The sequence below is a fragment of the Leucopleurus acutus genome, assembly GCF_964270905.1.
Source record: "Leucopleurus acutus genome assembly, chromosome: 3".
Taxonomy (NCBI): Eukaryota; Metazoa; Chordata; class Mammalia; order Artiodactyla; family Delphinidae; genus Leucopleurus; species Leucopleurus acutus.
In genome coordinates, this window is record NC_139145.1 from 60933475 (window position 1) to 61004807 (window position 71333).

A 71333-nucleotide genomic window follows, 5' to 3' on the forward strand; every position below is an offset into this window, starting at 1 on the left:
CCTCACCCCAGCCCTGCCGGTCCAGGAGGAGAGTCGGGGTGGTGCGTCCGTCCACTTTGGAGTTGGAGGGCGGCGCCCGGGACCCTGGTGGGAGCGTGTTGGCGCCGCGCGCGCGAGGCGGGGCGGGAGGCGGTGGTGGGAGGCGCCGGCGGAGGAACCCGGCTCGCAGAGCTCCAGCGCGAGGGGAGAGGGCGCTCCGCGCCTGGTGCAGGCAGAGCGCCCTGGGACGCCGACAGTCGGCTAGCGCACCGCGCCAATGGCGCGCCCCCCGAGCCCACGACCAATGCTGCCTGCACTCCTGCTGCTGCTGCTGCCGCTGCTGCTCCGAGCGGGTGAGTGTCGTCTGTGCGTCCGCGGAGTCCACTCCGGCTGGGGCGGGAGGGGGCGGGGGCTGGGGTGGTGGTGAGTGGTGGTGGTGACCGTGTAGGTGGGGTCCCGGCACCAGTGCCCAGAGAGGTCTCAGGCCCCACACTGCTGCCTGGTGCGGGGCGTCCGTCTGTCCGAGCCTGGGGAACTGGAGGAGGAAGCCCAGGGTGTCAGGAAGGGGCTGGGTTCCACACCTAGTCCAGTGACTTAACTTGTAGATTGAGTGCCAGCCATGACCAGGGCACCCAAGCATCTCTTCGCTCCTCGTTCCCCCTCTTCCCCCGTTTGAAGTGCGTCTGTACAGTCACAGAACAGCCAGCAGCTAGGCCACTACCACTACAGCATCTCTAGGGGGCGGGGAGAGTCAGAAGCAGGACTGCCTTTTGCTCCACATGGGCTTCACCTCTTCCACCCCATGTAAGGACTGCGGAAGCGGATACTAGGTACAGGTGAAGCTGGAGAAGTTTTTGTTAGGGCTGACTTGTCATTGGGAACTCCCTGGCCGTCCAGTGGTTAGCACTCTGCACTTTCATGGAAAAAACAAACAAACAAACACAACTGACGTCACAAATTAAGGTTGAAAACTGCTTCCCAATACTTGCCAACATCATTATTTGGTTGTGTGATTGAGAGTATTGCTCACCATCAACAAACCCTCTCTTCAGGATATACTTTATTATTATTTAAATTGGAGGGGAAAACTCACTAGTGGGCAAGATGGCCTTTCCGTGCAAGCTGCCCAGCAACAGTGCCTTGCCCTGTTATAAATCCACAATAGGTGTTTTGTGGAATACATAGTTAAAGGCCGGGTTTTAGAACTATGCCATCCCCCCAAGGAGCATGCACGTGGCGTTTGGGAGTGGGATGGGTACATGGAATCTCATTGTGGGGCTCCTGTCCAGAGCCTGCCTGGAGGGAATCGTGAGTCAGAGACCACGTATCTACACATGACCTCAGTCCACAAAGTAGGACTGCAGAAGTGCAATCTTGGCTGAGAGACAGATATGGAAGGAAGGAAGGAAAGTACTGGTCTGTCCAGACTGACTTCGTTAGTAAATCAGAGCAGCAAGACTTTACTGATCTGATTGGACTGCCCAGGATATTTCACTAACCCTAACAGTATGGCTGTATGTCAGGATCAGGGGTAAACTTTAAATACCTTCCTTGTGACCAATTTAGTGGAACAAGTTACCACCTGTTAATGATGAAACTTAACATGACCCCCACCTTCTTTTGTTGAGCTGCAGTGCCCTTAAATCTACTACTACTCACACTTGGTGAACTGTCAGCTTAGAAATGAGAGAGGTTTACTTTTGAAAATTGTTACGACTCAATATTTAGTCCAGTTAAAGCAATGAGACTTGGACCTGCTACGTTTCTTTCAGCAAGCACTTTCTGGGTACCTACCAGAAGTAACATCTTAAACATTCAGCATTTCTCAAACTGTTTAAATCCATGTCCCCTTTTGATAAAGATAAAAATCTCATGTCTTCCTTAAATAAATTTTGAAATTTCAGAATATTTTTAATGATACAAATGAACTTACAGAACAGAAACAGACTCATAGACTTAGAGAACGACCTTATGGTTAGCAGGTAGGAAGGGTTGGAGGGAGGAATAGTTAGGGAGTTTGGGATTGACATGTGCACACTGCTATATTTAAAATGGATAGCCAACAAGGACCTACTGTATAGCACAGGGAACTCTGCTCAATATTATTTAACAGCCTAAATAGGAAAAGAATTTGAAAAGGAATAGATACATGTATATGTATAACTGAATCACTTTGCTGTACACCTGAAACTAACACATTGTTAATCAACTATACTCCAATATAAAATAAAAAGTTTAATAAAAAAACTAGTTGCATTAAAAAAAGTTTTTTTGTTCATCTTCCACATATGAAATTGTCAAATATGCTTTTTTATGTGATTTTTTTAACATCTTTATTGGAGTATAATTGCTTTACAATGGTGTGTTAGTTTCTGCTTTATAACATAGTGAATCAGTTATACATATACATATGTCCCCATATCTCTTCCCTCTTGCGTCTCCCTCCCTCCCACCCTCCCTATCCCACCCCTCTAGGTGGGCACAAAGCACCAAGCTGATCTCCCTGTGCTATGCGGCTGCTTCCCGCTAGCTATCTGTTTTACGTTTGGTAGTGTATATATGTCCATGCCACTCTCTCACTTTGTCCCAGCTTACCCTTCCCCCTCCCCATATTCTCAAGTCCGTTCTCTAGTAGGTCTGTAAATATGCTTTTTTGAACCACACATTCCCTTTGGAAATTCTGATACACCCCCCAAATGGGCCCATCCTCTCTCTTCCCCATCCTGTGCATTGAGAAACTCTGGTTTAATCCAACCCCCTTTTTAAAAATCAAAATTAATACCAAAAATCCATTATGAACAAAATACCAAAATTTTAAATTAAAAGAGTAACAATGCCATGCTGAGGCGTATTGGAACCTGAAGCAAAAGGAGAAATCAGTACTACTGATCCTGTCTTTTTTTACACATTGGATATGGCACCAATTCTCAAACTTTAGGTTACATCATTCTCTCCAGTAAACTTACTAAAATTCGGATTCCCAGGCTTTATCACCAGAGGTTCTGATTTGGTAGTTAGTGCTAGGGCTCAGAAATCTGCATTTTAATAAGTAATCTAATTGATTATTATGTGATTGGAAGATAAGGTTGGACTACCTAAACTCAGAGGCCCCTCCTAATTTTGGGACTCTTTGATTATAAGTAGAGAGAAGGGGCCCAGAGAAGTTATCAGGGTGGCTCATAAAATGTCTCTGTTATGTGGTCATTTTTAAAATATTAGTAGGCACTTACAAAGAACAAGCCCTGTTCTAGGCACTGGCAACAGAGTAGTGATAAGATAGACATGGAAGTCTAGCTGGGGAGATAATAAAAAATGACGTAAAAAAATATCAAGTGGTTGGGTTTCCCTGGTGGTGCAGTGGTTGAGAGTCCGCCTGCTGATGCAGGGGACGCGAGTTCGTGCCCCGGTCCGGGAGGATCCTGCGTGCCGCGGAGCGGCTGGGCCCGTGAGCCATGGCCGCTGGGCCTGCGCATAGGGAGCCTGTGCTCCACAACGGGAGAGGCCACAGCTGTGAGGGGCCCGCGTACCGCAAAAAAAAAAAAAAAAAAATCAAGTGGTGATAAGTGCTATGCAGAGAATTGGAACAACAGTGTGTTAGAGTAGCTGGGGGGCTATTTTACATTGGTTGGTTGGGGATGGCCTTTGTGAGATGACACGCCATGTGAAGATCAGGTGGAAGAGCATTCAAAACAGAAAGAAGGCCAGTGCAGATGGAGGGAAGTGGGAGAGGAAGAGAGAGCAGGAGGTAAGATTAGAGAGGTGGGCAGGGACCAGGTCTTTACAAGGTTTTGTAAACCAAGGCACATAAACTAGACCTTAACCTAAGTTCAATGGAAGCTGTTGGAGGGATTTAAGCAGAGAAATGAGATCATCTGATTTACAGTTTTTAAGAGATGATCCCATATAATGCTAGTCAGTATTAGAATTATGTTATATTCACACAATGGATTGTTATACAGCAGTGAAAATAAGCTATTTACGACTATACTTATCAGTGTGGGTGAATTTCAGAAACGTAATATTGAGCAAAAGAAGCCAAAACACCAAAAGCACATGTTGTATGATTGAAAAACAGGCAAAACAAATTGCTAATGTTAGAAATCAGGATATTGTATTATATTTGCTTCGTTGGGAAGATGGTGACTGGCAGATGGCTTCTGGGGTGCTGGTAATGTTCTGGTTCTTTACCTGGGGAATCTGGTAACACAGGTGTATATAATTTGAAATTAAACTATATATTTTTGATTTATGTATTTTTCTATATGTTATACTTTAATTAATTTATTACCAAACATGATATACAAATGGCTAACAAACACATGAAAATATGCTCAATATCATTAGTTATTAGAGAAATGCAAGTGAAAACCACAGTGAGATACTACCTCACACCCACAAGGATGGCTATAAAAACAGAGCAAAAAACAGAAAACACGAGTTGGCAAGTATGTAGAGAAATTGGAACCACCCTCATGCATTGCTAATAGGAATGTAAAATGGGACAGCCACTGTGGAAAACAATTTGGTGGTTCATCAAAAAGTTAAACATAGAATTAACATATGACCCAGCAATTCCACTCCTGCGTATACACCCAAGAGAAATGAATACAGGTATTCAAGCAAATACTTGTACATGATTCTTCACTTAGCACTGTTCACAATAACCAAAAGGTGGAAACAACCCAAATGTACATCAACTAACATTTAGGTAAACAAAATATGGTATATCCATACAATGAAATATTATTCATAAGAAAGAATGAAATATTGATATATGCCACAATGTGGATAAACCTTGAAAACAGCATGTTAGGTGAAAGAAGCTAGATACAAAAGAGTATATATTTTATGGCTCTATTTACATGAAATACTAGAATAGGTAAATGTGTAGAGACAGAAAGCAGACTAGTGGTTGCCAGAGACTAGGGGAAAGGGAGGATGGAGAGTGACTGTTTAATGGGTATGGGCTTCCTATTAGGGTGATGAAAATGAATTGGAATTAGAAGTGATGGTCGTATAGCATGGTGAATGTACTAAATGCCACTTAACTGTACCCTTTAAGATAATTAATTTTATGTTGCATGAATTTTTTCTTTCTCTTTTTCTTTTTAAAATGACGTTTGTATAAAAAGAAACGAAATTGAGTTTTTTGTTGTGAGGTGGATGGACCTAGAGTCTGTCATACAGAGTGAAGTAAGTCAGAAAGAGAAAAACAAATACCGTATGCTAACACATATATATGGAATCTAAGGAAAAAAAAAAAGAAAGGTCATGAAGAACCTAGGGGTAAGACGGGAATAAAGACACAGACCTACTAGAGAATGGACTTGAGGATATGCGGAGGGGGAAGGGTAAGCTGTGACAAAGTGAGAGAGTAGCATGAACATATATACACTACCAAACGTAAAATAGATAGCTAGTGGGAAGCAGCCGCATGGCACAGGGAGATCAGCTCGGTGCTTTGTGACCACCTAGAGGGGTGGAATAGGGAGGGTGGGAGGGAGGGAGATGCAAGAGGGAAGAGATATGGGAACATATGTATATGTATAACTGATTCACTTTATTATAAAGCAAAAACTAACACACCATTGTAAAGCAATTATACTCCAATAAAGATGTTTAAAAAAATAATAAAAAAAATAAAGTTTGTACCTTTTGACTACCTTCATCCAGTTCTCCCTCCCCACCCTCTGCCTCTGGTAACTGCAAATCTGATTTCTTTTCCTATGAGTTTGTTTTTGAAGTATAATTGACCTACAGTACTATGTTCCTGGTGTACAACATAGTGATTTGCTATTTCTATACATTTCAGAATGATCACCAGGCATGAATTTTACCCCAATAAAAATTTTTTCCAACCTAAAAAAATTCTTAAAAAAGATGAATGCAACAACAAAAAGAAAGGTAATTATGTGAAGTGAAGGATGTGTTAATTTTAACACATCTTATTGTTAACACGTCTAATCTTACTATGGTAACATTTTACAATATATACATAAATCATCATGTTGTATACCTAAAGCTTAAACAATGTTATATGTCAATTATATCTCCATAAAGCTGGAAAACAAAAAAAGATGGCTGAATGGTATGGTAGAATGAATTTGGAAGGTGGAATCACTGAGACCAATAAGGACTCTCAACTAGTTCAGACAAGAGTTGATGGTGGCTTGAGCTAAGGAGGTGGTGATAGCTGTGGAAAGAAGTGGACAGATTCCAGATATGTAGTGGAGTTGACAGGACTTACTGGATTGAACATAGAATGTGAAGGAAAGAGAAGAATTCAGAATGACTCCTAGATGTTCTGCCTTGAAAAACTGGGGGGTGTGTGTGCTATTACCACTTGATAGGACCCTAAGTCCTAGGGTGCAGGGCCTTTCTCCAGAGCTGAACTATAACCAACCTTGATATTCCTGAGTGAGTGACAGAATCTGTAAAAGCCCCCCACCCCGACCCCAACCAGTTCCCACTGTAAGGTATTTTTAAGTGACTTTTTTTTTTTTTTGCCGTACTGCGCAGCTTGTAGGATTTTCATTCCCTGACCACGGATCAAACCTGGGCCCCGGCAGTGAAAGTGCCGAGTCCTAACCACTGGACCGCCAGAGAATTCCCCTTAAGTGACTTTTTTTTTTTTTTTTTTTTTGCGGTATGCGGGCCTCTCACTGTTGTGGCCTCTCCCATCGCGGAGCATAGGCTCCGGACGCGCAGGCTCAGCGGCCATGGCTCACGAGCCCAGCCGCTCCACAGCATGCAGGATCTTCCCGGACCGGGGCATGACCCCGTGTCCCCTGAATCGGCAGGCGGACTCCCAACCATTGTGCCACCAGGGAAGCCCCCCTTAAGTGACTTTTAATGGAAGACTCAGAGTTGTTGCTAACTGTCATTTAGCACTCCCATGCACATTCTCAGCTCTCTGGTTATGATGCTATCCCTGTCCATGGCATAGCTCTGCTCAGGGCCCTCTTCCCAGTGCCTGGCTGGGCCATCAGGCTCAGCTTCAAATAATGTCCCCCTCCCCCTCCCAGGAGGCTGAGCAGCTTGTCTTCATCAAACCCCCCTCTCTTCTTGAGCCTGATCTCTTCTGTCCATATTGTGACAGCTGCAGACTCTCTACTCCTACTGGACTTCTTTCTCCCCGCTAAAGGCTTTTGTGCCGCCCCAAGACTTTCCTGCTAAAGATTTCATCCAGAATCCCCCCACCCTACCTTATGACTAGGTTCTCCCAGACAGCTACTCTGACCTTATACGATCTCTCTCCCTCCATAGGGGACCACCTCCCCACAGAAGGCCGGCTCATGAACAGCTGTATCCAGGCCAGGAGGAAGTGCCAGGCCGATCCCACTTGCAATGCTACCTACCACTACTTGAATTCCTGTGCCTCTAGTATAAGCACCTCATCACCTGCAGAGGAGCCTTCAGTCCCTGAGGACTGCATAGAGGCAGCACAGCAACTCAGGAATAGTTCTCTGATGAGCTGCACATGCCATCGGCGCATGAAGAACCAAGCTACCTGCCTGGACATCTACTGGACCGTTCACCCTGCCCGTAGCCTTGGTGAGGCCCCCATCCTAGAGCGGGCTAAGCTAGGGAAGATGGCTCTTGGGAGTTGTTTTTTAATCCTGCTGGATATGGGCCGCATGGTAGATTCTGACAGGGATGATAATGAAGCTCTGCATTTGACGTCAGTAAGAAATGGAAGGAGGAATTGGCAGTATGCTTTTTGGCCCCACAGTACTGCCCTCCCTTCTCACTACTTTCCCCTTTTTTTTTAATCTGGAAACATGTAGCTGCCTCTTGGAAGGTCTCTGAACCAGGCTAAGGCCCAACATGGGGAGCTCCTGGAACAGACAGATATGGAGAGGAAATGGAGGGAAATGGTCCTAACTCATAAACAGGCTGCAAATACAACATAATCCATAGGTTCAGAGAGACTGGGAGGCAGTGTCCTGGTCCAGCCTTTAACAGAGAGGATATTCATTAACCAGACAAGAGATGATAAAAGACGGAAGGCACTGGAAGAGCCAAAGAGAGGAGCTTCCTCTGACTCTGGAGATCCCCTTCCGTATCAGTCAGCTTTTACTAGACTGCTGCAGTAACACAACAGGGTCTTGTAAAACAAAGGTTAAGTTCTTGCTCATGTTCTCTCTTGGCTGTGTCATGTGTCCTCTTCATTCTGGGATCCAGTACAGCCTCTACCTGAGATGTTCCCTTCTCATGGCAGAGGGAAATTAACAATGGCAGAACCATTTGATGCCTTTAAAAGCTTCTGCTCAGATGTTACATAAAATACTTCTGCTCACATTCCATTGACAAAGCAAATCACGTGGTCATACCTGACATCAGTGGGAAGGGGAAGTATACTCCTCCCACAGGGGACACTGAAAATCACATGGCAATAACTGAGTATGTATAGTCTTACAGGGAGGACAAAAATAATTGTAAACAATAATGCAATCTACCATAGTCCACCAGTTGGTCAAAACATTCATTTCCCTCCCTTTCACAAGCAAAATATACCTACTCACTTTCTAAGGAAGGTGCCTAAGAATTCTATCTAAGCAGGACATCAGGCTCCAAGTCTAGGATCTTGTGATAATTTCTATATCAGGTCTGGATGTGGTTTCTCTTAATCTAGAAACCTATGCGCTAACAAGTCATCTGCTGGGCTTCCCTGGTGGCGCAGTGGTTAAGAATCCACCTGCCAATGCAGGGGACAGGGGTTTGAGCCCTGGTCTGGGAAGATCCCACATGCCACAGAGCAACTAAGCCCATGCGCCACAACTACTGAACCTGCACTCTAGAGCCCGCGTGCCACACTACTGAAGCCTGTGCGCCTACAGCCCATGCTCTGCAACGAGAAACCACGACAATGAGAAGCTCGTGCACCGCAATAATTAGTAGCCCCCGCTCGCTGCAACTAGAGAAAGCCCGCACACAGCAATGAAGACCCAACACAGCCAAAAATACAGATAAATAAATTTTTAAAAAAGTCATCCTCTTCCCATCTATACTCAATATATAGTAATGGAATGGGGACAGGAGAAGCACAACAAACTCTCAGGTAGAAAGAGGAGTAATGGGAAGCACACAGCAGACATTGATTCATAGCAGTTCTGAAGTCCTGCCACACAATTGTTGCAAGGGCTGTCTTCCCTGGGAGTAGGGATTGCTCTTTAATAAGGCCCTGCTTTTGCTCATTGGGGAGCAAAAGCCCAGGAGTTTCCCAGTACCCTGGGAGGTCCTTCGTTTCCCATTATTTTCTTGGGCTACATCTGGAAAGGGCATTGGAGACTATGACCTCCTTAGGGATTGAGTAGCATTCTCCACTTGCTTCCTACCTGAGGAATGTTGGAGCATCTTAAGTCTCAAATAGTTAGAGTCTCTTTTAATCCAGGCTGGTGGCTCTTAGCAGTACAACTCTCTCAAAACATAATTGCGTTTTATGTCTGATTTCTGTCACCTCATGTGCCAGTAGCCTTTCCTATAATCCCTTTCAAGACATACATCTCTTTTGAGACCTAATTAGAGGTACCTTGCCCTTATCAAGCTTCTGTGGGAGAGCCACTATCTTAGTCTTTTTTCCCTGAGAACATTTGTCCAACAGGCAGGATTTATCGGATACTGTCTTAATCAGTGAGAGATCTCCACAAAGGGCATGATAGCCACAAACTTGAATTGGTCTCTGGCCCAAGGCTGAGTTGTAATTGACGTTATTACTCAATGCATTTTTCAATTTTACCTTTTACTATTTGAATATGAGGAGTAGCATTTCTTAATTTTGCAGGTCCTAGAATTTCTGTATTCTTTCTTTTCTGTTTCCTCTCTGTGTGTAAACTGGTCAGTTCTCTGAGCGTATATCTTTCTCGTAGTACCATGCCAAGTGTGGCTATCAGCAATCAAGACATATTAGTAATCTTCAGCTTCTCAGCTTCTTCCCCTTAAAGCACAAGCTCACTCAGTACATCATCTTCCTTCCAAGTTATTGCAGGCAACAATTTTACCAAATGCTTTGCCACTGCATAATGAGGGCTGCCATCTTCCCAGCCCCCAGTAACAGCTTATTCACCACCCACTACCTAGTCCCAAAGCCAATACCATTTATTTTAGATCCTTTTTTGTTACTTCAGCACTCCATTTCTAGATACCAATCACATTTTTTAACATCTTTATTGGAGTATAATTGCTTTACAATGTTATGTTAGTTTCTGCTGTATAACAAAGTGAATCATCTATATGTATACATATATCCCCATATCCCCTCCCTGTTGCATCTCCCTCCTACCCTCCCTGTCCCAACCCTCTAGGTGGTCACAAAGCACCGAGCTGATCTCCCTGTGCTATGCAGCTGCTTCCCACTAGCTATCTGTTTTACATTTGGTAATGTATATATGTCAATGCTACTCTCTCACTGCATCACAGATTACCCTTCCTCCTCCCCGTGTCCTCTCTCTCTATGTCTGCGTCTTTATTCCTGTCCTGCTCCTAGGTGCATCAGAACCATTTTATTTTTTTAGATTCCATTACATGACCAATTACATTTTTAATAAGAATTTGCTAAATTATGCAGCCAACCCCAAATCTCTGGCTTTCACCAACAAAAATATATCTTTTGTTCATGTTACACATTTGCTGTGGGCTTCCATGAGTTGGCTTTGGAGGACAATTTTGTTATTTATTTATTTATCTATTTTTGACTGCATTGGGTCTTCGTTGCAGTGCGTGGCCTTCTCATTGCGCTGGCTTCTCTTGTTGCGGAGCACGGGCTCTAGGCATGCGGGCTTCGGTGGTTGTGGCTCGCGGGCTCTAGAGCGCAGGCTCAGTAGTTGTGGCGCACGGGCTTAGTTGCTCCACGGCACGTGGGACCTTCCCGGACCAGGGATCGAACCCGTGTCCCCTGCATTGGCAGGAGGATTCTTAACCACTGCGCCACCAGGGAAGTCCCATGAGTTGGCTTTGTCTTTGCTCCACTTGCCTTCTTCATTTGAGGATCCAGGATGGTAGATGGAAAAGAGCCAAGCAGGACCACATGATAGTTCTTGAAACTTAGAGGTGATTATGCCTCTTTAGCTCACAGTCCACTGGCCAAAGCAAGTCACATGGCCAAGCCTTACAGTAGCGTGGGAAAGTACAGTCCTCTCATAGGTGGCCTAAAAGTCACAAGGCAACAGGTGAGGTTGTATAATCCTCCGACAGTAAGCAATTGGAAACAAATTCTCTTTGTTCCCTGATTTCCACTCCTCATCCTAATCACTTCTCTTTTAGAACTTCCACTGAGACTTCTCCCTGAATGCTCTTGTCTCCACCTCTTTTCCCTTGGGAGCTCCCAGGTCTTCCCAAGCATCCAAACCATCCTTTCCTGTTGGCTTGATATCATCTATATCCCTTCCCGCCTAAAGACATATTCACAAAGCCTATTGGGTGACATCCCTGCAAGCTCATCTCTGTCTTCAACATTTATTGAGCACCTACCATGTGTATGAGCTATGCAGTGATCTTGTTTTTTTAACTGAAGTACAGGTTGGTTAACAATGTTGTGTATGCAGTGATTTTATAAGACCTAGTGATTTTATAAGGTCTTAAGGAGCCCACAGCCTCATGGGGTGTTTGAAAGAGATGTGTTTCCTTTCAGATAATTTCTCTCCCTTCTCTGCTTTTCTCAGTCAGGTTCAGTTCCAGATCTAGTCTCATTTGCATCACCTCAGCATGCAATGCATCTCCATAGCCAAGTGGTCAGGCCTGGAACAGAGTCCACTACTGCCCCTTCTCCAATAGCAAGAGAAAACAAGACAGAGTCCTCTTGCCTGCTTATGTGCCCACAGGTGATACTTGTAGTAGTTAGGAGCAGAGACTCTGAAATCAGGTAATCCAGGTTTCAAATCCCGGCTCCATTTACTAGCTTATGTGAACTTGAGCAAGTGAATTAACCTCTCTTATCCTCAGTTTCCTTTTACCTACCCAAAGACTTCTATGAAGACTAAGTGAAATTGTATGTATATATATATATATTTTTTTCCACTTGCACCATAGTGCCCAGTAAACAGTGTGCTCAACAAACAGTAGCTTTATTATTCTTATCATTAAACCCAGCTTATTTGTCAAGCCTAGCCTATACCTTTATGGCCCTGTTCTTTTTCTCTCCTCTGCCCAGCATGCAGCTATTTAGGTAGAGACTGTGCTTCTTCTTTTTCTCCAGCAGCTTCAACCCCTCCTGCTCCCACCCCCAGCCCCATCCTCAGGATTCTGGTGCTCCCCACCTTGTCTCTAGGTGACTATGAGCTGGATGTCTCTCCCTATGAAGATACAGTGACCAGAAAACCCTGGAAAATGAATTTCAGCAAACTGAACATGCTCAAACCAGGTGTGGAAGGCAAGCTGGGGCTGGGGTGTGGGAGGGCCTGGACCCTGAGGGAAGGGTGGCTAGTGGGGAACACAAGCTGGGAGAATGAAGGGAGAGAGTTGTGGCCTGCCAGGTAACTAAAGAAGCACTCTCAGGGTGAGAGTCTGAGCTATGCCGCATGATCTAGTCTCACGAGTTAACACAGAGCAATAGTTATTAGGGAGATATTCCAAGAGAGCCCATTAGAGCTCCCTGGTTCCAAAAGGTGGATCTCTACAAAGGCTTTGGTGGGAGTGGCAGCAGTCCCAGAAAAAAAAAGTGCTGAAATGGAGTATTTACCCTAATTCGAGGCAGCCAGGAAAGTAGCTTTTTGTCCCTGAAGACTAGGAAATTGCTTGTTTTCAACCATTCTAATGGGATGGGCGAGGTGTTGGGCAGGGAAAATGGTGAGAGAGAGCGTGACTCCTCAGGGGTGACTCAGGGTGGGGAGCCATCTGTCTGGCAAGGACTAATATGATGCATGTTTTTCAGGAAAGTGAGGCTCTTGTATTAATTGGAAAGGAACACACACATGCACTCTCTTTTTGAGAAAGATGTGAGCTTTGTTGTACAGTCAGTACTGTGTATTAGAATTTTGAGAGAAAAGCATAGAGATTTATGTATTACAAACTCTAGTTTACAGGGAATCTGGGAATAACCTATTCCAGTTATTCCATTGTTCTGACTGCTGGAATATTCTGTTAATAGAACTATCACCATAATTTCCCAAGATTCAGAGTATGGGGGGTTTTATGCATGCATCAGTCAATGAAAGATGGGCAGAATAGACAGATGCAGAACCAAAATCCTAAATAGAATTTGGTTGCATCTGCTGTGGACAATCCAGAAAGTACTTTTCTGTGCCAGGAGGATTGCAGGATCCTAGTTCCCCTACCAGGGATGCAACCCCTCAGAAGTGAAAATGGGGAGCCCTAACCACTGGACTGCCAGGGAATTCCCCAGAAAGTACTTTAGAATGTTGTAGGGCCTCTTGGTTACAATTTCCACCATGGGATCTCACTCATTGCATAGGATTGAGGAAAGGGTTTGGTTAGCTGTATATGGCTTTTTTTTTTTTTTTTTTTTTTTAAACCTAGGCAAGCTGAGGAGCAGGATGGGAGAGGCTCACGAATACCTGATACGGTTTGTGGGTAGAGGGAAAGGCCTTATTCGGTGCAGTCCTCCCTGACAGGAGTGCCTTCACACTACCGTCCTTGTGAAATCAGAGGGTTGCCGGGATTCCTGGGGAGGCTGGGCTGCACGTCTGCAGAGAGGACTGCTGACTTGGTGCCCCTCTCCCCCCAGACTCGGACCTCTGCCTCAAGTTCGCCATGCTGTGCACTCTTAATGACAAGTGTGACCGGCTGCGCAAGGCGTACGGGGAGGCGTGCTCCGGGTCCCGCTGCCAGCGCCACACTTGCCAAAGGCAGCTGCGCTCCTTTTTCGAGAAGGCGTCGGAGCCCCACGCTCAGGGCCTGCTGCTGTGCCCGTGCGCGCCCACCGACCAGGGTTGCGGGCAGCGCCGGCGCAACACCATCGCCCCCAGCTGCTCACTGCCATCGGAGGCCCCCAACTGCCTGGAGCTGTGGCACATATGCCTGTCCGACCCGCTGTGCAGGTGCCGGGTGCTGGGTGCGGGCAGACGGGGTGGACACCACTCCTTCGGCGCCTCCTTCCTGGGCAGGGCTGGGTCTGAACCACCCTCCCCCCCCCCCCCCCCCGCAAGGCACCATGAACCGACTTTACCATGTAGCTACCCTGGATACTTTCTGAAACTCTTTTATAAAAAAATAAAATAAAATAAAATTATATAGAGAGAGTGTAAAAACTTTAGGAAATATAAAACTGTGTTAAAATATCACTCAAAACCTGTCACCTGGAGGTAATCTACCATAATTTGGGGAGCATTTCCTTCCAGTCTTTTTTCTCTCCAGGTAAACAAAATCAGACACCAACCTTGTTTTGCAACCTGGTTCTACCACTTACTTCTCTGTATAACCTTGGGCAAGTTACTTTACCTCTCTGAGTCCCACTTCCTCTTCTGTAAGATATTACATGGAGCTCTCAAAAATCATAATACTAACACTTACTGAGTAAGTGTTAGTTACTTACTATGGGCTAAGTACTATTTTAAGTACTTAACATCTATTAATTTATCTAAGCTTCACAAGAACCCTATAAGATAGTTGCTATTATTACTATTTTTTTTTATCATCCTCAGTTTACAAATGAAGAAACCACAGCAGAGAAAGTTTAAATAACTTGCTCAAATTCACCTAGGTAGTAAGTCAGGTTTGTTAATGAGGTTTGGATTTCCTTCATAGGTAGTCTGGCCTAGAGCCTGTGCTCCTAGAGGCTCTGTTATGCTGCCTGTTATTATGCTGGGAGCTATGGGTTGGCCAAAAAGTTCGTTTGGGTTTTTAATGGAAAAACCCGAACGAACTTTTTGGCCAACCCAATATTACTATTACTGTTACATAACAAGTGCTGGGCTAGATGACTAAGATACTGTCCCTTCCTTCAAGGAGTTTGCAACTGCGTGGGGATGACAGATAAGTAAACCACCAATCTAACACAAAGCAAAATATAAGGAAAAGTGCACAAATATACACACAAAAATATACTCATCGTTCCATCCCCTGAAGATAACCAGCTTTACCTATTGTAGGATGAGTGTTAAAAATAATAATATCTAACATTTACTGAACACTCACTGTATACCAGGCACTGTGTTAAATGCTATACATGTATTCTCTTACTTCATCCTCACAAAAATCCTCAAGGTAGTGTTATTTTCATCTCTATTTACTGTCAAGGAAATTGAAACTGAAGAAACTGCCTGAGATCTCATAATTAGGGATTGTGGAGCCCAAATTTAGAGTGATATGCTGTGGAGGCTGGGGTGATGGTGCATTTAATTGTGACAGGAGCAGGCTTCACTGAAGAGGATGCCATGGGCCAGGCTCTGAAAAAGGCAGAGGCGGATTTGGCATGAAGATGGGCATCTCAACTAAAGGGGCAGCAAGGTGACACTGTGGCAAGGTGAAGGCTGCAGGCCACACCATCAACAGGGACTCTTAAAATTTCCCTTCTTCAGATCGCGCCTGGCGGATTTTCAGACCCACTGCCATCCCATGGACATCCTAGGGACCTGTGCAACAGAGCAGTCCAAATGTCTGCGAGCATACATGGGGCTGATTGGTGAGGCTGGGGGGCATGTTTAGGAAGCCTACAGGTTGGCCAGCCTGGGGGGGGTGAAAATGCTCTGGAGACTGAACCCCCATGGAGTGGTCCTGAGACAGGTGGGAGAGGATGGGAGCTGAAGGTAGGGTTGGCTTAGGCACTGACAATCCTCTTTTCACCCCATAGGGACTGCCATGACTCCCAACTTTGTCAGCAACGTCAATGCCAGTGTTGCCTTAAGCTGCACCTGCCGAGGCAGTGGCAATCTGCAGGAGGAGTGTGAGCAGCTGGAAGAGTCCTTCTCCCGAAACCCCTGCCTCAGTGAGTGCTCTCCACCTGCTCCCAGCCCCCGTGGCTGGCTCACCTTGACCCAGGGAGAGGGAAAGGGTCCGCTCTGTGGTCCACTGGTTCCATCCATCTCCTGCAGACGGAGCAGCCCCCTCCTCAGCATAGGCTTACATCTCCCCAACCTGAGCCTTTCTGCCTTCTCCCATTCTATTAGTGACCCACCCCCATCCCCGGCCATGCTGCCTCTTCACTTGCCTGGGCCCTAGGGACACTCTTCAGCTCAAGGAATAGCAAGCAGAATGAGATAATATCCCATTCCCAGCTGCCACTCACCCACCCTTGCATATCCCAGGGTCCCTGAGACATTCCCTTTCCTTCTTTGGGAGCCTGAGAGATCTCCAACATCTGCCTGCTTTCAGTCTTCCTTCTCTCCTCTCCTCAGTGGAGGCCATTGCAGCTAAGATGCGTTTTCACAGCCAACTCTTCTCCCAGGACTGGACAGCCTCTACCTTTTCCATGATGGAACGCCAGGTAGGGCCTCCTCTGTTACACCTCTCCTACCTTTACTGGACCGCTGGGGGAAACCCAGACAAGGCAGGCAAGAGATTGGATGGGGGCGGTGAACTCCTTGTGGTCATGAATATTTTAGACCTCTAGCAGACACCTCAGGGGAGGAGGACAGGCCTTGACTGAGGCTAAGGTGGTGAAAAGGGTGGAGCTGACTCCATTTTATTTTTTCCACAGAACAAAAACCCTGCTCTGAGGCCACAGCCCTGGGTGCCCTCTCTTTTCTCCTGTACACTTACCTTGATTCTGCTCCTGAGCCTCTGGTAGCTGGACTTCCCTGGGGGCCCTCTTCTCCTTTACCACACCCAGCTGACCTGCAGCCTGCAAGGGTTGAGGAAAGGACAGCATCAGGAAGGAGGTTTGGTATACAACATGGCAACCCTGACGTTACCCCACACCTCCAGTTGACTCCAGATTAGGCCACAGTAGAAGCTGACTAGCCTAGTTCTCATTCCCTTCACTTCTTTTTTTGTTTTGTGTCGTTGTTGTTGTTGTTGTTTTTGGCCGTGCCTCTTGGCTTTTGGGATCTTAGTTCCCCGACCAGGGATTGAACTGGTCCCTTGGCAGTGAAAGCTCGGAGTCCTAACCACTGGACCGCCAGGGTCATTCCCTTCACTTCTGACTCAGGCTGCCCCTCCTTAGGACTTTAGCCATATCTTCTGGTGATGTCCAGCTCTACCAGGCTCTCTCCCTACCCCTTTCTTCTGCCCACCAGCATCACCCAGGCTCTAACAAATCAGTCACGCTCTCTTGCATTCTCCAGGTAGGCAGGGCTGGGTGTTCTGAAGCAACCTAGAAAGACATTCCTCATGGTGAGGAAAGCTGGAGCAAGACTCTTGGCCCCTTGTCTCCTCCTCTGAATGGGGAATGGGAACCTACTGCCTTCCCAGGGATCCTACAGAACATTTGAGCATCACGAGCTAGAGCATATGGGCCTTGCTTTCTTCCTGCTACTGTCCCAAAGTCCCCTTAGCCTCTTGGATCATGATTAAACATTTTAACTTAAAACTTTTCTCTTTTCCCGTTGTCTCATACTGTGAATTTATATAGAACTAGGGGTGTTACAGACACAAGAGCACAGGCCAGGTGATCTAGGAGACACAGCAACCCTGCCACCAGATGCTATGTGACCCCCCAGGCAAGTCTCTCAGCCTCTCTGTGTACTTGACATGGAGTTGGAAGAAAAATAACTTATGTGAGGCTGTGGACTGGGTACCTGTTCCAGCTCCAGCCATTTTGGGCATGCTGCGTGGGATCTGCCACAGCAGCTGAAGGGGGAGGGTCCATAGTCAACCACAGCGTTTGAGCACCTGCTTGTGTTATCGGTCTGCTCCATACCATAATGGGGGCCGGAGGAAAGGAGAGACTGGTTCTTGAACTCATGTGCAATCCAGTTGGGATAAGGAAACAGCTACCCATGCAAAGTATTGGGAAAATATATTTATAGAGCTGTGGAAATTTGTCTGTTAATTCATTCACTCACTCTTTCCAAAAGCATCTGATGAGTGCTGGCTCTCCAAGACACTGTGCTGGGTGTGGGAGATTCCAAGGTAATGCTATTTGCAGATCCTATTTTCAAGCCTTTTACATATCAGAGCAGGGGAACTGACAAGGCAGTCAATAAGAACAGTGCAGTGTGATGAGTACTGTACAATAATTGTAATAATAACCCTCATTTACTGAGCCCCTACTATGTGCCAAGTACTACTGTGCCCCTACTGTGTGCAAATACATTCATAATTCATTTAATTCTTCACTAGCTATGTGACCTTGGCCTTAACCTCTTTGGGGCTCACTATCTACATCTGTAACATGAAAAGGTGAAACACCTACCTCACAAGGAATGAGATAATCCATGTGAAAGCATTGTGCCTGATAAATAGAACTCAAAAAAGTTAGCAGTTACAGCATATGGTTTTTGTAGAGAATTTGGACAGTACAGATAGTTATAAAGAAGAAAATTAAAATCTTTAAAATCCCATTCTCAAACTTCCAAACTACTCCCTGTACATCTGTGCACATGAGAAACTATGGGTATGTATAATTTTATATATGTGAGGTCAGAGACTGCTTATCAAAGTGTAAGTCACAGACACTTTTCAACATCCATGAGTAGAGCTCAGAATACATCGTCCTTTTTATCAGCTGCATAACATGGACTTGTATGAATGCATATTCCTACATACATAGTTTATTTAACTGGTTCTGAATTGATAGGTATTTGGTTATCTTCCTATTTTTCTCTGAGCCAAGTTTTAAGGCAGTGAGGAGGTGACTGGGGGTAGGATGTGCCGAAGAGCTGCCCGAGTGGTGGGTGGAGTAGGGAAAGCACCCCCTAAACATTCTTGTATCCACATACCCCACCCTGCCAAGGAAGTGCCCAGCCAACCTGCTGTCCTGCAAACTTCAGTGCGGCACTGGGTGGACCTTCCCCTTCCTCCCCTCCCAGGAAGATCTCTGAACCGTCAAGGCCTCTCCATTTGCTTTGGCTCCATTATCCTGGGGCTGGCGGGGGGGTGAATGGTACAGTCATTCCTTGCTAAGTGCTTGAATTAGACTAATAGGTCATCTGTGCTTTTCTCTGAAGAAGGTCCAAATTCCTGGTAAACAACCAGACCACTCTCCCAGCCTAGGGCCCAGAGCCAAGACTCGGGGTGGGGGCACACAGTGGCTGGACTGAAGCTTTTAATGGTATCCTGGCTGGCCGGGATGGTTAATGCCATTAGACTAGTTTCTGGGTAATGAGGTGGGAAGGGCTGCTGGCAGCAGTGATAAGCAGAGAGCGCTCAATTACAGGTCTCTGCATGGCCGGGTTGGAGCAGACTGTCTTTTAAACAACTATCTTCCAATTCACCCATTCAATCATGTATTCATTCAACAAACCTTAGCAATGCTCTGTAACAGGCTGTATTTTTCAAGGTCTGTCCCTGTGCATTCATGAGCTGCCATTTTGGTGAAGGGGCAGCCCAGGACTTTGGCAGCTAGACCTCAGCTTTAGGCACTTGGGACTTTTCAGTTATCCTGGTTGATTTTAACACTCAGCTGTTTGACCTTGGCAAATATTCTTTATCCCTCTGAGCCACCATTTCCTTATCTCCAGTAGGGATCCCAGTAGGAGTACTTAAAGGGTTGCAGTTTTTGTTTTGCTTTTGTTTTTAATAAATACAACATCAGCAATTTAATTTCAATCAAAAAACAAATTAGCAATATCAACTGATGTTTATATCAATTTAAATGGTTTTGTTTGGCAATTTTTTTGGCTTCTTATTTCTATAAAAGCTTATAAGCATGAGGAATGTATGCTCATTTTGATCTCCACGTATATTTACATTAGATAACAGTAAAAATATTTAAAACAATCAGGGTTGTTTGAAGACTGGAAATAATTACAACACTTAACATAGTGCCTGATACAGGATGAACACTCAGTAAATGGCAGCTATTACTATTATTACTTCTGGGAGGGGATCTGTGGGTACTATGTATTCTGCTCCCTGGCCTGGAACAGTGGTGAGTGATGGTGCTGGCTCTGCCTCCAATTGTGGGCTGAATTCTGGGTGGGGCTGCTTCTGGGAGACTCGCTATTCAAGCTCTGAACTCCAGGATGGAAATCAGAGCTCTGGGTCTGTAGCTCAGACTCTGAGGGACCTTGGACCAGGCATGGAATCAGAGACAGTCAGTGTCTTAGTCAAGGGTCTTTGGCTGCAAGTAACAGAAACATTGGAATTACTTAGTAAAAAGGCAATGTCATGCAACTGAATCCCAGGAAGTTCAGCTGGGCCCTTGCCGAGGATAGGACTGGAAAGTCAGGAACCAGTCTTGAGCCCTGTCTGTTGAAGACCGAGACATCTTGGGCCATCTACTTCATTCTTTCTGTAGACCTACTTCCTTTGCATGACCTTCCAGGGCCAGCATTTTCAACTAAATGACCTCCATCCCAATTCCAAATTCATGGAAAATCTGATTGTCTGTGCACAGGTTCTAGATTGGCTTTCCTGGGTTAAGGGTCCATCCCAGGCTTATCAGCTGGGTAAAAGAAACATAGATCCACATGCTACTAAAGTAATTACAGGGCCCCAGGCCTGTTAGTGGAGGGCAGTTCTCAGAGAAGGCAGTGTGTCTCAGCAGGACTCCAAGAGCATAGACTCTTGGCAGGGAATTAAGGTAGATCTTAATCACCCAAGGTCCAGCTTTGCTTCTTTTGTGGCTTCCTTCCTGGTCTAGGAGTGTCTTCTCTGAGCTTCCTTCTTGGATGCCCTCAGGGATAGGAATGTAGGAACATAGGCCCTGTTGTGGCTCCTTTGGGTCTGAGAACCATCCTGAGAGCTAGATGGAGTTCTTTATGGCTGCAGAAGGAGGCTTTGCTGCTGTGGGGCTTGCTAGATTTCTGGTCCCAACAGTTGAAGAGTAAGGCAAAGTGAAGGGGGTCAGAATATGCCACTCCAAAATATGCCACTTTGGCATAAGGATTATTTTTACCTGAAGGCAATTAAGAACCAACAGGAAGAGTTCTATGCCCTCGCCTTACGTGCCTGAAGGGGCATAAATGGAGATGAGGAGTCAACACCAAAATAAGTTTGCATAGACAGACCTTACTAAAATAGCCCTTATCTTCCATAGTTTCCCCCATATATTTCCTAGTCACTTCTGCACAATTTATTGTTCCTTGGGACCCAAACCCTCTATCCTTTGTTAAAAGGGTATATAAGGCCCCTAGTCTAATCCTATATTCTTTTCTGTAAACTCGCATGCAGGTAAATATTAATAAAAATTGTGCCTTATCTCCTGTTAATATGTTTTTTGTTAGCTTAATTCACAGGCCTCCAGTTACTGACCCTAAGAGGGTAGAAGAAAAGGTTTGTTCTCCCCAACAAAAGCACAGCCACTTCCTTGGCTGATAACCCTCCATCTTTGCCTCTATAGCCCCTCTTACCAACAGTCATAGGCTCTCACTCTCATTTCCTCTCATGGAATCTTGGGTTCTCAGAAATTCCAGTCTCTTTTCAGCATCTTTGCTTCTCTCAGGAGGATGCCTATTCACATGGGAGACTTGGTCCAATAAAATTCCACCCTCAGGTGCTGAGCTGGTCAGGGCTTATCTGACATACTGTGAGAGTTGTGGGGGTGAAGGAGACAATAATCATAACTAACATTTATTAAGAGTTTAATGTGTGCCAAGCACCAGGCTAATGGCTTAAAGAGCATTGTCTCATTTACTTTTCAGAAGTATCCTCTTTTATTTTCCTTGTTTTACAAGGGGATATAGCCAAGCTAAGCAGCTTGTCCAAGGTTACAGGGCTAACAAGTGGCTGATCTAGGAATCAAACCTCAACCTCCCTGACTCCCATGAGCAATCTTTGATCCACGTCACGTCTGTCCAGTGTTGGGGTGAGACACCACTACCTAAATTTCAACAGAGGCCGTGATGAGGAGTGTGGGTTCAGAGAGCTCTTTTAAGCTACAAGCATGACTTCCTAGAAGAGAAGGTATTTGTTTTTTTTTTTTTTCTTTTGCGGTACGTGGGCCTCTCACTGTTGTGGCCTCTCCCGTTGTTGCGGAGCACAGGCTCCAGACGCACAGGCTCAGCGGCCATGGCTCATGGGCCTAGCTACTCCGCAGCATGTGGGATCTTCCCGGACCAGGGCACAAACCCGTGTCCCCTGCATCGGCAGGTGGACTCTCAACCACTGCGCCACCAGGGAAGCCCCAAAGAGAAGGTATTTGGACTGGACCTGGCATGAGTAGGGTTTATCAGGCAGAAATTTGGGGAAGGGCACCCCAAAAATCAGAGTGGGCAAATGCAGACTAGAAAGGGCAGGGAGTGCTGGGAGGATGACAAGTAGTCTGCTGTGACTGAAGTTCTTTGAGGGGAGGTGTTGTCAGGTCTTCCTGTCACTCAACTCCCTACCACACTGTCCAGGGGGAGGGAGGGTTCTCCTCTGGGGACACACCCAACTGCAGAGCTACTGTTGTGAAAGCCAGGCCCTGTGGATCAGGCAGGAGTCCTGGGAAACTGGTGTGCAGAATTCTGGCTTGGCATGCTTGGCGTCCCTGGCCATGGGGAGCTCCGTGGCCTCTGGACCCCTTGGTGACGTCCCAGGGTGCAGAGCTCAGTGTGTGGGTGAGAGGATGAAGTGAGTCTGTGTCTGGCCTGGAACAGTGACAAGCAGGAAGGGATAGCCTATCCGCCACAGAGGGATACCAGCAAATAGCTGCTCCCTCCCTCCCCGCCCCCATGCTGACTTACCAGTTGCTGCGGTCAACTGAAGTGTCAGGGCGTTCATTCCAAGAGTCCGGTCTTCCCAGACTTTTGTTGGCTTTGGGGTTCCCGTGGAGACTCCTTCCTGCTGCACCTACTGTGGACTGGGTATGGCAGGCAGTAGGTTGGCGTAGAAATGAAGACAAGTTTTGTTGTGGAGATAAACAAATAATAATCATTTTTTGAGTACTTGATATGTGTTGAACATTGCACTGAGAGCTTTGCATGTGTATCCTTTTTAAAGCTGAGTTGCCTCATGGGCTTGTCTCCTCATGGTATCATCTGGCATCCATAATATTTGAAAAAAAATTTTAATAACTATTGCACAGTCTTTTGAAAAAAGTACACAGCAAAACTTGAAATCCTCTTTCCCCATCTGTCTCCCTGTATTGTATACACAAAGCAGCCATCTCCACAGAATCTCTACTCACAACATGATCCTCAGAGGAGAGATTTACACCATGAATATATATAGTTAATATTTTTTCTTTGTCTCACATGCGTAAGTAATCCAATTTAAACTTCCTTACGGCCCTCTGAGGGCATACACTATTATCCCCATTTTACAGATGGAGAAACAGATGTCCAGAAATGAATTATTGCTCAAGGTCACACAGCTAATCACTGGCAAGTGTTTTTGAAGCAGGATTTGTGCTTGTTGTGAAAGTGCATGTGATCTAGGGTCTGTGAGACTCCTGAGGAAGAGGCAGTTAATTCATTGTGGGGGGCTTCATGGAGGAGGCAGTGTTTGAGTAGAAACCTCAAGGGACAAAGAGAAGCTCAACAGATAGAAATGGGCATAGAAGTGTTTCTTAGGAAGGGAGGAAAGCCTGAGAGATGAGTGTATTATATTGTGGGATATCAGAAGAGAGGCAGTCTCATTTCTCCACGTCTCATGGCTCCCTCTCAGTGGTGGTGGGCCTGGCATTTAAGAGACTTGCCTCATTCCCCAACTTTGCCCCAGGCAGAGTCTGCCTGTGCCCTTTAAGAGCCTCCATCACAAAGCCTCCTTGTGTCTTCTGAAAGAGACCATCTAATTCAGGCTGGTTGCCTACCCTCCACTCCCCTCCCGCACATAGGAGAAGAGAGGGAGATGTGGTGAAGGAGCCCAGAAATGAACCCCCTCTTAGGCCAAATCAAATACACTTAATTCTTCAGGAATTGCATGTCAGGAGTGTTTTAGGGAACGCAGCTCTCTAGCTGTTCAATGGAAGCATGTTGTAGTGAAAAGAGCACAATGGAAAGTGGATTCAGCCTTTGCATCTCAGCAAAACTACTTATCAGCTGGATGAATTCAAGCAAATTGCTTAATCTTGCCAAGCTTCAGTCTCTTGATCTAAAAAATCATGGGCCCTATTGCCAAAAAGCTGTGTCTGGTAGGTTTGTCAGAGATGGAGAAGAAATGGCTGTCTGGGGATATACTGATCTAACATTTACTTCAGTGTTGGGTGTCAGGGACTTGTTAAATCCAGTTTTCTCCTGCAGGAAGTGGACAGTATGAGATCTCAGGAGCTTGAGGTGGGAAGGTGACTCCCAGCAAGTAGAAGGAAAGAGAGGAGGTGCTAGATGAAGCATGGACAGAGACGTTTCTCTTGTTGCCATGCTGGAACAATTCTGTGAACCTCTCCCAGCCTCAGTTTCCTCACTTTCAAATGCCAATTCAACTTAATGAATATTGGCCAGACACTTACATTGCTATTTCATCTGTTTAATTTTTTAAATTAATTTATTTATTTTTGGCTGTATTGGATGTTCTTTGCTGCACGTGGGCTTTCTCTAGTTGTGGCAAGTGAGGGATACACTTTGTTGCAGTGCGCGGGCTTCTCATTGCAGTGCCCTGTCTTGTTGCGGAGCATGGGCTCTAGAGCGCAGGCTCAGCAGTTGTGGTGCATGGGCTTAGCGGCTCTGCGGCATGTGGGATCTTCCTGGACCAGGGCTTGAACCCGTGTCCCCTGCATTGGCAGGCGATTCTTAACCACTGTGCCACCAGGGAAGTACCATCTGTTTAATTTTTAAATGTATTTTTTTCATATTCTCCTTCAGCCCAGAAGAGATTTCAGGTGGCTTATAAAAAATACACAATACAACAAAATGAAAATAAAGGCACAGAAACCAAGGTGAAGAGAGAACAGTGAATGACAGCCGGATCATTTCAGTAGTCTGTAACGCATGTGAACATGTCCTGCCCAGATGAATACAATTGCCACAAACCCCCTAGTATATCATGCTTGCAGGTAGTAGGGCTTGGAAAATGTATCTTAGAGCTAAAGGTAACACTTCTGTTTTACAAATGAAACTGAAGTTAAGTCCTGCTCTGGTTCCAGCATATAATGTACATGTGCCTGAATGAGGGATAGGGAGGAGAAACCCTTTGTAAATTCTACAGAGTACAAAGTTTGCGTCTCCTGTGTTTGGCAAGAGACCACAGGCAGCTGCCTCTGCTTCCTCGGCTGGGCTGCCGGGACCACTTGATTGAAATGGCCAACCAGGAGAGGGGAGGCAGAAGAGGATAGATGGAAATTAGCATTTCAATATGTTATCCTGCCACCAAAATTGATTGAGTGCTTGTTATGTGTCAGCTAGTCTGCTCAGCACTTCGCCTTTACTATATTTCATATTTAGTGTAGTCTAAATTACATGTTGGAGGGTAGGTAGCCTAGGAGTTAAGGGCACAAGCTTGGGTAGGAGGGGTGGGAGTCCTGCCTCCCTCACTCGCTTGCTACAATCCTTGGTTATCGCCTATGTTCCTTCACCTGTGAACCCCAATTTATCTGCTTCCTGGGTCGCGGTAGCGAATCAGTAAGCTAAAGCATGTTAAGTGTGTGGCCCAATGTTAGCACACAGTAAACAACAACATAAACAACAGCATACGTTTTTGAGTGATAAGGGCGGCTGGGGCGTCCTATCCTGAAACACTATCCCCCCCACCTCCCCACCACCATAGCAGGTCTCCCCGTTTAGTTCGAGTGAAACCCGGCGCGGGTTCTGCCCCGGCGCGGGCTCCGCGGTGGGGAAGCCGCAGGCGGCGTGCGGAGGAGGCGCGCCGCCTAATGCAGTTGTCAGTTAATTAGAGGAGAAGGTTATGTCATTAACGGCGGGATCGAAGCAAAGGGAATTAAGAGGCTCTGGCAGCGCTGTTGCCACGCTCTCTGCGCGGGCCGCAGGCCGAATTCAACAAAAATTCGATATGCATTAGCGCACTATCAGCGGCTGCCCGGGACGCGGGGCCGCCGAGCGCGGGAGCTGATGCGCCTAGGTTGGGCGGCCCCGCGAGGGACGCGGTGCCTTGCTGTGAAGGGCCTACGCCGCCCGGAGCCCCTGCGAATGGTGGGGGTATGCCGGACGTGGGATGCGGGATGTCCTCTCAGGCGAGTTTTGTGGCCTGACCCTGGGGAGGCTGGGGGCACGGTGGCTGGCTCCTCACCAGGCCCCCTCCCACTGACTTTAGTCACAAGGAAGCCAAGTTGACCTTCCCAGACTAGGCCAGGCCACGATGTAACCCACCCTTCCAGTACTGACTTCTTCATGGCCTTTATCACAGCGTCATTTCATGGTGGTCTGTACAACTTTCTTATCATGTCTGTTCCCCAACCAGACTGTAAACTGCAGGAGGGCAGGGACTGTGTGAGTCTGCCTTGTTTATCTGCACTCACAGAGCCTGGCACATGGTAGGTGCTTAGTAAATATCAGTATCTGCAGACAGAATTAATCTCCTCAGCAACCCAGTGAGTTGGTAGAGTAAGGAAATTGAGGCTCAAAGAAATAAAGTGACGGGCCCAAGATCACACCAGTTTCCGCCAAAGAAACCCCAAGCTCTTTCCTTAAGCAAATCACCTGATCTGTCTGAATCTTGTTTTCCTGTCTGGGGAAAATTAGTTAGAGCTGCGTCCAAACTATGTGCCAGGGACTGTGTACTTCTTTTAGATTTGCTCCTTTAATTCTCACAACAACATTGTAAGATAGAAATTGTTTTATAAAAAGGTGGAATTTGATACTAGCAAGAACTGGGTCCATCATTTGCCTGTTTGCCCTCATATCCATTGCTCCCCTTATGATACTCTGTGTCACAAATGGGTTCCCCTGACTCCTCTACCCCAAACCCACCTCCCAGCAGGCAACATTTCCCAGGCTTCCTTGTCGCTGAATTTTGTTTGGGTTTGGCCAATGGGAGCCACTGACTCGAGATTAGGGGGCTGAGGACAGGAGGAAACAGGGGACCCTCAGCCTTGGCAGCTTCTGGGCTCTATCTCCCTTACTTTGGACTCCAGACCAGGGATGGTAGCGGTTTCCTGCTCTTGCTAATTTCTGGGTCACCTCACTTTCCCCTGTTTGGCTTCTCGGTTCTTCCATTACCTGAGTGGCCACAGTATTAAATTCCCTCTGTTTGGAGGGGGTAGGAGGGGAATATAGGAGATGTAACAGGTAATAATAAAGTTCTTTTTATTTTTTAAATAAATAAATAAATTCCCTCTGTTTGAAATACTAAGAGTGAGTTCACTTTCCTGATTACTCTAAGAGCCGTGATTGGAATCCAGATCTGTCTGACTACAGAAGTGCACTTAAAGTTTTTTTTTTGCAGAAGATGATAGTGAGGCAAAGCAGTAAAAGTGATAACCATTTAACCACCCTGCCCAGAGAGCTCTTCCCAGGTCCCTTTTGTGAGAGAAATTAGTTTTAGAGATGATGATCCACTCATAAAGCCTATTCATAATTTATTATGTTTAAGAAATTCTGCTTTCCATAGCTAAAATATTGTTTATACCTGTAAATGAAGATATTAATAACATCTAGTTACCAGAGTTGTTTTGATGATTAAATGAACTAATGTATGCCAAACCCTTGGTATGTGGTAAATGTTCAATGATAGCTTCAAAACCTGGTTAATTTTTAGTACCTTCAGTTTTCTCAGCTTGCTGATCCTGGAGTGTGGAGGACAGCTGCTCTGTCTTTCATTCCATCGAATTCTTCTTATCACATTGTAGATTCACCTTGCCCATTGGACCAGTGAGTGAGAAGTAGTAATCAGATGGCTGGCCTGGCAGCTACAATCCACAGATGTGTGCAGTGAATGCTTCTAAATCAATTGGACCTCCCTAGAGACTTGGCTGGCAATGAATGAGAGTATGAGATGCTTTTGACACACACATGCAGCATCTGATTTGAGTGAAAATGTCTGCTCAACAGTCCCGAGGGCAGTTTTCTCCTGATTGATTTGCAACTTTTGATCTCAATGGAAAAGAAGCCAAATGTAAAGGAGGTAGTTTTCTCAGCGAACAAGAAATCTTGTTGTGCTTTCCTTTCTGAACTTGGTGGGTGGGGGAGAAGTACCATCTCCTATTACCGGCAAAGGGGCTACAGAGACCAAACTTTGCTAGAGAAGGGTGTTTAAAGGTGGGGGTGGGAGTTGGGGAGAGGAGCTTCTTAACCCACACAACTCCCAATGATTCAGGAGAACCAGGAGACCAGAAACTGCCCTTGATGCAATCCAGTTGCAGACAGCAGATTAGGTCTTCAGCTACCACAGTCTAGAGCCTGGGGCTGGGAGTCCCACCTGTGCCCTTGGACATTTTCGCTCAAATCAGATGCTGGATGCGTGTGTCAAAAGCACCTCACACTCTCATTCATTGCCAGCCAAATCTCTAGGGCGGTCCAATTGATTTAGAAGCATTTGCTCACATCTAACCTCGATGTACACATCTTCTGTGGATTGTAGCTGCCAAGTCAGCTGTCTGATTACTACTTCTCACTCACTGGTCCAATGGGCAAGGTGAATCTACAATGTGATAAGAAGAATTCGAGGCACTTCATTTGAGCTTGCCCTGACTACTGCACAGGTTGCTAGGGACTCATATGAGTCATTGATGTAAATGCAATTTAAAGAAGTTTGTAGACCTTACAAATATATTTGAGGTTATGGTTGTAAGCTAGAACAGTAGCTAAAAAACTGCTTTTTACTGTAATAGCATAAGTCTCCTACTCCTAGAAGTTAAGAGTACAGGATTTGGAGTCAAATAGACCCAGGTTCCAATCCTAGCTCACCGTGACGTGACTACTTCTCACTTAATCTTGCTGAGCCTCAGATTTCTCATCTGTAAGACAGGAATGATAATGCCTATCTGGAAGGGTTGTGAAGTTAAATAAGATACTAAGGTGAGAGCTTAAGAAATGGTAGCCATGTTAGAATTGTTCACAAATTTATCTGCCAACTAATATTTTGGAACAAAATAGGGAGTCTGGTCAACTAGGTCATTATAGTCTTCAGAACTCTCTAGTATTCATACTTTGGTTTGTCATCTATGGTCCACTTCTCTAGGAACTGTTCCCAATCATAGTTCTTGCCAAATAGCTAGACCTGGGCAGCCATGTTTGTGCCATATGACCCTGTCCCCTTGGCCATTTGTTGGTTGGACCACAAGTGAACACTTAACCTAAGCTAGACAGATCAGATTCCTCTTTTGGGAACTGAAGCAGTCAATTGTGGGACGTCATGTAGACTCCAGAACTAGTACAGCTGATGGATGAGCTGAGGAAACTGATACGGAGAAGTACAGAGACATATACAAAGAAAAAGCCATTTAGCTTTAGTCTATGTGAAAATGATGGAAATGGACTTGTTCCTGATGATTTTTTCAGTTCCATAAGGCCTAGCCATGCTAATTTCCTGTCCTTGAAGTCTATGCAGTCTACACACCCAACCATTAGTACTCACCTTTTCTTACACTAGCACGAGTGCCTCTCTTTTCCTTGCAACCCAAAGAGACTATTCTAGGATAAGGGCAATGTTGTCCCTTTATAAGGTAAAACACACTTCTTTAAAAACTTGAATGGTTTTCTTACAAATGAGCTTATATACTCAAAACACACCCATACCTCAGTTAACTAGTAAGCACAAATCAGTAAAACCAGTTATGAATCAAATTATCAACAAACTAGTTGAGAAACTTTTTTCCCCCATGTTTTCTTGAATATTTTGTCATTATATGGAAAGGCTCAAAATGTTTGATTTGCAACAGCACCTGGAAGTTCTCAAAAAAATTGTATTATATCATCATGTAGTTTCAAAAGGGATTTTTTTTTTTTACATCTTTATTGGAGTATAATTGCTTTACAATGGTGTGTTAGTTTCTGCTTTATAACATAGTGAATCAGTTATACATACACATATGTTCCCATATCTCTTCCCTCTTGCGTCTCCCTCCCTCCCACCCTCCCTATCCCACCCCTCTATGTGGTCACAAACCACCGAGCTGGTCTCCCTGTGCTATGCGTCTGCTTCCCACTAGCTATCTATTTTACGTTTGGTAGTGTATATATGTCCATGCCACTCTCTCACTTTGTCTAAAGGGATATTGAGGACCTAAGGATGGGTGGGGTTAGAGGACTTACACTGAGCTAATTAAAGAAACAGGGAAGGCAATTCCCTGGCGGTCCAGTCGTTAGGACTTCACACTTTCACTGCTGAGGGCCTGGGTTCAATCCCTGGTTGGGGAACTAAGCCGCATGGTGTGGCCAAAAAAAAAAAAAAAAGAAAGAAAATTGTAAAAAAAATAAACAGGGAAAAGCTATCTGAGAGTATATAATTATAAATGTCTATTATCCCCGTCAGTAAAGTGGGGACAATAATGTACCCACTTCATATCATTGATCCAAGTATTAAATGAAGTAGTGAATGTAAATTCTTTGCCTGCTGCCTGGCATACAGATTAAAATCCATAAATGTTTTATTAGCTACAATGATTATGAAAATGTGACAAAAGTTGGTGCTGGAGCCAGATTTTAAAGGAAAATGAGAGGAGGTATAGCTCAGTGGTAGAGCATTTGACTGCAGATCAAGAGGTCCCCTGTTCAAATCCAGGTGCCCCCTTGTCTACTTTTCTGGGCTTCACTGGTGGTTCAGTGGTTAAGAATCCGCCTGCCAATGCAGGGGACATGGGTTTGAGTCCTGGTCCAAGAAGATCCCACATGCCACGGAGCAACTAAGCCTGCGTGCCACAACTACTGAGCCCACGTGCCACAACTACTGAAGCCCACGTGCCTGGAGCCTGTGCTCCGCAACAAGAGAAGCCACCACAATGAGAAGCCTGCGCACTGCAATGAAGAGTAGCCTCCGCTCACTGCAACTATAGAAAGGCCACGTGCAGCAACAAGGACCCAAAGCAGCCATAAATAAATAAATAAAATTTATTTTTTAAAAAAGGAAAATGCTCTAAAATTAAATTAAAATTAAAGTAAATGCTCTGCTATCTACTCAGTAGCTTTGTGAGGGTAGGTACTGGGTCTTGATTGCTGTGGTTTTCATAGAGCTTAGTGCCTATTCGACAAGTAATTTTTGGATAGTTACTGAGCCCTCAGTATGGTCATCACAGACTGAAAAGGAGTTTGAAAGCTTTGGAAAGTAAAATGGTGATTTTGAAGAGGACTCTAATTCTGGGGTAGAAGTATTGAAAAGTAGGTAGATGAGAAGGGTGGAGAGGAGGGGTTCATGGACTTAGAGGGTCAACATGAACACCCACAAATTCTTAAATTTTTTTCCAGAGTTTAAAGTCATGAGCTTAGTCAAGAAATTCTAACATGATATGGGTTGAATTGCACCATCCCCCCAAATTTATATGTTGAAATCCTAACCTCCAGTACCTCAGAAGGTGACCTTAGTTGGAAACAGGGCCATTTCAGATATGGTTAAGATGAGGACTACAATAGCCAAGACATGGAAGCAAACTAAATGTCCATCTACAGATGAATGGCTAAAGAAGATGTGTTTTATATATATATATATATATATATATATATATATATATACACACATGCACACAGTGGATTTTTACCCAGCCATAAAAAAGAATGAAGTAATGGTATTTGCAGCAACATGGATGGACCTAAAGATGATCATACTAAGTGAAGTAAGTCAGACAGAGAAAGACAAATATCATATGATCTCACTTATATGTATAATCTAAAAAATTGATACAAGTGAACTTATTTACAAAACAGAAATAGACTCAGACACAGAAAACAAACCTATGGTTACCGAAGGGGAAAGGGGAGGGGCAAGGACAAATTAGGAATTTGGGATTAATAGATCTACACTAGTATATATAATATAAAATAGATAAGCAACAAGGACCTACTGTATAGCACAGGGACCTATATTCAATATCTTGTAATAACTTACGGAATCACTTTGCTGTACACTTTGCTGTTACAGAAACATTGTAAATCAACTACACCTCAATTAAAAAATAAAAGATGAGGTCAAACTGGAGAAGGGTGGGCTTCGAATCCAGTACCTCTAGTGTCCTTATAAAAGACAAAAACTGGACATAGACAAGCGCACAGGGAGAATGTCGTGTGAAGGTGAAGGCAGAGATCAAGGTGGTGATACTATAAGCCAAGAACACCAAAGATGGCCAGCAAACCACCGGCTAGGGGAGAGGCCTGGAACAGATTCTTTCTCACAGCCGTCGAGGGAACCAACTCTGCTCAAACCTTGATTTTGGACATCCAGCCTCCAGAACTGTGATGCAATGAATTTCTGTTGGTTAAGCCACCCATTTTGTAGTACTTTGTTACCACATTAGTTTGCTAGGCAGCTCTAGCAAACTAATGTATGAAGCAAACAAATCCAAAAATGCTGCCCCTGCGGCTCTCCCAGTGGTAATTTCTGCTCAAGCCCAGAAAATTAGATCTATAGGTGCTTGCCCCAAACCACTTCTGTTACAACAGCTCCTGCCAAGTATGCTTCCAAGCAGCAAGCAGAATGATGTGGAAAGCCCTTGACCTCTTAGTCCCAAGGAGCACGGTAGTTTTAAGTCCAATCAACTACAACCATGCAATTAAAAAAAAAATCCTGCTTAGGTCTGAAGAGCTTTAAAAAAGTTTGCAATTTAGCTATTTCATCCTAACACTATTTTAATAAGTAATAATAATTGCTAAAAATTGATTGATTATTATGGGTTAGGGAGTTTGCTAAACACTTTACAAACATCATTTCTTTAATCCTCTCAACAGCCTTAGGAGATAAGTACTATTATTTACATTTTATCAAGGAAGAAACTGAGACTCAGAGAATTAGCTTGTCTACAAATCCATAGCTAGCCAGTAATGGAGCTGACCTCAGACCCGAGGTGGCCTGAGCCCAGAGTCCATGATCTTTGTTACCATGCTCCTCTGTCTCCTGAGGGTACTGGGCCTCCATGCAGAGAAAGCTTATGGAACATTAGATCCCTCCCCTTGTCTGACTTAGTCTCCTTGTAATTGACATAAAAGCTACTGCTTGTTCTGCCTGCATTTTCAAGCTCAAATTGAAAGAAAAGTGACTGGCATATAGTAAGTGCTCAGTAAGTGTTAGCTATTATTGCTATTAATATTGCATTGTATGTGTTTCTCTCTGGCAAGGGAGGTGAATCCCTAGTCTATTGCTAACAATGAGTACTTAGAAGTGTTCCTGAATGAACAAGATGAGTGGAGTAGGGGCTTGGAAAGTAAAGTTGATCTAGGAAAAAAAAATGAGAAGTGAGGGTAGGGAGCTTAGGGCTGGGGGAGGGGGCGAGGGACAGAGAAAGCAGTTGGCAGAAGGCCAGATACCACTTTGCCTTTGGTATGGCTGCCCCTGGGGGTTCAGAGGTGGGGGCTGTGTAGCCTTTCTGCTCCTGATTGGTCAGCTCACCTAGCTTTATCCTGTATTTTCTCCCCTTTATGGTGTTGGGGAGGCTGCAGCTTGTGGTTACATAAAGCTTCCTGGAATTCTTCCAGGAAGAGGCGAAGTGCCTGAGGTGCTGACAAACAAAGGTTCCGGGAGTGAAGACGTGTGTGAGTAAGAGTGATTGTGTACCATCCATCTGCGTCATGGTGAGGCCAGAGGGCATTGGAATCAGGCAGATTTAGGTGGAAGTCCCAGCTCTCCCGTTTTAGTAACTGTGTGACTTACCTTCCTGAGTCTGATTTTCTCTTCTATAATAAGGATGATAATGGTACCTACTGCATAAGCATTTAAAAGCCTAGTACAATGCCTAATAAATTATAGCGGTTATTATTGTTATTGTTACTATTTTAAGTGTTAGGGTTTAATATCCTCTCTGCCTGAACATATGAATTCCCAAGTCTCCTCCTCTCCCTCCTGTTCCCTCAGTCCTGAAAATTTGAGACAAATTCCTCCAAGTGCCCCTTGATACCTCTGCTTTCCCCTGGTCCTTCCAGTGGGGCCAGGCCTTCAGGGACCCTTGGGCAGCCCTAGGACAGTGGAAAGCATCTCTCCATGACTCTGGGGTGGTCCTTTTTTCCCCACAGCCTAGGAAGGGTTGATAAAAGCCTTATCTGAGTCACCTTCCATTACAGGATTAAATCAGACTTGCTCTGGGGCCTTCTGTCTGCTACCCCAGGCTTGATGCCGGCAGCTCCTTGTTATTGCCTTTGGCCCAATCTGAGGTCATCACACTTCTTTGGGCCCAAGGGACCCTCAGAGGCAGAGGCTGAGGAGAGGCTCTGGCAGCCATTTGGGATCAATTTCAAGTAGCAAGGACTGACTAAGCATGGAGGCCAACAGCTAGGCACTCACTAGGCACCTTGGGTGGCAGACTGGGAGGAAGGATGCTCACCCAGTCATCTCCAACCTGAGGCAAGAAATGACAGGCTCCATGAGGGCAGTCAACAGGGATGCAGGAGATTAGCAAATGAGAGTTAATGGGGCAAAGGTATCATCATGTAATTGCAGAGTTATGGGGCAAAGGAATAATTGTGTGATTGCAGGTGAGTTGCTAAATTTCTCTGAGACTTAGTTTTTTCAACTCTGAGCTGGGAACATTAGCATTTACTACAAAAAGTTAATTTAGATCGAAATGTATGAGTTAAAACAACTAGGTTTTAGAGATAAACCTGAGTTTGGATTCTGGCTTGGCCACCCACTGACCTTGTGCCACACTGTTAACTTTTCAGACCCTGTTTCCTCATGGGTAAAAAGGAGGAAATAACACTTCTCTCCCAGGGTTGTACGGGTTAGAGAAATTTAGGCATAGCAGTTAGCACTTACTAAGGCAAGTGCGCTAGGGCAAGTGCGTACCCCCGTCCCCTGGCCCCTAGTGCTGCTCAACGAATGGGCACTCATGAGTCTTCTTCAGACCGTGTAGGTGGGAGTGGGTTTAGCCTTCTTGTCTACCTTCTCAAATTAGAGAGGCAGCAGAGAAGATGCATTTCTCTTGCCCAGGTTGCGAGTGTTGAGGGGGGGCGCAGGGGGAGCGTGTTAGAGGATGGGATGCATGTCTCTGTGTGTCCCCTGGCAGAAAGAGCTGGGACTGAGCCAGATGCCTCCTCAGCATGAGGTCAACACCGTGGAGATATGTTTACCGTATTTGGGTCAGCTTGGGACCAGCCTCAGCTTGGAGGGCAAAGCAGGAAGGAAGGGAGAAAGGGGGATTTCATTAGCCTCCAACAACCAGGTGGGCCTTGGAGTAGGCAGGTGCAAGCTGTGAGCTGTCTGGGAGGCTATCCAAAGACAGGGAAGGCCTAAATGCTCAGTGCCAGGCTGCCCCAGGGAGGGCTCCTTCCTGAGTCTGAGGTGCCAGCTCAGGACTCTCAGCTTGTACTTCACCCTCTCTCTGCCCAGATCTTTCATCTTCCTGGCTCCCTTCTTCTCCCTTACTTCTTATTTTTATTTGCCGCCACTCTGTAATTTTATTGTGATTGATCCTTTCCTGACCTGGACCCAGCAGGTAATCTGGCAAGTGTGAAGGGACACCGGACGCCCTGCCTGTTGGAAATGCAACAATCTTTGTGTAATGACTGTCTGCATGGCATGATCTCATCTCATCCTCAGAACAACTTTATGAGCGAGCTTCTCTTAGTACCCTCCTACTCCAGTTGAGGAAACTCTCATTCTATGAGATAAAACAACTTGCTCATGGTTACTTGACTAGGAAGTGGCTGAAGCAGGACTTGTTCAAAGACTGAGTGACTTTTCCATTCCAACTCCAGATAAAGAGCATTCTCGGGTCTGAGCTGTGCTTTCCACACTCATGGACCCTGGGAAGTGTGAGAATGGAGCTGTTTTCTCAGGAGGGGCCGCAAGCTCAGTGGAGTGGTCACTGTGCTGCCAGAAACAGTGGGCTGGTAGAGGGTCCTCTGATGTCTTCCTCAGGGAGCGGGAGCCAGGCAATGAGCTCACAGGAGGGGGTATGCTGAAAGTGGAGCTTGTTCCATCCAAGTTTTAAAGGGAAGCCCAGAGGTTCCTGGAGAACATAAGTAAAATAAAACAAAAATGGGGGAGGCAGTAGGTTACTTTGAAATGATGCCAGTAGATGCCCCCTGCTATAGCAGTGGTTAGGCACATGAGCCTTGGAGTCTGGCAGATCTGGGTTTGAGTGCCACATTGGCACCTGCTTCTGTGGGTGACCTTTTGCAAGGCATTTAAATTCTTGAAGCCTCAGTTTCTTCATCTGTAAAATGGAGATGATAGTGGTACTTTGTTATAAGGATCAAATGATATCATGTTTCATAAAGCTCATAGCCTAATACCTGAACCTCAGTCAATTAAAAAAAAAAGGTATTGGTAATAGAACTGGATTAAGAGTAAACACCTGTCAGAAATGTTCTTTACCTTGATCTGGGTGGTGGTTTTATGAGTGTGTGCATATGTAAAAAACAAACCTTGAATTGTACACTTAAGATCAAATTACTTTTCACATGTGAAAATGGGTACTTTTCACATTTTATTGTATGTGTCTTATACCTTAACAAAAAAAACAAGAGCAAGAAAAACAAAAGGAAGCTCTTGTAAGTCAGGGTTGGTAAAGTGAAAGCGTTCAAATTTAAAGAAAAAAAATTGCAGGCTAAAATGAAGGAAAAAATTATTATGGAGGTATGTCAGGAAGTTAATTAATAAAAACATGTTTCCCCCCCTCAGATTTTGCAATGCTTATGGGATTTGTCAGTTGTTTTTTTTTTTTTGGCCGCACTACGCGGCACGCGGATCTTAGTTCCCCAATCTGGGATCGAACAAGTGCCCCCTGCAATGGCAGCGTGGAGCTTTAAACCACTTGATCGCCAAGTAAATCCCTGTCATTTTTTTTAATGTGTAATTTTGTATGATTTATTTTATTATCCTAAGTAAATATTCACTTTTGTAGTGAAAAAAATGTGAATTGGGGCTTCCCTGGTGGCGCAGTGGTTGAGAGTCCGCCTACCAATGCAGGGGACACGGGTTCATGCCCCGGTCCGGGAGGATGTCACACGCCGCGGAGCGGCTGGGCCCGTGATCCATGGCCGCTGAGCCTGTGCGTCTGGAGCCTGTGCTCCGCAACGGGAGAGGCCACAACAGTGAGAGGCCAGCGTACCGCAAAAAAAAAAAAAAAAAAAAAAATGTGAATGATCCCCTCTTCTGTAGTGCTTCGCAGTGGGACCCTCTTGGGATAGGAGAGAAAGCAGGAGTTGCTAGGTTGGATAAGGTCAGAGCCACCCCACTCCTGCCCTCCTCCCTCGGGTGGTTGGAACCAATGAACAACCTGGGTGTGGGGTCCTGTGGTTGTCCTGAGGGAAGCCTGCCTGATGGGAAGCCTGCTGTGATCAGGCTTAGCTCTTTGCCCCTGCAGAAGGAGCTCCCGCTGTATCATCTTCCCCCATCGCAAAGAGAATGAGCAACACAGTGATATCAGCCCAGTCAATTCTCCCTCCTCCTAACAGTTCTCAGCATTGACCTTGGAGGTGAGGCATCCTTAGGGGGGACCTTATTGAGTAATAGGGATAAAGAACACTGAGAAGGGGGGGTACCCAGGCTCTGAGCCCCCGATGAGCAGGGCTGGTAGCGAGGCGTCCCATTACATCCTGGAGCTATTACCTTGGGGAAATGGAATTGGACAAGCCTGCCTTCCCATTATGCAAAGAAAGGGCTTTTCAAGTAAATTTCCATTTAAGTATGAGCTGAGATCAGTGAAGATGGGGCCATAATAGCTTAGACGGTCATCGCAGCTATTAAAAATACATTTTTTACCATGTGCTTAGGCTGCCTTGTCATCTTCATATCATTCATCCCCAGAAGACTGTGACTCAACCTTTTTGCAAGCTTCTGGGAGGCAGGTTAATGTGCATCTGTATTTTCAACTTTTTAATTCTTTGACATACACAGTGGATGAAATTTACATGCTTGACACAGCCCATGGATGTATTCAGAATGTGATAAAAAGTCGGTCCAGGATGGAGATGGAGATGGGTGGTGGGTGGTGAGTAAAGCACTTCACTCACTGGTCATTGCCTGCAATGCTGGGCTTGCCTCTCTCTTTAGACCATCTCGTGCCACCATTCCCTGCGTAGGACCTCAGACAAACACAGTTCCATTTTTAGCTCAAGGCCTTCAAATGGTGGTCTCTGCTGCCTGGATAGTCTTCCCCCATGCTCTACCAGGCTGACTGCCACTTATTCTCCAGGTCTCAGCTTGAACCTATGTCTTCAAGGAAGCCTCCCCTGACCCACTCCCCACCCCCAGATCAGGTTAGGACCTTCAACTGGATTTCTGTCTTTGGATAACAAACTTCCCTTAACAATTTGCTCATGATTCTGCAGTTTGACTGGGCTCAGTCTTGCCTGGGTGACCTCTGCAGCCGCTGTCAGTTGTTGGGTTGACTGGCTGCTAGCTGTTCCTAGATAGCCTTGCTCATTGTAAGGAGCCTCAGGCAAAATGGTGGAAACAGCTGGGACAGCTAGAATGCCTGAGACAGCTAGGAGGCTAACCTGGGGCTTCCTTACATGGCGGCTTCAGGGCAGCAAGAGGGTGAGAGTAGAAGCTGTAAGGTCCCTTGATGCTTCCTCCAACTCTCAAGCATTGGAAACTGGGCTTTCAGGGTAGGTGGCCCTCAGAGTACATCCCTTGAAGGTCCCCAGAAGTCATATAATGTCACTTCTACTGCATTTGTTTTACCAATAGGTTAAAGAAAGTCATAGGGCCAGCACAAATTCAACAGCAGAGAAATAGACTCACTTTTTGATGAAAAGTCACCTTGTAAAAGGGCATGTATCTAGGGATAGAAGGACTTAGAGCCATCTTTGGCCATAGTCTAGCACAGGTCTAGTTCCCTAAGTGTTTCCTTCACTGCTCTTATAACTGTTGTTGACTAATTCCTTGTATGATTGTTTCTTTGTCATTTTTATCTCCCATTAGACAACACGGTCCATGAAGGTAGGGACTGACTATCTTGTTTATCACTCTATTCCCAGAGCTTGGCACATAGTGGAAACTAAGTAGTTGTTAAATGAACAGATGGATGAATGAATGAATAAATAAGGCTCCAGGAGTCCCAAAGTTGCAGCATAAGGCTTTGGAGATAGTCCTGGGTTTGAAATCTAGTTCTATCACTTCCTAGGTGTTTGACCTTAGGCAAGTTGCTTGATCGCTGAGCCTCAGTTTCTTTATCTTTAGAGATTAAAATAAACCACACCTGGGGACTTCCCTGGTGGCGCAGTTGTTGGGACTCCATGCTCCCAATGTAGGGGGCCGGTTTCAATCCCTGGTCAGGGAAATGGATCCCACGTGCATGCTGCAGCTAGGAGTTTGCATGCCACAACTAAGGAGCCCACCTGCCGCAACTAAGACCCGGCGCAGCCAAATAAATAAAATAAATATTTAAAAAAAATAGGGACTTCCCTGGTGGCGCAGAGATTAAGAATCTGCCTGCCAATGCAGGGGTCACGGGTTCGAGCCCTGGTCTGGGAAGATGCCACATGCCGTGGAGCAACTAAGCCCGTGTGCCACAACTACTGAGCTCACGTGCCACAACTACTGAAGCCCACGCGCTTAGAGCCTGTGCTCCGCACCAAGAGAAGCCACCGCAAGGAGAAGCCCTCGCACCACAACAAAGAGTAGCCCCTGCTCGCTGCATCTAGAGAAAGCCCGCGCGCAGCAACGAAGACCCAACGCAGCCATAAATAAATAAATAATTAAATAATTAATTAAAAATAAAAAAATAAACCACACCTCACAGTCTAATCCTAACCATGAGGGTTTCAACTCCACATTTGCTCTCTTCCCTTCTCTTTGTGACCCCCTTAGCTTTTCTTACTCAACAGGTGAGGGCTAGTTTCCTTGTTTTAAGGGCCTTCCCCCAACTCCCAAGCATTGGAAACTGGGCTGTCAGGGCAGGTGGCCCTCAGAGTACATCCCCTGAAGGTCCCCAGGAGTCTATTCTATATAGACCATTGCCCCAACACTATTAGTGGCTGCAAACCAGTGGTTCTCAACTAGGAGTGATTCTGCCCCACAGGGGACGTTTGGCAATGTCTGAGACATTTTTGGTTGTCACAGGCATTTTTGGTTGGGGAGGGGAATGCTACTGGCATCTAGAGGCTAGCAGCTAGGGATGTTAAACATCTTAAAATGCACAGGACAGCCCTCTCCCAGCCCCAACAAAAAACTAAACGGTCCCAGATATCCGTAGGGCTGAAACCCTGATGGGAACTGACTGTTCTTTCTGTCCTCACCAGTTTAGATGTAATAGATTCTTCCTGGTAGTAGTCAGCCCTCACCCTTTAGCTCTGGTGTCTGGTGATGGCCACAGTTCTCCCATTCCTGGACCACACATCTTTTGAGCAACAGCTTTTCTGCTTAGGCAGTTTGAAGAGAAGGGAGGGAGGAAATGGCTCTATCTGTTGGCCAGAGCTGGGATCATAGTAGGAGAAGACAATGGAGTTTATTCTGGGAAAGGCCTCAGGTGTGTCAACCTTCACTGTATTACAAACCCCTAGGGCAGCTGGAGAATGTTAGTTGGGACAGCACATGACTGGATAAAGTTGTTACTGAAGCTGTCGTGTGTGACAAGCTTGGGGTTAGGGCCTAGAATTGTATTCAGCAACTTCTTATTCTTTCTTCTTTTTAGAAATTATTGAAAAAATTATCCCAGGGGTCCAGACCCAGGAATGGAGATGATCCTAGAACTTCATTTTCTCAAAGGGGTTAGCGTCCTAGGCGTAACAGCACACCAGCCAGGAAGGTGTTTGTAGCCACCTAGTGGGTGCTTGTTAAACACTTGCCGAGCTGAATCCAGAGTTTAGGAGAAACTGCACAAGCACACAGCTGCTTTTAATACCCCTGTTGGGAAGAAAATTTATCAAAGAAAGAGGAAGAAAAGGAGAGAGGAAGGGAAAGGTTTTAACTGATTACTGGGTACTTTATGTGTCATTTCTTCTGATCCTCACAACAACCCTGTGTGGTCAATTACTGACCATTAGTATCATCACCCCCATTTTATAGATGGAGAGGTTTAGTGACTTTCATTAAGCCACTGCTGGTATATAATGGAACCACAATTTGAACCCAGGTCTCTATGACTCCAAAGGCCTATTTCCATTATACCACAGAATTCTTCCATCAGAGAAGAAATTATTTTAAAATAATAATAAATATATAAACAACTATTTATTGACTTCCAACCATATGCCAAGGTCTGTGCTAAGGTTTCACATAGATTTTCTCATTTAACCCTCACACAAACACTATCTCATTAAATTTTACCACGAGCCTATAAGGTAGGTATTGTTCTTATTATTCCCATTTTATAGATAAGGATACTGAAGTCCATAAGAATTAAGTATGTTGCTCTAGGTTTCATAGCTGTGAAATAGCAGAGTGCGGAAAGAAAAAAAAGAGGGAATTCTTTAAAAGGAGGAGAATGGAAGAAAGAATGTACAGAGGGAGGAAAGGAAAAGAGAAAGAGCAAAGGGAAGGGAGGGGAGGAGGAAGGATAGTGTCACTGGAGGGGCTTCTAAAGAACTGGTAATCTCTTTGGTCTTGGCCACAGAAGAGGTGAGGAAGGGGATGTCATCACTGAGAAAGCGTCACAGTAAGGTGCATACATTTTGCCACCTCCCACCTTCAGAAGTCAACCTGTGGCAAATGTGGCTACCTGGCCAAGAGGAAGAGAAAGTATAATGGAGCGCCAAGGCTAAAAGACAAAATATCGCCTTGACCAGTGAATGAGGCACCTAAAAATTGTATGCTGTGGATTCAGGCATGGATTCTGTGAAGGAGCAACACCTAAACCCAAGAGGGCAGCTGTTGCAGCATACAGTTCATCTTATGGGTTTCAACGGCTAGTCATGCATTAAGTGTTCTGGTTTAAAAAAATTTTTTATAAATAAATAAATAAAAATAAAGAACTGGTAATGTTCTTTAAAAAAATTTTTTTATTGGTGTATAGTTGATTTACAATGTTGTGTTAGTTTTAGGTGTACAGCAAAGTGAATCAGTTATACATATATCCATTTTTAGATTCTTTTCCTATATAGGCCATTACAGAGCATTGAGTAGAGTTCCCTATGCTATACGGCACGTTCTTATTAGTAGCTATCTGTTTTATATATAGTAGTGTGTATATGTCAATCCCAATCTCCCAATTTATCCCTTCTCCCCTTATCCCCTGGTGACCATAAGTTTGTTTTCTACATTTGTGACTCTACTTCTGTTTTGTAAGTCAGTTCATTTTTGTATCCGTTTTTTAGATTCCACATATAAGTGATTTCATATGATATTTGTCTTTCTGTGTCTGACTTACTTCACTCAGTATGACAATCTCTAGGTCCATCCATGTTGCTGCAAATGGCATTATTTTGTTCTTTTTTATGACTAATTTATTCCATTGTATATATGTACCACATCCTCTTTATCCATTCCTCTTTCAATGGACATTTAGGTTGCTTAGGAACTGGTAATGTTCTATTCCTTTTTTTTTTTTGCGGTACACGGGCCTCTCACTGTTGTGGCCTCTCCCGTTGCGGAGCACAGGCTCTGGACGCGCAGGCTTAGCGGCCATGGCCCACGGACCCAGTCGCTCCGCAGCATGTGGGATCTTCCCGGACCGGGGCATGAACCCGTGTCCCCTGCATCGGAAGGGGGACTCAACCACTGCGCCACCAGGGAAGCCTTGTTCTATTCTTAATCGAAGTAGTGGGTCATGTGTGCTCTTTTAATTTCCTCCCTTCCTCCCTCCCTCCCTCCCTTTCTTCCTTCCTTCCTTCCCTCCCTTTCTTTTTTGGCTGCGCTGGGTCTTCATTGCAGCATGCTGGATCTTTTAGTTGGGGCATGCAAACTCTCAGTTTTGGCATGCACGTGGGATCTAGTTCCCTGACCAGGGATCGAACTCGGGTCTCTGCATTGGGAGCACAGAGTCTTACCCACTGGACCACCAAGGAGGTCCCTTGGTATTATTCTTTAAACTGTTCTTATATACTGTATGTTATGTATAAGCATGCTTATATACTGTATCTGATATAAATGTATCATACCTGTAAACTGCTTTGCAGGGTTGTCCTGCAAATTAGTGATCTGATATGCAAAGATCCCAGCAGAGAGTTAAGTGTTCAAGAATATCTTACATGTATCCAGTGCTCATTGTGTTAACAATTGCTCTAACTATATTACATGGATTATCTCATTCAGTTCTTACCCCAACTGAATAGCAGGAATTATTGTTATGGTCCTCATTTTATCATTGAATGACCTAAAGGACATAGAATAAATGATATTCTCAAGATCTTGGGAATACTGGTAATGGTGGAGTTAGGGCTTGAACCTAGGTAATATGGCTTAGGGCCCACATTCTACAGCTCTCCACTCAACTGCTTCCCAGTAAAGAACTCATTATTACCACCATTGTACCCCTGGAGAGAGAAGAAATGTAAAAGGAGGACTGATGTCAGCTTGGAAATAAAACACCTTTGAACTGGGCTGAGATTGGTGGTGTTGGAAAGGCAAGGAAGTAGAGATCAGGAGTTCACAAACGTGTTGGGGGGGGCAGTCCACATCATTAAAGGTGGTGATTATGGCTTTCATTTTTTAAACATTTAACAAATAAGATAATTATTAAAATATTTTCTCCTGATAAAAGGAAACAGTTTGGGTCTTGAGTGAATGAAAGAATGAATGTGAGGTGGTTCTTGGTGATCAGAGGAACATGAAACAGTTTACAGTTGACATCTGAACGACATGGGATTTAAGAGTGCCAGCCCCCGCCCCCCAGTCAAAAATCTGAGTGTAACTTCTTTTTTTTTTTTTGGCTGCGTTGGGTCTTCATTGCTGCGCGTGGGCTTTCTCTAGTTGCAGAGAGCAGGGGCTACTCTTCGTTACGGTGCGCAGGCTTCTCATTGTGGTGGCTTCTCTTGTTGTGGAGCACGGGCTCTAGGTGCACGGGCTTCAGTAGTTGTGGCACATGGGCTCAGTAGTTGTGGCTCACGGGCTCTAGAGCACAGGCTCAGTAGTTGTGGTGCACGGGCTTAGTTGCTCCACGGCATGTGGGATCTTCCCAGACCAGGGAAGCCCACGTACACTTATTTATTGAAAAAATCTGCATATAAGTGGATCTTCACAGTTCTAACCCATGTTGTTCAAGGGTCAGCTGTATTACTCAGCTGAACACTGGAAGCCTCCATGGTGGATTTGACTGTTGTAGTGTTTTATTTTAAGTCATATATACTTTAAAAATTTACCCACAATGGGCTTCCCTGGTGGCTCAGTGGTTCAGAATCTGCCTGCCAAGGCAGGGGACACGGGTTCGATACCTGGTCTGGGAAGATCTCACATGCCGTGGAGCAATTAAGCCCGAGCACCACAACTACTGAGCCCACGTGCCACAACTACTGAAGCCCATGCACCTAGAGCCTGTGCTCTGCAACAAGAGAAGCCACCACAATTAGAAGCCCGCGCACTACAACGAGGAGTAGCCCCCGCTCGACGCAATTAGAGAAGATCCCGTGCGCAGCAACAAAGGCCCGATATAGCCAAAAATAAATAAATAAATTTATTTTTAAAAATTGTGTGACAATTATATCCAATTTATCTTTTCATTCATTGGGACAAAAGACTGGCTACACTAAAAATGTGTTGTTTGTAAATAAGTGCTTGCCAAAAGCATATTGAAATCATCTCTATTTTCTTGTTATTTAAAAACAAAACAAAAACTATAAAATTATAGACAATTATAAAAATAAACAATAACATTTTAAAGGGCAAATATAAGAATTCTAAACAAGTCATAAAAGCATTATCTATCTATAATGCCATAAACAGTTACATTTCATTCTATGTGTCAATATTTATTCAGTTTATATTCAGTATATATATACAAATATATATACATAGATACACATGAGTAGATGTATGATATACTGTAATTTTTGTATTTGCTAACAAATCATTTTTTCTTAACTTATAAATTTAAAACAAAGTGTGCAACACTTATGAAACAAGAAAAAAGTAGAATTTTGCCTTCATGCACTGTATAGTATGTTGCGATAAAGTTGACTTTAGAATACAATCTTTAATAATACATGTTAATCTAAACAACATGATTTACTTAAAATCACTTCTATGTAACACCCAAAGAATGGGTTCAAAACATTCCCAAGGGAGTTGGTAAAACCATATATTACTATGAAAGGGTTAAAAACAAAACAGGTTGAAAATGTTCATGTAGTGTTTAAGAACTCTGGGTTTTGGAGTCAGAGCTGGGTTATAATCTAAACACTCTCCTTGGAAGAGTGATGCAAACTCTCTGAGCTTTCGTTTTCTTCATCTGTAAAACTGGGATGATACAATATCATAGAGCTGTTTTAATGGTTAAACCCGATTATGTATGTAAAAGTACAGAACCTGTCATAAGGTAAGCCCTCAATAAATGTTAGTTACCCTCCCCACTCCCCCGGGGTAAGAAAAAGGTGGGTAAAGAGGAAGAATTCTCCACCTGTGGCCATACAATTTACTTCTTTAAGAAAAAATCTAGAGGATACCAGACATCCTTGCTACACACATACACCACTATGTCATCCAGCGGCACAGAATCTACCCAAGAACTACACTCTTATCTTTCGTCCAATCACATAATTCTGCACTGTCTTGCCCCTATTCCCGACCCTAGTTTCCCAAGCCACCTTCCCAATCACTCATTCCTCTCTGCCCCGCCCAGAAGTCGTGGCTCTCCCCCCTCTTTCTTGTTCTAACTTTCGCGCCCCACTAGTTCTTCGCCAATCGGAGAAGTAATTGCCTCTTCCCTCCCCGCCTCTTACTGACGTTACGAGAAGAAAGATTTCTGATTGGTTTCTCTGGAGCAAGAGCGTGCCAATAACAGACAGACTTTTTTGGTGCGGAGGGGCAGCTAGTATTTTCGCTGGTGATTGGCTGGGGTGGCCAAGACAGGAAAATGGCTGCCAGCTCTTCTGTAGTCCCGGTGTCAGTGTCGGCTGCCGTGGTCCCCGCCCTGTCATCGAGCGGCGATTTCTCAAATTTGCGGGAAATTAAAAAGCAGCTGCTACTTATCGCGGGCCTTACCCGGGAGCGGGGCCTACTGCACAGTAGCAAATGGTAAGATGTCGGAGTCCGAGGGGACCGGGCTTGGATCCTCGGCCTTGGGAGTCTTTAGCTGATTCAGTTTGTGTGGGTGTTCCAGGTCTGCGGAGTTGGCCTTCTCCCTCCCGGCGTTGCCTCTGTCCGAGCTGCAGCCGCCGCCGCCTATTACAGAGGTAAGCACGTCTTCACATTGAGTGCTCCCCATCATCAGAAGAGATACTGAGTGCTCTGTCACCGGAAGGGAGCATACTGCTTAGCAGGGATGTTTGTAGGGGAAATTCAAGCATTCAAAGAGCTGGGTGTTTTAAGCGATTTTATCTGTATGTTTTTGCTGAGTTTTGAAAGACTTAGTGGTGCTCTTACTTAAGCTGGAGAGATTAGTAAACAATCCTTGCTTAAGATTTCAGCCTTTTAGGTTTTCTAGCTCAACCTAGATAGTATTCATAACGGAGAGACGCGTCAAAGGTTTTTATTGGATTGGCCAAAAAGTTCCTTCGGTTTTAAAATAAAAATACAAATCACGCATTTTCACCAAGAAGTTTATTGAACAACGTATTCACTGTTCCACTACCTCCTCACATTTTTCAGGCAACTTCATAATTCCATCTTACCAAAAGTTTTTATCTGTTTTTTTTTTCTTTTTTTTTTGCGGTACGCAGGCCTCTCTCTGCTTTGGCCTCTCCCGTTGCGGAGCACAGGCTCCGTCCGGATGCGCAGGCTCAGCGGCCATGGCTCACGGGCCCAGCCGCTCTGCGGCATGTGGGATCTTCCCGAACCAGGGCACGAACCCGTGTCCCCTGCATCGACAAGCGGACTCTCAACCATTGCGCCACCAGGGAAGCCCCCAAAACTTTTTATCTTTTTGAGCAAAGAACTGTTCCAGGTGCCTTTTACAGTCTTCCAGGGAATTGAAATTTTTTCCATTAAGAGAATTTTGTAAAGACCTAAATAAATGGAAATCCAAAGGTGCAATGTCTGGTGAATACAGCAGTTGAATCAGAACTTCCCAGCCAAGCTGTAACAGTTTTTGCCTGGTCATCAAAGAAACATGCAGTCGTGCGTTATCCTGATGGGAGATTATGCGTATTCTGTTGACTAATTCTGGAGGCTTTTCATCAAGTGCTGTTTCAGTTGGCCTAATTGGGAGCAGTACTCGTTGGAATTAATTGTTTGGTTTTCCGGAAGGAGCTCATAATAGAGGACGCCTTTCCAATTGCACCATATACACAACATCACCTTCTTTGGATGAAAACCGGCCTTTGGTGTGGTTGATGGTGGTTCATTTCGCTTGCTTCACGATCTCTTCTGTTCCACATTATTGTACAGTATCTATACACTTTTCATTGCCTGTCACAATTGTTGTAAAAACGGAACGTTTTCATTGCATTTAAGAGAGAAAAACACATGCGGAAAAACAGTCAAGAAGGTTTTTTTCCGCTTAACTTACGTGTAACCCAAACATCAAAGCAATTCATATAACCAGGCTGGTGCAAATGATTTTCAACTCTTGATTTGGATATTTTGAGTATATCAGCTATCTCCTGCATGGTATAACGTTGCTTGTTCTCAATTAACATCTCAATTTGATTGCTATCAGCTTCAACTGGTCTACCCAACCATGCAGCCTCATCCAGTGAGAAATCTCCTGCATGAAACTTTGCAGACCACTTTTGACACGTTCGATCAGTCACAGCACCGTCTCCATACACTGCACAAATCTTTTTTTGCGTTTCAGTTGCATTTTTACCTTTCTTGAAATAATAAAGCATAATATGCAGAAAATGTTGCTTTTTTCCTTCTATCTTCAATATTAAAATGGCTACACAGAAGTTCACCAGTTTTGATAAGTTTTTAAAAAAATTAACCCTGAGGGCTTCCCTGGTGGCGCAGTGGTTGAGAGTCTGCCTGCCAATGCAGGAGAGACGGGTTCGAGCCCTGGTCTGGGAGGATCCCACATGCCGCGGAGCAACTAGGCCCGTGAGCCACAACTACTGAGCCTGCGGGTCTGGAGCCTATGTTCCGCAACAAGAGAGGCCGCGTTAGTGAGAGGCCCGCGCACCGCGATGAAGAGTGGCCCCTGCTTGCCGCACCTAGAGAAAGCCCTCGCACAGAAACGAAGACCCGGGCTTCCCTGGTGGCACAGTGATTGAGAGTTTGCCTGCGGATGTAGGGGACACGGGTTTGTACCCTGGTCTGGGAAGATCCCACATGCCGCGGAGCGGCTGGTCCCGTGAGCCATGGCCGCTGAGCCTGCGCGTCCGGATCCTGTGCTCCACAACGCGAGAGGCCACAACAGTGAGAGGCCCGCGTACCGCAAAAAAAAAAGAAACGAAGACCCAACACAGCCAAAAATAAATAATAAATAAATATTAAAAAAAAAAAACCCTGATGTGACAGCTGTCACAATACACTCTAACAAAATTGTTTCAAATGAAGTTAAAGACAACTAAGCACTACTAGAGCCATCTAATGGAAAAAACCGAATGGACTTTTTGGCCAGCCCAATACAACAGCACGAAACTGATTTTGGATCCAGACAGCTCTGGGTTCAAATCTCAGCCATACTAGTGACTTTTGGCAACTTAATTAACCTCCTGAGCCACAGTTTTCCCCATCTGTGGATAATAGTATTTACTTTGTGGGGATATTGAGACAATTAAATGAGATAGGAATACATTTTATGTATGATCTATAGTATATATGTTTACATAGTCTGTGTCATCTGAAAGATCTTTATCATAATCCATTTTATTTTTCCTGAAGATGCCATTTCTTGATTACCACCCCCACCAACCCCCCTCCCCCACCCCCCACCCCCCCCCCACACACTCTTAAAAACAATGAATGTTCCTTAATCCAAAAGATACAATGCAGGTGAGAGAGGCAGGAGAAGAAATAAGTAAATGGTGAGTGTACGTGAAAAGGGCCACCACAATCCTAAGCTGAATGGCCATATTTAGGACATTTTCATCCAATGAAGAAAATATTGAACATAATTTTGGTTCCAGTTTTGTGCTGGTAATATTTGGACATGAAGGATGAGGAGAATGAAATTACTAAAGTTTTAATCAACTTATCCTTAGAATTTGCGGGGATTGTATGTTTTTACCTCAAATGTGCATCATTTCATTTTTTTTTTTTTACATAGAATTATAGCTGTGTTTTTTTGGTTTTTACAATACTAACATGTCAAGACTTTGTTGAAATACAAAACGTATAAGTAATTCCACAGCATGTTGCATTTATGTGGAAATTTAAAAGTCTGCCGAAGGAAAGGCATGTCACATATTAATGCTAGACATTTTTCATGACTTTCTCACTTTTTCCTCATATCAAATCCGTATTACTGGCTCCATTTTACAGATGAAGAAGTGAATACTCAGAGAAGCTAAGTAAGTTCCCTACTAATGTTTTGAAACCAGGAAATCAAGCAGTCAGAATTTAAATCCAAGTCCCTAACACTAAAGCATATGCAATTTCCCACAACATTTGCAGAAACAATAAAAGTTTCTGAGTGCATTGGTTTAGTTTTTTAAATTTTAATATTGTCCCCAAGCTTTTATTTTGAAAAAATGTTCTGTGACCTTACTTCATAAACTAATAAATAAGTATTAGGTTTTTGGGAGGAGGAAAATAATTATCTTTTCTTACATCTTGAAATTAATGAATATTCTTGGATTTGAACTTTTGTTATCCTGTTCCTAACCACTTACATTAACTTGTCTCTTTTTTAGGAGGATGCTCAGGATATGGATGCTTACACCCTGGCCAAGGCCTACTTTGACGTTAAAGAGTATGATCGGGCAGCACATTTCCTGCATGGCTGCAATAGCAAGAAAGCCTATTTCCTGTACATGTATTCTAGATATCTGGTGAGGGCCATTTTAAGATGTCATTCTGCTATCAGTGAAGCATCCATATTTAGAATCCCAGTAGCAAAAGTTTAATCTTCAAATAGTTTAGCAAAAGTCTACTTGGTGAATGTGCTTTATAAATTCTTAGCAATAATAAAGAAGACATCATAAGTAAAGTAAAAAAAATGATGGTACGAAAGAAAATATAAAAATATTGGTAATATTCATTATTGACAAAGGTATGGGGCAGTAGACACTCTGTTTCAGGAGTAAAAGTAGTTTGGCGTTGGTTTGGTTGGCGTGCCTATGGGTGAGATTTGGCACCCAGAACCACTGGGGCCTCAGCCCACCACCCACTCCTTGGTATGGGGAGATGAAAGCCACGCCCCAACATGTGTGGGCCGCTGCTCTGGGCAGATTATGTCAATTTGAAATACTATGCCCAAACAATTCTTCCTTAAGAAACTTAGCTTGTCCAATAGAAATACTTCAGTGTGTGCACAAGGATATATATATGTACAGGGCTGTTCATTGAAGGGTTTTTTGTAATAGACAAAAAAATTAAAAACCTAAATAACCATCAGTCAAGAAATTCATTGTTAATTTTTGCCTGAAGTATTCTTTATTAAAATGTTGCAAAATGATGATTTTCTACTCCAGCACTCTCTTGAGTAGTAAATTCTAAGCAAGAGTCTGTCTTCCCCTTCTCCACTTATTTATGCATTTATCTAGTATCAGTATGGACTCAAGAATTCCTGTATTTTTAATTGTTTATAATTCATTATTTCACTTTATCATTTTGGTACTCAGATTATTCCAGATTTGGCCAGTGGGAGCCCCCGAATAGTTGTTTAAAATTAGTGACCAATAGTAGATGTCATTTTGGTTGGACTTTTTGGTTGAATCAGGCTGCTACAGGTTTCAGAATAAGCGGAAAAAAGACCTATTTATTGATTTTCTCTTACAGTCTGGAGAAAAGAAGAAGGATGATGAAACAGTTGATAGCCTAGGTATGAATTTCTTTCTCTTACCTTTTGGACTAAAACAAACTCTATAATGCCTATAGGAGCCAGGCAGGTAATATAAACATGGGAAGTGGACTGAGGAGGAGTCCACTGAGGAGGAGTTTGCAAATTGGAGAGCACAACTGGCTGGTTGTCACCCAACTCCCTCTGAGGGTTGCCCTGTGGGAATGTGGGCCTGGTGTTGTCAGGGGCTTTCTTCCGCTGGCCCTAACCTGTTCCCTGCAACCTGAACCTGGAAATTTAGATTTTTAGTTGAGGCTTCTGAGTTTTCAGCATTGATAATTAATTCAGATTTTTAAAAACCTGTGTGGGCCTAACAAAATATGACTGCAGACCACTTATCAGTTGCAGTTTCTATAATAAAGTAAATGGACTGTGTAAGATGTCATTGGAGGGGGCTTCCCTGGTGGCGCAGTGGTTGGGAGTCCACCTGCCAGTGCAGGGGACATGGGTTCGTGCCCTGGTCCGGGAAGATCCCACATGCCGCGATGCGGCTAGGCCCGTTAGCCATGGCCACTGAGGCTGCGCGTCTGGAGCCTGTGCTCCGCAACGGGAGAGGCCCACATACCGCAAAAAAAAAACCAAAAAAGATGTCATTGGCCACTTGTGAGTGTTTGCTGGAAGTTCCAGGTGTAACTTTGGTTGATGCCAAAGGGAATATCTAGGTCTATGAAATGAAAAACAGCAGTCTACCCTTAGATCAGAAACTCTGTTTCTTTCCTAGGCCCACTGGAGAAAGGTCAAGTGAAAAATGAGGCTCTCAGAGAATTGAGAGTGGAGCTCAGCAAAAAACACCAGGCTCGGGAGCTTGATGGATTTGGCCTTTATCTGTAAGTGTTATAGTAATTTGGAACTTATGTGAGATATTCTTCTGAGTAGAGGGGAGATGTTGTTAACTTCTGTGATCGTTCCCTTCTTTCCTAGGTATGGTGTGGTGCTTCGAAAGCTGGACTTGGTGAAAGAGGCCATTGATGTGTTTGTGGAGGCTACTCATGTTTTGCCTTTGCATTGGGGAGCCTGGCTAGAGCTCTGTAACTTGATTACAGACAAGGAGATGGTAAATTGAGATGAGCTATGTGAAAAATCTTCTGCTTCAAGTCTTATGTAATTCTTTAATAATGGGGTAGGGGGAGAAAGTTTTGCTAAACCTTTCATTATAGCTACCTCTTTGCTCCTTCTCTAGTCTCTTTCACTGTTGGGATTTAGGTCTTTATTTGAAAGACTGATGTCTAGATCTTGTTTGGTAGTTGCTGTTGCATTTGCATTCAGTTGACTTAGAGTATCTTTTCATATTCATGTTTTCACATTCAAGTTTTACTGTAACTTGTTTTATAGACTAAATGTTATTATAGTTTCTCTACTAATTCCAAAGATGCTATAGGAACGATTTCTCTGATATCAAGAATTGAGTTAAAAACATTTTTAATGTTTCTTCTGAGCTCTTATAGGTCTCTGTTGAGATTTAGAGATTTGTTAATTAATGAAATAATGTATATGAAATTGCTTTATAAACTGCATTGTTTTATTAGTCATTGTTAGAGAACATTGTCTACAAAGTTTATTTTGCTGTTATTCAATAGTTAATAGAAGCAACAACACACTTCCTTTTGTTGGCTCTAAAGGACCAAGGGCTGGTTGATTTTCCCCAATAGTGATACATGCTACTACATTTGTGTCTGAAATCTCAATCTTGGTTTACTTGTATTTACCTATCTCTAACTGCCTACTAGACTTTCATTAAAAGTTTGTTTTATCTCTGAACTCAGAATATGCAAAACCAAATTTCTCATCTTGCCTACCAAATTCTTTCTTCCTCCCAACTTGATGGACTCTCAGTTGTATCTCTGTTTCTCAGGATGCACCCAGTCTTGACTCCTCAGAGTCATATTCTGTCTCTTCCCTTTCTCTTATTTCCCTTTATCTAGTCAGTCGCCAGACATTGCCATGGTTACCTTCTTGTCTGCATCTCTTTCTCTTGGTTTCCTTTGCTGTCTTGGTTATCATCTCAAATTTGGATTACTTAAAAGTAATAAATACTTTGTATCTAGCTTTCCCATTTTTATACTCACATTTCCAAGCCATCTGACATACTGTTTCCAAACTTATTCTTAAAGCACCCATGTCATCATGTCATTCTCCTGTCAAAAATTGCAGTGGTTTCCTGTTGCATCCCATTTCCTGTTGCAGCATAGGACCCACCCTATCAGTTCAGTCTTATTTTTCCACTTCTTCGCAACACATAGCCTCCCCTCAAACTGAGCTAGTTACCTCATTCTATTTACCCACACTCATTATGACTGTTTTTCCTCTATTTTTGTTGTCCTTACCTAGAATGTTGTCTTTTTTCTCTTCCTCTCCCTTTTTCTATTCAGTTTCTACCCATCCTCCAAGGCTCGCCTCAAATCCTGTCGTTTCTTTGAAGCTGTCCCCAGCTAGACCATTCGTCCCTATTCCTCCCTATTGTGCTTGTAAGTCCTGTTCACTTAATTGAACTGCCCTGTGTTCATTATTAGGTACTCTAATAAAATTTTGGTGATAAATTCTTTTAGACAATATAGTTCCTTGATGTTCATTTGGGAGAGAGGTCAAAGTATATTAAGTGTGTTCCTCTCTCTCCTGCTGCCAGCTGAAGTTCCTGTCTTTGCCAGACACCTGGATGAAAGAGTTTTTTCTGGCTCATATATACACAGAGTTGCAGTTGATAGAGGAGGCCCTGCAAAAGTATCAGAATCTCATTGATGTGGGCTTCTCTAAGAGCTCATACATTGTTTCCCAAATTGCAGTTGCCTATCACAATATCAGAGGTGAGTGAATAAGGACAACGAAACACCATCAAACCCTGAAGGTAGTGCTGTGTTGTTTTCTGAACTCTCTGTCTTCTTTCTGCAGATATTGACAAAGCCCTCTCTATTTTTAATGAGCTAAGGAAACAAGACCCTTACAGGATTGAAAATATGGACACATTCTCCAACCTTCTTTATGTCAGGGTGAGCTCCTTCCTTTGCTTGGACTTAAGGTCTTTTGTGCTTTTGATCTCCTGGGTTGGATTGTCACCTAGTAGCATTAGCTACAAGAACAATTATGTAGGGGTTCCTTTTTCATGCTTAGATCGTCTTTCTTTTCTTTCAGAGCATGAAATCTGAGTTGAGTTATCTGGCTCACAACCTCTGTGAGATTGATAAATATCGTGTAGAAACATGCTGTGTAATTGGTAAGAGTCACCATCTTTTTTCTTTTTTTATCTTTATTGTGAGTAATCCAAATGTAAAAATAACAATAATATAAAAGTGTCAAAAGAAAAAAAGGGAATTCCCTGGCGGTCCAGTGGTTAGGACTCCGTGCACCCACTGCAGGGGACATGGGTTCGATGCCTGGTCGGGGAACTGGGATCCTGCATTCCTGCATGCCTCACAGCACAGCCAAAAAAAATAAGTGTCAAAGGTAACAAAATTGGGACTTCCTTGGTGGCGCAGTGGTTAAGAATCCGCCTGCCAATGCAGGGGACACGGGTTCGAGCCCTGGTCCAGGAATATCCCACATGCCGCGGAGCAACTGGGCCCTTGCTCCACAACTACTGAGCCTGTGCTCTAGAGCCCATGTGCCACAACTACTGAGCCCACGTGCCTAGAGCCCGTGCTCCACAACAGAGAAGCCACCGTAATGAGGAGCCCACGCACCACAACAAAGAGTAGCCCCCGCTCACCACAACTAGAGAAATGCCGTGCACAGCAACGAAGACCCAACGCAGCCAAAAATAAATAAATAGAATAAATTTATAAAAAAAAAAAAGGTAACAAAATTATATACAATAGAATGTGAAGGATCACTGTAATCCCACCCCCAAGATTGGTGGATATGACTCCAGAATATTTTTCTGTGTGAGTACTATAAATGGTGTATGTGTGTGTGTATGGTTTGCTTGCAAAAACTATATCATTATACACACTGCTTTGTAATGTCCTTTTTTTAACCTAACAATATATCTTTTCCATCTTTCCATGCTAGTACATGTAGAGTTGTATTGTATTATTTTTGATGGCTATTTAGTATTTTATTATATAGATGTGCCATTATTTTTATTTAATCGTTTTCTGTTGTATAAGTTGTGGCTAGTGTTTGTTAACATAAAAATTGCTTCAGGAAACATCTTTGTATGTATATATTTATTTTTGCATGTTTATGCAACTATTTCTGTATAATTAGTTCCTTGAAAGGCTGGATCAAAAACGTGTGTATTTTTTATATATATATGTGGGTTTTTTATTTTAGTAAATTTATTTTATCTATTTTATTTTTGGCTGCGTTGGGTCTTTGTTGCTGCACGCGGGCTTTCTCTAGTTGTGGTGAGCGGGGGCTATTCTTCGTTGTGGTGCGTGGGCTTCCCATTGTGGTGGCTTCTCTTGTTGCAGAGCACGGGCTCTAGGCACGTGGGCTTCAGTAGTTGTGGCACACAGGCTTAGTTGCTCGGCGGATGTGGGATCTTCCTGGACCAGGGCTCGAACCCGTGTCCCCTGCATTGGCAGGCGGATTCTTAACCACTGCACCACCAGGGAAGTCCCTGTATTTTAAAATTATTATTTTATTTGTTTATTATTATTTTTTGCGGTATGCGGGCCTCTCACTGTTGTGGCCTCTCCTGTTGTGGAGCACAGGCTCCGGATGCATAGGCTCAGCGGCCATGGCCCACGGGCCCAGCCGCTCTGCGGCATGTGGGATCCTCCCGGACTGGGGCACGAACCTGTGTCCCCTGCATTGGCAGGCAGACTCTCAACCACTGCGCCACCAAGGAAGCCCCTATTTATTTATTTTTTAGCTGTGTCGGGTCTTAGTTGCGACACGCAGGGTCCTTGTTGAGGCATGCAGGATCTTCTGTTGCGGTGTGGGCTCTTTGCTGCGACACGCGGGGTCTTTGTTGAGGCATGCAGGATCTTCTGTTGCGGCGTGGGCTCTTTGCTGTGGCACGCGGGCTTCTCTCTAGCTGTGGTGTGTGGGCTCCAGAGTGCATGGGCTCTGTAGTTGTGGCGTGCGGGCTCCAGAGTGCGTGGACTCTAGTTTGCAGCATGCAGGCTCAGTAGTTGTGGCGCACGGCTTAGTTGCCCCATGTCATGTGGGATCTTAGTTCCCTGACCAGGGATCGAACCCGTGTCCCCTGCATTGGAAGGCAGATTCTTTACCACTGGACCACCAGGGAGGTCCTGTGTATTTAAAAAAAAAAAAGCCTGTGTATTTTAAACTTACTAATATTACTAAAATGTTTGTAAGAATTTCCAATCCTATGAAAAGAGATGAGAGTGTATCTTTTTCTGTATCAGGGTGTCTCACTCTTGGCTCTATTGACATTTTTGGCTGATAATTTCTTTTGTGGGGGTCTGTCCTATACATTGCAGGGTGTTAGAAGTATACCCAGCTCTACCCACTAGATGTCAGTAACCTCCTTCCCCCAGTTGTGCAGATAAAGCCAAATAACCTCTTGGGGTCAGAATCATCCTTGGTTGAGAACCATGGCCCTATGTACTTGGCCACACTACTGTGACCTGATAATCAGTTGACATAAATAGATGAATGGCCACTCTTGGATAAAAGTAAACTTGGTTGGTTGTGATTGAAAACCTAAGTTTCCTGGAGATGAAAGACCCTGTTCCTGGGTCTTTGGTGACACTGCATTGAGAACATACATTTGTATGTTAGGATGTTGTTAGTAAACTGATAGAATTTCAATTCAGTCATTCAATAAATATTTCCAGCCCTTTAGGAAGTTGTAGTGTAGTATGGGAAATAAATATTAAAAAAAGAAAAATCCTATGGGAACATAGGTAAGAGGAACAAATAATCTTTTCAATATCAGAGCATTGAGAATGAAGTATAAAGTTTGTTAAAGTGAGGATGGAACTCCAGTTTATTCAGAAAACATCTTTTGAACATCTTCTGAGTGCCAGATATGGTGGTTTGTGTTGCAGTATCTACCTCATTACCTACTGAGGAAGACCAGTAAGAAACAACTATAATATAGTGGGTTGAGGGTTATGATTGAAGTAAACATAGGATGCTAAGAGAGTATATAGGAAAAGTAGCTAATCCAGTCTGATGAGGGAAGGCTTCTTGAGAAGGTGATACCTGAAGGATGGGCAGGAGAGAAAGAGTTCACTAAAGGAAGAGATGGATTGACTTGGGAAGGGTATTGCAGTGCAGAGGCATTGAAGTGTGAAACAGACAGTGATCCTGAAATAGTTTAGTGTCCTGAAGCATGGTGTGGGAGGAGGGAATGTATGAACGGGGCCAGATCTTGAAGAGCCTTTTGTGCCTTACTAAAAGTTTGGATTTTATTCTTAAGGCAGGAGAAGTCTTCTGAAGGATTTTAAACCAGAGAATGATAAATGTTTTTAGATTTTCATTTTCAAATGATAACAGGAGACAGTGTGCTGGGAGGATTAGAAAAAGGGCAAGACCAACAAGGAGGCTTTTGCAATAATCCAGTCTAGAGATGATGAGAGCCCAAGCTGAGGTATTGGCAGGAGGAATGAAGAGAGGCGATTAGATTTAGAAGATATTTAGGAAGTAGAACTTACAGGAATTGGTGAATGGGTAACCAGATTGATAACAGTGTCCTTCACCTGAAGAAAGGAAATAGAGGTAGGGGAGATAATGAACTGTTCCTTTTTTAGCTTACTAACTTAAAGCCAGTTAAAATCAAAGGATATGGGCTTCCCTGGTGGTGCAGTGGTTGAGAGTCCGCCTGGCGATGCAGGGGACACGGGTTCGTGCCCCGGTCCGGGAAGATCCCACATGCCATGGGGTGGCTGGGCCTGTGAGCCATGACCGCTGAGCCTGCGCATCCGGAGCCTGTGCGCCACAACAGGAGAGGCCACAGCAGTGAGAGGCCCGCGTACCGCAAAAAATAAACCAAACAAAACAAAATCAAAGGATAGTACATATGAAGAGTAATGCTTTAGGAGTTTCTGTTTTTTTTTTATTTTATGTATTTATTTATTTTTTGGCCATGCCTCGTGGCTTGCAGGATCTTATTTCCCGGACCAGGGTTTGAACACTGGCCCTTGGCAGTGAGAGTGCGGAGTCCTAACCACTGGACTGCCAGGGAATTCCCATCTGGTTTTTTAAATAATCGTTTGATTGGTAAACTTCTTAATGAACTGTTTGTTCTTCAGTGTATCTGTAATGCCTAGCGAAGTTCCTGACTTATGGTCAATAAATGTTTGTTGAATTCAGCCCACCTATCTTAAAAATCAAGAAAAAGGAACATTAGATATGACAAAAAATATATTTCAGCTTTCACAAAGGAGAAAGAAGGGTGGAGAGAGACGAGAAGAAACTGAAGACCTGAAAGAGAATGAAACAACTTAAGAATAGAGTGATGACAAGAATCTCCTACTTGTTTAGTCCTTGCTTCTGCAGTTATGTCTTGATGTGAATTGAATGCTTCCTCTGCATCTTTTCTGGAGTCCCAGTCTCTGAGAGGCAGCTTTACACACACACACACACACACACACACACACACACACACATACACACAAACAAATACGTATATGTATTTATATATGTATATATTACAGTATAGCATGGTTAAGATTTGGACTCTGGAACAAAACTGCCCAAGTTTAAATCTTGGTTTTGTTACTAACTAGCTGTGTGACATTGGATTTAACTTCTGTGTGCTATACTTTCCTCATCCATAAAGGGATAATAACAGTAGAACATTCTCCCATGTATTCGTTGTGAGGAGTAAGTAAATTAACATATAAAAAGCACTTTTAACAATGTAAGTTGCCCAGCACATTGTAATCATTCAGTACATTTTAGCTGTTCCAACTGGTCAGAAAATCTCATCTACTTAATCTTTGCCCAGAACTTGCCTGTTCTGACTTCCTTAACACCTCCTTTTCATCCTGACTCCTTTAGCAGCTAAAGCTTATACCCTTGCTACCACTACTTCACTTCTCCTATTCTATTACAGAAGTTAACCTTTGGACAATCTGCCTAGAGTTTGCTTATTCCTCTGTCTCTGGGTCTGAGTCAGTGGCAGAAACAAAGGTATCCTTTTATAGGACATAAAGCCCTCCATCTTGCTTTTTTCCCAGGTGAATGTGAACTTGAATGATCTTAGGTGATACAGACAATTGTTATAAATAATTTCTCCTGAATCAAACTGACAGCTGAATCTAGACAAAAGCAAAGACAAACACATATATAGAAATCTTATTACTTGTTTTTTACCAAAGTGGAATTGTATAATTTCTCTGCAATTTGCTTTTTCCGTTTGACAGTATATCATTATCTCTGTAAATTAGTATATATACATTTAAATCCATCTTTTTATCTAGTTTATGCACATGCAATTTATACATAACGGAAATTTTTTTAAAGTGCAGGTTTTTTTTCCCTCACTGCACCTTTCCTCCTTTAACATACTTGTGTTAGCATGTCCCATACCACATGAAACATACACATACACATATGCAGGGTTTAATGGGCTGTTTGCTTACAAAAATAGGATCATATTACACACATTTCTCTGTATTTTACTTTTCTCACTCAACAATATCTCATGAAAAATCCCTCAGAGTCTTGGTATATCTCAAATTGTTTTTTCTTCTTTTATTATTTTTATTTATCTATTTTTTAAATGAATTTATTCATTTATTTAATTTTTGGCTGCATTGGGTCTTTGCTGCTGCACGCGGGTTTTCTCTAGTTGTGGCGAGCGGGGGCTACTCTGTTGCGGTGCGCTCACTTCTCTTGTTGTGGAGCACGGGCTCTAAGCACGCGGGCTCAGTAGTTGTGGCTTGCGGGCTTAGTTGCTCCATGACATGTGGGATCTTCCCGGACCAGGGCTCGAACCCGTGTCCCCTGCATTGGCAGGCGGATTCTTAACGACTGCGCCACCAGGGAAGCCCTCTTTTTTTTTAAAAAATTGAGGTATAGTTGATTTACAGTATTAGTTTCAGGTGTACAACATAGTGATTCAAGTTTTTTATAGATTATACTCCGTTTAAAGTTCTATAAAATATTGGCCATATTCCCTGTGCTGTACAATATTTCCTTGTAGCTTATTTATTTTACACGTAGTAGTTTGTACCTCTTAATCCCCTATGCCTATCTTGCCCTCCCCACTTCCCTCCCCCCATAGGTAACCACTAGTTTGTTCTCTATATCTGTGAGTCTGTTTCTGTTCTGTTATATTCATTCATTTGTTTTATTTTTTAGATTCCATGTATAAGTGATAATAGATAGTTTGTCTTTCTCAAATTGACATTTCACTAAGCATAATACCTTCCAGATCCATCCATGTTGTTGCAAATGGCAAAATTTCATTCTTTTTAATGGCTGAGTAGTAGTCCATTATGTATGTATACCACATCTTCTTTATCCATTCCTCTGTTGATGGACACTTAGGTTGCTTCCATATCTTGGCTATTGTAAATAATATTGCTGTGAACATTGGGGTGCATGTATCTTTTCAAATTTGTGTTTTTGTTTTCCTTGAATATATACCCAGAAGTGGAATTGTTAGATCATATCGTAGTTCTATTTTCAGGTTTTTGAGGAACCTCCATACTGTTCTCCCTAGTGGCTGCACCAATTAACATTCCTACCAACAGTGTACAAATGTTCCCTTCTCTCCACATCCTCACTAACATTTGTTATTTGTGGTCTTTTTGATGATAGCCATTCTGACAGTTGTGAGGTGATATCTCATTGTGGTTTTGATTTGCTTTTCTTTTTTTAAAAAAAAAAATTTATTTATTTATTTTTGGCTGTGTAGGGTCCTTGTTACTGCACGTGGGCTTTCTTTTAGTTGCGGTTTTCTTCTAGGAGTTGCTGCACATGGGCTTTCTTTTAGTTAGGCTTTCTTTTAGTTGGGGGCTACTCTTTGTTGTGGTGTGTGGGCTTCTTATTGCGGTGGCTTCTCTTGTTGCGGAACACGGGTTCTAGGCACGTGGGCTTCAGTAGTTGTGGCGCATGGTCTCAGTAGTTGTGGCTCATGGACTCTAGAGCGCAGGGTCAATAGTTGTGGCACACGGGCTTACCTGCTCTGCGGCATGTGGGATCTTCCTGGACCAGGGCTCAAACCGGTGTCCCCTGCATTGGCAGGCGGATTCTTAACCACTGCGCCACCAGGGAAGCCCCATGATTTGCTTTTCTGATGATTAATGATATTGAGCATCTTTTCATGTGCCTATTGGCCATCTGTACGTCTTCTTTGGAAAAATGTCTGTCAAGTCTTCTGACCATTTCTTGACTGGGTTGTTTGTTTTTTTGATATTAAGTTGTATGAACTGTTTATATATTTTGGATATCATTTGCAAATATTTTCTCCCATTCAGTAAGCTGTCTTTTTGTTTTGTTTTAATTAATTAATTTATTTTTGGCTGCATTGGGTTTTTGTTGCTGTGCATAGGCTTTCTCTAGTTGTGACAAGCAGGGGCTACTCTTCGTTTCGGTTCACAGGCTTCTCATTGTGGTGGCTTCTCTTGTTGTGGAGCACGGGCTCTAGGCGCGCAGGCTTCAGTACTTGGGCTGTGGGCTCTAGAGCATGGGCTCAGTTGTTGTGGTGCATGGGTTTAGTTGCTCCACGGCATGTAGGATCAAACCCATGTCTCCTGCATTGGCAGGTGGATTCTTAACCACTGTGCCACCAGGGAAGTCCCTGTCTTTTCGTTTTGTTGATTGTTTTGTTTGCTGTGCAAAAGCTTTTCAGTCTAATTAGATCACATTTGTTTATTTTTGCTTTTGTTTCTTTGCCTTAGGTGATGGATCCAAAAAAATATTGCTATGATTCCTGTCAAAGAGTGTTTTGCCTCTGTTTTCTCCTAGGAGTTTTAATGGTTTCTGTTCTTACATTTAGATCTTTAATCCATTTTGAGTTTATTTTTTTATATGGTATGAGAAAATGTTCTAATTTCATTCTGTTACATGTAGCTGTCCAGTTTTCCCAGCATCACTTATTGGAGGCGGTCTTTTCCCCATTGTATATTCTTGCCTCCTTTGTCATGATTAATTAACCATAAGTGCGTGAGTTTCTGGACCAGTACCATACTGTTTTGATCACTGTAGCTTAGTAGTATAGTCTGAAGTCAGGGAATGTGATGCTTCCTGTTTTGTTCTTCTTTCTCAAGATTGTTTTGTCTGTTCAAGGTCTTTTGTGTTCCCGTACAAATTTTGGGATTATTTGTTCTGGTTCTGTGAAAAATCCCATTGGTATTTTTTTTTTAATATTTATTTATTTATTTGGCTGCACTGGGTCTTAGTTGCAGCACACAGAATATTCATTGCCGCGTGTGGCGTCTTTGTTGCAGCATGCGGGATCTTTAGTTGTGGCATGTGGGATCTTTAGTTGTGGCATGCGGGATCTCGTTCCCTGACCAGGGATTAAATCTGGGCCCCCTGCATTGGGAGCACAGAGTCTTAACCACTGGACCACCAGGGAAGTCCCACCGTTGGTATTTTGTTAGGGATTGCATTGAATCTGTAGATTGTCTTGGGTAGTATGGTCATTTTAATAATATTAATGGTTCAAATCCATAAACAAAGTGTATCTTTCTGTTTGTGTCTTCATTTTCTTTCATCAGTGTATTATAGTTTTCTGAGTACAAGTCTTTTAACTCCTTAATTAGATTTACTCCTAGGTATTTTATTTTTTTGGGTGTGATTGTAAATGGGATTGTTTCATTAATTTCTCTTTCTGGTAGTTTGTCATTAGTGTATAGAAATGCAACAGATTTCTGTATTAATTTTGTAGTGTGCAACTTTACTGAATTCACTGATGAGCTCTAGTAATTTTTTGGTGACATCTTTAGGATTTTCTATGTATAGAATCATGTCATCTGTAAACAGTGGCAGTTTTACTTCTTCCTTTCTAATTTGGATTCCTTTTATTTCTTTTTCTTATCCGATTGCTGTGGCTAAGACTTTGAGTACTACATTGAAAAAAGTCACAAAAGTGGGCATCCTTGATTTTTTTCCTGATCTTAGAGGAAAAGTTTTTAGCTTTTCACCTTTGAGTATGATGTTAGCTGTGGGCTTATCATATATGGCCTTTATTATGTTGATGTTCCCTCTATACCTACTTTGTGGAGAGTTTTTATCATAAATGCATGTTGAATTTTGTCAAAAGCTTTTTCTGTATCAAGATGATCATATAATTTTTATTCTTCGTTTTGTTAGCGTGGTGTATCACATTGATTGATTTGCAGATATTGAACCATCCTTGCATCCCTGGGATAAATCCCACTTGATCATGATGTATGATCCTTTTAATGTATTGTTGGATTCAGTTTGCTAATACTTTATTGAGGATTTTTTCATCTACGTTCATTAGTGATATTGGCCTGTAATTTTCTTTTTTTGTGGTATCTTTGGTTTTGGTATCAGGGTGATGCTGGCTTTGTAGAATGAGTTTGGAAACATTTCTTGCTCTGCAATTTTTTGGAATAATTTGGAAAAGATAAGTGTTAGCTCTTATCTAAATGTTTGGTAAAATTCACCTGTGAAGCCATCTGGTTCTGGACTTTTTTTGTTGGGAGTTGTTTTATTACTGATTCATTTTCATTACTGGTAATTGGTCTGTTCATATTTTCTACTTATTCCTGATTTAATCTTGGGAGCTTATACATTTCTAGGAATATGTCCATTTCTTCTAGGTTGTCCATTTTATTGGTATATATTAAAAATAGCTTTATTGAGGGATAATTTACATAACATAAAATTTACTTATCTTAAGCTTACAGTTCACTGAGTTTTTGCTAATTTATACAGTTGTGTAACCATAATCATAATCCAGTTTAGAACACTCCATCATCCCAAAAAGTTCCCTTGGGTCTATTTGCAGTCAGCCCTACTCCCAATCCCCAGCAGATCTGCCTTCTATCTGTATAGTTTTGCATTTTCTGGAAATTTCATATAAGTGGAATCTTGGAATATTTAGTCTTATTGTCTAGCTTTTTTCACTGAGCTCTTTTTCGAGGTTTGTCCATGTTGCAACATATGTCAGTAGTTCTTCTCTTTTTACTGCTGAGAAGTATTTCGTTGTCTGGATATATACTACATTTCGTTTATCCATTTACTAGTTAGTATAAGAAAGATGGCCTTTATTCCCTTTCTTCAAATAAAAGTTTTTATAGAATCTTAAAATCTTTCATATATTCTTTTTAAGACCAATGATAATAGAACTTCCTTGATTCTTGTGGAAGAGGGGAGTACAGAGTGCTACCTTTTTAATCCTTTAGGTACCTCCTTAGAAACCTAGGAAGATAGTTGGAAAACCACCAATCTAAAGCATACTCTAGGAATTTCCTACCCTTTATTAAGGAAATATATGTATAAGTGCTATATTGAGAGGAAATAAAATGAAGAAAATCTTTGTGGTGTTAGGAAACTTTTTTTTTAAAAACACCAGAATGTGTAATAGATAAAATATATTTTCCAAGGGAATGATGATGTTGCCCATATGTAGAATTTGGCTTTTCTGCAAGGACTTCGGGGGAATGGGTTATGGTTCATGCCTACTCTGTGGAATGCTGCCTATTTTAGTGACTTATTTTTGCCTTTCTAGTTATTTATATATTTTGTTTGTTTGTCTTTCAATTAGGCAATTATTATAGTTTGCGTTCTCAGCATGAGAAAGCAGCCTTGTATTTCCAGAGAGCACTGAAATTGAATCCTCGGTATCTTGGTGCCTGGACGCTGATGGGACATGAGTACATGGAAATGAAGAACACATCTGCTGCTATTCAGGCTTATAGGTGAGCATTTAGTTGGAGGGGGAGATGGAGCAGATTGTTGTGATTTTAGGAGTCTCTATTGAGCCTGCAAGTCGCTAACTTTGATTCTGCTCTCTTACCAGTCTCTCTTCCATTTCTTAGGCATGCTATTGAGGTCAATAAGCGGGACTACAGAGCCTGGTATGGCCTTGGGCAGACCTATGAAATCCTTAAGATGCCATTTTATTGCCTTTATTATTACAGACGGGCCCACCAACTTCGGTAAGTCGGGCCACTTGATGATGTGTTTTTTTGTGGGAAGGGCTGACACTCTTCTTTCTCTTTTGATAGCTATTGAAGAATCACAGTGAATGGTTTTGACTCTTAGAGACCTGAGTTTAAACATGCCATATGTTGTTTGGTCATTTTTATGTAGTGTATTCTACTAATGTGTTAATTGTATAATTGTGAACACAAAATAATATAATTACATGAAGTATTGGATTAAAGCCCATTCCCTTCATAGCTTTGAAATAGTGGTGGTGGTTCCTCAAGGGAGGACTTCAGTTTTTGCTTGGATTTCCTATTTCTCTTCCCTCTCAGGCCCAATGATTCTCGTATGCTGGTCGCTTTAGGAGAATGTTATGAGAAACTCAATCAACTAGTGGAAGCCAAAAAGGTATCTGAAATTGGGTCCTGAAGAGTTTGTGTGGAAATCTGCTGTTTGGATGAGGGGTTGAGCTATCTGTGCTTAATTTTCCTTCATGTAGATCTATCTACATAGGGAAGTCTGAATATTTATAGGCACATAGGGTGTATAAAGCAAAGTTGGGCTGACATCATTAGTGGGAATGTTAGTATGTAGCCTGGACCTATCAGATCTAGTAAAAATGCTTTGTATTCTCCAAGTCTGAACTTCTGGGAGGCTTGCAGGACCTGAGTCTCTATGTGATTAGTCATGGCACATGGGGCAGTGGTTGAAGTGACCGGTTTACTTATTTTTTTGACAGTGCTATTGGAGAGCTTACGCCGTGGGAGATGTGGAAAAGATGGCTCTGGTGAAACTGGCAAAGTGAGTGAAAGAGTGACACGCTAGTGATATTTCTGTTGGCTTCTCTGGTGAGGTGGGTCCTGCACATTCTAGAGCTTCCCATCCATCATCTACATGAATGAGGGGATGTAGCACAGTGTATGATTACTGATCTGGAAATTTAGCCATCTTGACTCAAAAGAATGCTACTTCTCTTTGAAGAGGAATTGTTTTCCTATTTGGAAAATTCAAGAATGAATTGAAAGAAATGAAATTTTTATGTCAGAGCAGTCTAGGAAAACTACTTTAGGTACTAATCTCCTCCTGATAAGGCCCAGGAAAATAAGGAATAACTCAGAAATGATAAGGAAAGAGGTTCTTAAATGCAATTTCATTCCTGCCAGTTCTTTTCTGGATTCTTACAAAAAATCTGAATTGCTTGGTATCTTTTTTAATCTCACTCAGGGTATTAACAGGGAATTTTTGCAATGGTATATTATCCAGCTTAAGTGTTTACTAACTTTTCCTCCATCACCAGTAGCAGAGTAATGATTCTAAGCTTTGATGAAGTAACCACCACCTCTGGGCACTAATACTATTCTGGGTCCCACTGTGTCATTTATGTCAAAATTTGTACTTGTCTATGTATTATCATTTTTTTATCTTAACTGTGTGCTTTTACTTTTTATCACTAGCTTGCTTTGAGATATGATTTATACTTAAAGACCAATTTCTTTTGTAGGCTTCATGAACAGTTGACTGAGTCAGAACAGGCAGCCCAATGTTACATCAAATATATCCAAGATATCTATTCGTGTGGGGTATGTGTCATGAGCATGAGAATTGGGTCGCTGATCTTATTCTTGTCACCTCAGTCATTCCTGATTTCCTTATCTAGGAAATAGTGGAACACTTGGAGGAGAGCACTGCTTTCCGCTATCTGGCCCAGTATTATTTTAAGTGCAAGCTGTGGGATGAAGCTTCAGCTTGTGCCCAAAAGTGCTGTGCATTCAATGATGTGAGTATCGGTTCTTTAGTAAAAGGTTTGGATTTTAGGTTCTAGCACATGACTTTACTATGATCTGGGGGTGGAAAGTGGAAGGTGGTTAAGAGGGTGAGTGGTTTGCATTCAATCTGTAGATTGCTTTGGGTAGTATAGTCATTTTCACAATATTGATTCTTCCAATCCAAGAACATGGTCTATTTCTCCATCTGTTTAAGTCATCTTTGATTTCTTTCATCAGTGTTTAATAGTTTTCTGAGTACAAGTCTTTCACCTCCTTAGGCAGGTTTATTCCTAGGTATTTTATTCTTTTTGTGCGATGGCAAATGGGGTTGTTTCCTTAATTTCTCTGATTTTTCATTGTTGGTGTATTGGAATGCCAGAGATTTCTGTGCATTAATTTTGTATCCTGCAACCTTACGAAAATAATTGATTAGTTCTAGTAGTTTTCTGGGGGCATCTTTAGGATTTTCTATGTATAGTATCACGTCATCTGCAAACAGTGACAGTTTTACTTCTTCTCTTCCAATTTGTATTCCTTTTATTTCTTTTTCTTCTCTGATTGCCGTGGCTCAAGAGGGAGGGGATATGGGGACATATGTATGCATATGGCTGACTCACTTTGGTGTGCAATAGAAACTAACACAGTATTGTGAAGCAATTATACTCCAATAAAGATTAAAAAAAAAATAAAACAGGGTGACTGGAAAGGCTACCTTGTTCTGTGGAACTTTGTATGTCAGTATTTTATTCTTTGTTTCTTTTTTTTTTTTTTTTTTTTGTATGTCAGTATTTTAGAAACTGTTTTTGAGAAAAGCCTTGGACATATTTTGACACATTTGCCTGACTTTGTTTCAGACCCGGGAAGAAGGTAAGGCCTTGCTCCGGCAAATCCTACAGCTTCGGAACCAAGGCGAGACTCCCTCCACCGAGATGCCTGCTCCCTTTTTCCTCCCTGCTTCACTGTCTGCTAACAACACTCCCACACGCAGAGTTTCTCCACTCAACCTGTCTTCAGTCACACCATAGTTGGCTACTTTCAAGCCAGCACATTGCCAGACCCATATTAAGCCTTACCTCCATGTAAAGAACAGCCACGTCTATTCTTCCAAGGACCTTAGTTCTTTTTGTTTGTACACATGGAAACAGCTCCTTGGGGAGTTTATAGAATCACCTGCACAGTAGACTGACAGAAGAATCCTGGCAGGAACAGAGTCTGTCTTTGCCAGTTTGAAGCACTTCTATCTCCCTTCTGTTCAGAGTGGCTATAGATCTTGGCCTTTTTCCCCAGACCTTTTTGCCCCCCCAAAACATCCCTTTAACAGCACTTTAGCACAGGCAAGGCTACAGGGACAAAGTTTAAATGCTGCTGGGAGTGGGAGATTTCTTTAGAGAGGCAAGGAAGAAAGAAGGGAGAAAAGCTTGCAACTCTACCCTCTGCTGATAGTAGGGCACTGGATACCCTAGGAAGGTCAGGGCACTGGATAGACATGACTCATCATTCTTTGATTTGCTGAGCATGACTATTCTGATATCAGAGATTAGGTTTAAATGGGGTGAAGGTATACTTTTGTTCTTACTGGGAAGACATTCTGCCGTTTTTTGTTTTGTTTTTTTTTTTTGCGGGACGCAGGCCTCTCACTGCTGTGGCCTCTCCTGTTGTGGAGCACAGGCTCCAGACGCGCAGGCTCAGTGGCCATGGCTCACGGGCCCAGCCACTCTGCGGCATGCGGGATCTTCCCGGACTGGGGCACGAACCCGTGTCCCCTGCATCAGCAGGCGGACTCTCAACCACTGCGCCACCAGGGAAGCCCTGGCATTTTGGTTTTGAGGCGTCTCCTAGAAGCTTTCAAATTGGAAGTAACTTACTAGAGTTGAACAAAAGAAGGGGCAAAAGGACTCTCACTGAGTGTGGAACTGCTGATGGCCCCTACTAAGGGGAAAAGATGTCCATAGAATTAGCTATACACCTACTAAAGCACAACAAGGAGGCAGGGTTACAGAGAGTTTCATGGACATTTGGGTGTGATAACTTCTGTGATTGTACAGATAAAAATAAACTCTTAGAGTCGGTCTGTTTTAATAAATATTTTGCCATAATTGTCTCCCCCCCACATGCCCCCCCATCTCCACAAGAATGTTTTTTTTCTAGCCTTCATCTATTAGACAAGGTAAAAGTAATCATTCTTGCTATGCTCTTGGGAGAGTTTCAGGCCTGTGCTTGTGCATTCAGTAGGAGGTAATATGCCATGACTATAATGCCTGCTGTAATGAATTTGTACAGTAGATGCTATGGGTTATTCTGAGCTCAGGGCCCAGCCTTCCTTTATTTTTGTTCCAAAACAAGTTTGTTACCCATTCATCTCCTAATGTATGACACTTCATTTTATTTTATTTTTTTATGAATAACTTTTTTATTAACCTTTTAATCATTTAGTTAATTAACCTGTTTTTGTTTTTTGGTTTTTTTAACATCTTTATTGGTGACACTTCATTTTATATTAAGGAAGGTTTAGAATATCTAATGTCCCTTGAATTAATTTCTTGCCAAGCTTTCTTGGGTTAGCTGTGCACCAGTTGCTGGTCTGCACTGCCATTCCTGTGCAAAGTTCCCAGGGGCCCGAATGATACTTGATTTTCAATTTTTCTGCCCCTTTTATAATTTACTTCAATGATTATGCTAAATTTAGAATTCAAATTTAAAATGTGAACAATATCTTTATTTTAATATAACTTTTGTGTGCATAGAAACCATATAAGTAAAAAAGTGTAAGAATACATAGGTGATTATATTACAAAAGGGAGAAAAACTAATGTCTGAATATTGCATTCTGGATAGAGTTCCAGGTATATATGTAGTAAAGCTTTAAAGAAACCTATTTCTTAAGCTGAGCAGCTGACCCACCTCAGGGCAATGCTCTCTCCTCACAGCCTTAGTATTTTTTGCCAAAAGGCCCAGATTTGAGTAAAGGGGAGCACCGTGAGCGCAGGATCCGGGCATAAGGGCTGTAGTCTGTTGAGCTTTGGCAGGTGGGTGTTCGGGGCAGTAAGTTACGAAGAAATGGTTTCTTCCCTGGGGGCTGTTGGTTTGGTTGCTGGTTTTCCTGGTTGGCACCGAGGCGCTTTTTGGTAGAAGCCTGGCCTTGGAGTTTCAGCACAGTATGATACTGCTCCGCGATGCATGCTGCCTTCTTTCGAAGGTCCAGTTTTACTAGCATCATGTTATTCTGCAGCTCAGCCAGGGTCTGATCCTAAGGAAGATCAACAACGTTATAGAAAACATTTCTGTCTAATCTGTTAGAGAAACAGGAGGGCAAGGTAATACACACTATCCACTACTAGTTACTAAAACTGCTTTTTACAAAGATTAACTCTTTATGGTCAGAGCTTTTAACTGAATAGGAGGGTATTTTCTTTAAGACCCAAACAAATAGCACTGAATAGAAGGACCTTTTCTAACACATCAGGTGGTATGAGCTTGAATGCTTTTACCTAACCTCCAAGAGCCTCAGTTCCTAGGTATCAAATTAGCCTAGGATGGTTTTTTTTTTTTACATTTGAATACATCTGGAATCAGGATGCATTTACTGATGACAGTGTCATAGCTTAATTGTTAGTGTTTTGTCTTACAATTAATTGTTTCTTATAATCTAAGCATCTTGGATGAAATATGATAGTATCTACCTCTCTAGGGTTGTTATATAACAGAAAAAGCCTACAAATTACTTAACATAATGCCTTGTACTTAGTGAATGGTTATTTTGCAAGGAAGAGAAACTCCCCTCACTATAAGATTAGCCTAAAAATCTTTACCTTTCTCTTTCTCACGTATACTCTGAAGTGGGCTGATGGGAGAAAGTGGTATATAGGCTTCCCTAACCTGTTTGATTAAGATGTCATCACATGTGGCCAAGGCTTGGCGAAGTTTTCCTGCTCCAGTGCTGTGGCAACAGGCTCTTTCTGCTGACTGGAGAGACTCACCAAGTTTCTGAAGCTCTGTCCGCAGCAGCCTTATATTCTGAAAAAGGAGGAGTAGGAACCAAATTGTGGCCAAGATCAACCAGTGATCTGGAGGAGTCGGAGAACCATTTGAAGAGAAGTAAAACTAGAAAGGCTAGTCATTTGAATGAGGTAGCCATTCTCTAGGACTGCAGAGAAAACATCTTGTCCTCATATGAACCAGGGATATAGTGTTGGAAATTGCCTTAGGTGAGAGCTTTGGTAACAGAGAAAGGTAATTACCTTCTGGCCCTCCTCTAACTTCTTGTCCACATCAACGATGAAGGGCTTGGCTGAGGGTGGTGGTTCTAACATTTTCTGATATTTCTGCAGCTCTGAGAGAAGGAAACAAAAACCTTACATATGTAGGCTTTCTAGCCTTGGACTTATCTCTTTAACTGAATTAACAGTAGCTTGCAGCAAACATAACAAGTGATGCTGTGTGCATCCTAGGATGAAAGGTCAGGGGGATGTAGCTTGGAGTTAAGGAAATTATGTTGGAGCTGGCACCAGAAGGCCCAAGTTTGAAGAACAGCTCTTCCCTGAAACTTATGCTTCCTGCCCTGTCTCCTTCCTCACCTTCAGTGGTGGAGTTTAGCTCTGCTTTGCATTGTTGCAGTTTAGCTTTAATCTCCTGGAGCTGCTGGGTGGAGGCAGAAGCCGCCAACCTTTGTGACCGCCGTAGGGACAGTTCTGACACTGATTGTTGATGGGCCACTGGCTGCTGTCTGGCTTCCTTCAAGA

General features: G+C 43.3%; 3 protein-coding genes across 3 annotated transcripts in view; 2 read left to right on the forward strand and 1 right to left on the reverse strand.

Annotated features, from left to right (window-relative positions):
• The first annotated feature begins 200 nt into the window (after positions 1–200).
• On the forward strand, positions 201–16826 carry GFRA3 (GDNF family receptor alpha 3). The gene is made up of 8 exons (XM_082835593.1): positions 201–332; positions 7246–7533; positions 12245–12337; positions 13661–13973; positions 15453–15556; positions 15725–15859; positions 16269–16357; positions 16571–16826. The coding sequence occupies exons 1-8, from the start codon at positions 257–259 to the stop codon at positions 16658–16660; spliced, it is 1188 nt and encodes a 395-aa protein (XP_082691719.1). The 5' UTR covers positions 201–256; the 3' UTR covers positions 16661–16826.
• A 28991-nt stretch (positions 16827–45817) lies between these two features.
• On the forward strand, positions 45818–68226 carry CDC23 (cell division cycle 23; the record flags this gene model as incomplete). Its single annotated transcript, XM_082835896.1, has 16 exons — positions 45818–45978; positions 46064–46136; positions 49698–49835; positions 50785–50827; positions 51567–51672; positions 51767–51899; positions 53469–53646; positions 53732–53829; positions 53972–54053; positions 64446–64599; positions 64720–64839; positions 65161–65236; positions 65568–65629; positions 66330–66408; positions 66486–66605; positions 67449–68226. The coding sequence occupies 16 exons, from the start codon at positions 45818–45820 to the stop codon at positions 67617–67619; spliced, it is 1794 nt and encodes a 597-aa protein (XP_082692022.1). The 3' UTR covers positions 67620–68226.
• A 1297-nt stretch (positions 68227–69523) lies between these two features.
• KIF20A (kinesin family member 20A) overlaps positions 69524–71333 on the reverse strand; it is a gene marked incomplete at both ends in the record, with an annotated part of 7269 nt that continues 5459 nt past the window's right edge. The window contains 4 exons of the mRNA XM_082835544.1: positions 69524–69841; positions 70471–70608; positions 70833–70924; positions 71169–71333. The exon at positions 71169–71333 is cut by the window's right edge and continues 34 nt beyond it. Of these exons, the coding sequence (XP_082691670.1) occupies positions 69524–69841; positions 70471–70608; positions 70833–70924; positions 71169–71333 (713 nt within the window). The remainder of the gene's footprint in view (positions 69842–70470; positions 70609–70832; positions 70925–71168) is intronic.

What these genes read in the sequence shown, in the direction of transcription:
- GFRA3 (XM_082835593.1), top strand. Translation starts at nt 257, where the DNA reads ATGGCGCGCCCCCCGAGCCCACGACCAATGCTGCCTGCACTCCTGCTG. An exon ending in TCACCCTGCCCGTAGCCTTG is followed by an intron (nt 7,534 to 12,244) that starts GTGAGGCCCCCA and finishes CCTTGTCTCTAG; the next exon opens with GTGACTATGAGCTGGATGTC. An exon ending in CTGTCCGACCCGCTGTGCAG is followed by an intron (nt 13,974 to 15,452) that starts GTGCCGGGTGCT and finishes TCCCTTCTTCAG; the next exon opens with ATCGCGCCTGGCGGATTTTC.